The 72,089-nt window shown below is 31.6% G+C and overlaps 4 protein-coding genes and 3 long non-coding RNA genes across 7 annotated transcripts; 4 read left to right on the top strand and 3 right to left on the bottom strand.

The window, feature by feature from the left end:
• Positions 1 to 2,504: 2,504 nt before the first annotated feature.
• On the top strand, positions 2,505 to 3,163 carry LOC105761936 (zinc-finger homeodomain protein 2). Its single transcript, XM_012579869.2, has one exon. It carries the CDS (start codon positions 2,522 to 2,524, stop codon positions 3,035 to 3,037), a length of 516 nt encoding a protein of 171 aa, XP_012435323.1. The 5' UTR covers positions 2,505 to 2,521; the 3' UTR covers positions 3,038 to 3,163.
• Positions 3,164 to 3,737: 574 nt separating this feature from the next.
• On the bottom strand, positions 3,738 to 5,369 carry LOC105762324 (zinc-finger homeodomain protein 6). The gene has a single exon (XM_012580185.2). The coding sequence runs from the start codon at positions 4,672 to 4,674 to the stop codon at positions 3,973 to 3,975; it is 702 nt and encodes a 233-aa protein (XP_012435639.1). The 5' UTR covers positions 4,675 to 5,369; the 3' UTR covers positions 3,738 to 3,972.
• A 43,808-nt stretch (positions 5,370 to 49,177) lies between these two features.
• On the bottom strand, positions 49,178 to 51,116 carry LOC105763024 (uncharacterized). Its single transcript, XM_052625175.1, has 2 exons — positions 51,093 to 51,116; positions 49,178 to 50,329 (listed from the first exon to the last, which is right to left on the bottom strand). Exons 1-2 carry the CDS (start codon positions 51,114 to 51,116, stop codon positions 49,178 to 49,180), a joined length of 1,176 nt encoding a protein of 391 aa, XP_052481135.1.
• A 1,415-nt stretch (positions 51,117 to 52,531) lies between these two features.
• LOC128035323 (uncharacterized) lies at positions 52,532 to 53,299 on the top strand. Its single transcript, XR_008191700.1, has 3 exons — positions 52,532 to 52,682; positions 52,779 to 53,004; positions 53,096 to 53,299. It is a non-coding gene; the product is annotated as an uncharacterized LOC128035323 (long non-coding RNA).
• A 492-nt stretch (positions 53,300 to 53,791) lies between these two features.
• Positions 53,792 to 54,779, top strand: LOC128035435 (uncharacterized protein At2g29880-like). The gene is made up of 2 exons (XM_052625174.1): positions 53,792 to 54,157; positions 54,232 to 54,779. Exons 1-2 carry the CDS (start codon positions 53,792 to 53,794, stop codon positions 54,475 to 54,477), a joined length of 612 nt encoding a protein of 203 aa, XP_052481134.1. The 3' UTR covers positions 54,478 to 54,779.
• Positions 54,780 to 57,340: 2,561 nt separating this feature from the next.
• Positions 57,341 to 59,569, top strand: LOC128035630 (uncharacterized). The gene is made up of 3 exons (XR_008192180.1): positions 57,341 to 57,481; positions 57,947 to 58,033; positions 58,829 to 59,569. It is a non-coding gene; the product is annotated as an uncharacterized LOC128035630 (long non-coding RNA).
• Positions 59,570 to 69,716: 10,147 nt separating this feature from the next.
• On the bottom strand, positions 69,717 to 71,397 carry LOC128035596 (uncharacterized). The gene is made up of 3 exons (XR_008192094.1): positions 71,301 to 71,397; positions 70,737 to 70,825; positions 69,717 to 69,960 (listed from the first exon to the last, which is right to left on the bottom strand). It is a non-coding gene; the product is annotated as an uncharacterized LOC128035596 (long non-coding RNA).
• Positions 71,398 to 72,089: the final 692 nt, after the last annotated feature.

Genomic DNA, 72,089 nt, shown 5'->3' with positions numbered 1-72,089 from the left:
ACTTTATTCTTTACACAAACCCCAACCCAATGCAAATACAAAGGGATCAGATATCAGAGATGCTTATTCAGTTATACAAATTCAGAGCATATTCAGATAGTGCGGGTCATACTCATTTAACAAATATCACGTCAGATATACATACAGATAACAAAATTTTCATCATTAGGTCATCATACATCAAGTTATATAACCTAATTCAAATTATACGAACCTTATGGAAGGCCTATGTTTGATCCGAACGACGTTTGCGACCCTAGCAAAAAAATTAGAATTTTGGCCCACACGCCCGAGTGGATTCACACGGCCTACATAGATGGCCCGTATGGCCCACACGACCTGGCACACAGCCGTGTGACCTAAGTTAGAGAGTTATACGGTCTGACACACAACCATGTTACTCAAGTTAGAGAGTCACACGGTCTAGATACACACCCATGTCATTCGACCGTGTGACTCAAAAATAAAATAGTCCCTCACACAGCCTAGACACACGCCCATGTGACCCAAGCCAATGTCTTACACGACCTACCACACGGACTAGTACAAGACTGTGTGGTGTCGACAACCGTGGATTTTGGCTTTCGTCGTTCGCAAAATTCTCGGTTTTTCATTATACACCTGATATGAGTTTGACGTATAAGCAACAGAGATGATCCGATAACCTAAAACGTCATTACATTGACCAATCAGATGAATTAATCGAACCAATTCGCTAAACTAACAATCGAAACCGAAACTACGTCAAAACACTTCGACTCAAAGACTTGAAATGAAAACTAACACATACCCTCACACTAAAACAGCAGAACGAGACTTAGAACGTTGAAGGATTTTGATTCACAACACCTTCGTCTAAATGAAGAAATTGAACAAAACAACAGAAAAACTCAATTTTGACAAACAACAAGAAAAATGAACATTATCAAAAATTCACAATAGAACTTACACTATTAACCCTTCAATCACACAAACAACACAATTTCCTTGACAAATCAGCAACAAGATCAACAGAGGAAGAAAAGTAAAATACTAGAAAGAAAGAAAGAAGAAAAAAAAGGGTAAAAAGGAAGGATAAAGGAAGAAATAAAACGTGAAAGAAATTTTAACAAAAATAAAGGAATTTAATTACCTTAAAATAGACTAATTTTTATAAACTAGTATAAGATGTTTTCTCATAGCTTTTGCAGAAACTTGAACACAAGAGCAAAGGGTATACAAAAGTTTAACCATTAAACCAGTAAGCTCATTCTTAACACAAGTTTATGCAAAATTAATCTTAAGTCGAAAGTTTAAAAGTGAGGGTTGATTCAAAACAAATAGCAAAATTTCCAAAAATGGGACTTGAATGTGAAAGAAATAAAACGTGAAAAAATTTTTAACAAAAATAAAGGAATTTAATTACCTTAAAATAAACTAATTTTTATAAACTAGCATAAGATATTTTCTCATAGCTTTTGCAGAAACTCGAACATAAGACCAAAGGGTATACAAAAGTTTAACTATTAAACCAACAAGCTCATTCTTAATATAAGTTTACACAAAATTAATCTTAAGTCAAAAGTTTGAAAGTGAGGGTTGATTCAAAACAAAAAGCAAAATTTCCAAAAATGGGACTTGAACCCCAAACCTTAAGCACATAAATAAAACACTTAACCACTAAATTAAATACTTAATTATGAAAAAATCTAACGAACTAAAGTCAAATTTTGGGGCGTTACAACAATTATGGAATCATGAAAAAAAGAGATATGAACACGAGGCAATTCGCACAACGACAAAAAAAAGAGAGAGTTAAATGTGTGATTAAGAAATCGACAAAAATATTAATACATTAATGATTTATATTACGACAAAAGAATGATATATATATGATTAAGAAATCGACAAAATAGAATATCTTGATACGAGGAATATATTATTAAACAACAAAAGAATACGATTAATAAATAGACAAAAGAGTCAAAATTAATGGACAAAATAAGATGTATATTTTTTATTATATAATGTTTAAAACTACCTATAACTCGTTCTCAATTTTTAGCGCGCTTAAGCTCATGTACTCTTGTATTGACAATAATATCAAAATCAACCGAACTAAGACTAGACAGCAATAAATTACATACTTAAAATCTACAAAATTTATCTGTACGTTAATACAAATTGATAATATATATATGTATATATATATCTAAAAAATTCATGAATTAATGGAAACAAATACTTGAAAAGAGAATACATAATAACGTGCATGTTACAAAAGAGAATAATTGGAAATAGAGAGAGCACTAAAATCCAGTGTGTGACACAACCGTCGGCTGTCCTTAGCCCCATTCTCCAGATACTTGTCACACTTCTACTCGAGAATCTACTTTAACTAAGTGTCGCAGCATTAAACACTTTTTGTTTGATTCTGATGACGGCCAAAACTCAAAAAACAGCCGTTTCATTTGTTAAAAGATGTGACCAATATATGCCCAATGCCAGTAAGTAGCAGTGTCTTTCTTTCATTTCTTTCATCATGGAAAAATCAATAAAAACTGATGAAATCAACAAAGCAGCTGTTGCTGTTGAAGTTGAAGCCAATTCTGTCCAAGGGATGGACGGTGATGGTGTTGATGAACAAGGCGGAGAGACATACATGGAATGCAGGCGCAACTATCTTGCTCCCATTGGAAGATACATTGTAGACGGTTGCGAGAAGTTCATGAAGAGATCAGCTAGCGAAGACCAAACCAAGGAAGCCCTCTTTTGTGCAGGGTGTGGATGCCACCGTAGCTTTCACCGGAAAGTAATGCCTCCACAGCCTCATGTCCAAGACAATACCAGATTCCACCGTATTATGGACTTTCTTTATTCCCTTCCCCTAACAAGGCTTGAACCTCGACCGCCAGCACCATGGCTGATGCGATCACTACAGCAGCAGCAGCTTGCTAATTATGAACTAGTTGAGGGTCAAGGGTCATCCTTAAGCCCAGAGGAAGGTGAAGAAAAGACTGACTCTGAGAGCGGGGATGAAGTTAATCAGGCAGTATAATAAATTAATTAGCTTTCCTTCGTTTCTTGTATGTTTTACTACTTTTTCTTGTTCTCTTCTGTAATCATGGATGAACGTTATGTATGTTTCTTCTAGCTTTTGTCTTCATGTTACTTCTAATTAAAACTTCATTTCTCAACAATTGCAAACTTAAATAAATCCTCTCTTTTTATATAACAAAAGGGAGGAACAACGATTTTTTTTTTGGGTAAAAAGAGAGTGCCTCACAACACTCTAAATACAAACATTTCTCCTCCCATACAAGCACTCAAGAGTTTATTCTCGAAACCCATAGGTGACTGATAGAAAATGAAAAAAATCTGGTAAGCTAGAACTAGATCAGTTGACTGAGTTTGCTTCATGATATATATGTGTGATAATAACATTCCGTTGTTGCTATTTAAGGTCATTTATACTTCTTGCTATGGAAAGATTAAACGCCTCCTCTTCCCTACCATTAAGCATGTAAACAATAACGTTATTACCGAATCCGAGGACAACGTTCTTATATTCATATCCCTATCATTAAGTTTTTTAGTATCCCCTCAATCCATATAATTATAGGTGGATTAAAATTTTCTTTAATGGAAAGAACAAGTTAAGATCTTTGATGGAAAGAACAAATTAAGTGTTTAATCTGGTCACTAACTATGGATATAGCGATAAATGAGTTAATAATAATAATAATAATAGCTTCAAATACAATATTTTAAGTTGAAACATAAACGCTCAAAGAAGCCTAGAAACAAGCAAAAGCAACGACGTGACAGAGATTCAGTTACAATAACATAAAGGGAAAACAACGAAGGACGACCCTTGAAATAAACAGACAAGACAGTGAAACAGAAACCCTAATTTGAAACAAGGAGGCGAGATCTCATATAATTATTGTTATTTATTTCATTTATTCAGCCACATGCATATGCGGGGGATAATCACTTAGAACCCTTCCGGCTCCGACGCCTGTTGTTGTTCAACCAAACGACGAACACGCGCTTCGTAATTCCGACTTGCTCGCAGAACTGTCGGATCTCAGCGTCGTCGTGCCCCTGGGACCTCCACCCTAACTTATCAGCGAACCTCATCATTTTGTTCTTCTGCTCCACTGTTAGCCTTGTTCTTTTTGCTTCCTTGTTCGTGTTTTGTTCCTCTGCGCCGGGCCCTGCAACAGTGTTATTCCGGTCCTTAACGAACAAGGAAGTCTCGCCAGTGAGCCCATTGTGGGATGCTAAAGGCAAGGGTGCCAGGCATGATGACATTAATTTTGGTTGAGGTGGAGGAGGCAAATAATCTTTGCGGTGGAAGCTGCGATGACAGCCGCATGCAGCACACATGAATACGTCGTCTTTGCAACAAATGAACTCCCCACAACCGTCAATAGCGTAGCGGCCAATTGAAGCGGCATGGTTGCGCCTGCATTCTTTGTACCTGCAGATTCTTTCATTACTCTGGTCTGAAACAAGACTGCAGCATCTTTGGACTGAAATGGGCTCAACATCTGATTCAGCCTCCACTTTGATCACAACATTTCTTGTTTCTCCTTCCATGAGAGAGAGAGAGTTGATAATCAGCAGTGCTGTGTTTGTGGGATGGTTAGGCAAGTGAAACTGCTCTTTAAATGGAAAGAATTGCATCATGGGAATCGCCAGTTGGAATGTGATTAAGCTAGATGATTGACAGGTTTATATTTTGGAGTTCAAACGTGTCCTTAAACAAATAATGGTAATTAAGGTGTTCCTTTTTGGGATTTGGATCTATCTGCATTATACATCCTTTTTTGTGTGATTTATCACATGAAATTCAGGATTCATCTTCTCAAATAAAACAACACAGGAAATCTGTATCCCACTTTCCCCAGTTAAAGTTAAATTAAACACATTCATAAATCTTTACACAAAAAGAAAAGGGTTTATTTGAATATTTTACATTCTCCCACTAACAATATTGAAATAAAAACTGCGTATAAATATAATACATACCGAAGGGTTAAAGGACATGAGCCCATACATCTTTACCAAACAAATTGATCTTCCTTTGCACTTCAATCTTGTATTGAACTCCATTACTAACGTCCCTTTTTAGTTGCTTTCGAAGAGTGATTTTGTCGCCAATTCTGAGGTTGTAATGGTGAGAAAATTGGAGCCAGCCTGAAGAAAATACTGGTTTAGGGTAGCTTGTCTTTCGAACGGAGCACCAAAATGTCCATAAACGATGGCTTCTGTCCTTAACCTTCAAATAAGCCCCTTGTCTTCCATTGAAACCTAGAAAATGCTCCAAACTGTTTGTGGGAATGGCTAATCTTTTCTCGATATCTGTTTTAGTTAGTCTTTTGATAAATACCTCCATGTTTTAACTTTTAAATGTCGAAACCGATGATCCTGCTAATTTATACTACCTACCTGACTCCGGTCCCAACAAGTTGACGAAGATCGGTTTATTATTTGCGTAGAAAATTCCTGTAAGCTCGCTGTTAGCAAAAGGATTTGTTTGGTTTTAGGAAATAGAAATTGTTTTCATTTTTTTAATAAAAATATTATAAAATATATGTTTAGTTGAAAATTTTAAAATGAAGTTTAGAATATAAAATAAAAATATGTGAAATTTTGAAAATAAAAAATATTTTCATTAAAAAGAGTTTTTTTAGAACTGAAAATATTGAAAATAAGTGTTTTTTTATTTTAAATGAATTTATTTTGGTTCAAACTCATATAAATACAAATATATATATATATTTTTAATATTAATGTCATTATAGATGGTTATCATATCTGTTTTTTTATACAAAATTTAGAACTACTCATAGCCCCTCTCTAACTTTTTAATATGAAGATAATAATATGCTTCAGCGCACTCGAACTCACGTCCTCCTATACTGACAATAATGTCAATACTAATCGAATTGAGATTCAATAGAACTTTTTAACTTTTTTTTTTTTAATATTACTTTAGTTCCAATCTATAGGAATGTAATAATTTTTTTATACAAATATTTTCAATAAAATTTTACCTTTATTCATCACACTTTTAAAAAGTCGTTAAAAGTTAAAAAGCAAACAGATATGTTAATTGGTAGGGACAAATATATTATAAATATTTTAATTCAAGAGAAAAGCACACTGCACGTCCAGAAACAATGGATCTACATGGTTTACTAATTGTGATTACATGACGGGTTTGAACAAATATTTTAAGATTTATTGTTCACACAAGTATTTTACGACTTTTGTAGCCCATAAATGAAATTCAATGAACTATATTCTTAATTAGCTGTGAGTCGAGAATTTCCAAGTGGGTCCAATCCCATCGAAATATTTGACTATTTGGTGTGAGTTCTTTTTTTCCATCACCCGATAATTGGAGAAAAAGGGAACATGAATGGCTGCTGCATTCGAAGTTGCCTACAGACTCCATTCCCCTTCTTTACAAGCCTTTCCAATTTAACTTTTAATTCATGACCCACCACCATACCTATCATATTGGGGATTTCTTATTTCGAAATAATTTAATTTATTTATCTTTATTCTTTTAATATCTATCCATTACGATGCGTCACAACTAGAGGTGATTATGGGCCGGACCAGGCCGGGTTAAGCCCGTGCTCGAAATATGGACCTAAAATTTTATCCAAGTCCAGCTCGAGAAAAAATTGTTAAGCCCGAGCCCGGCCCGACGCGGCCCATATTATATATATTTAATATATATAATATATATTTGATTAAAAATAATATATAAATATATATTTAATATATAATTCGGGCCGAGCCCGGGCCAAAAAAGTTTTACCCAAAGCCCGACCCGTTTTCTAAATGGGCCTCATTTTTTTGCCCAAACCCATATTTCGGGCCTATATTTTTACCCGAACCCTCCCATCTTTCGAGTGGGCTGTCGGGCTGGGCCGGGTAGCCCAACCTATAATCACCTCTAGTCACAACTTATTATAAATATAATTTTAGATTTATTAATTATTTTTCTATAAAAAAATTCAATTTATTATTTTAAAATAGTTAAAATCCATTCTCAAGTATTTTTATTATATACTAAAAATTTTATCACATGTGTATATATATGTGTAAAATCACGTATTTAAAATAAATAATTTCTGAAATAAAATTAAAATGTATAAAATATTAAAATAAAACTTTATTTAAAGTGGTAAAATTTTGGTTTTATAAATGTTGATGGCCGCATAGGTTCAAATATTAAGATTTGTAATTTTTCTATTGTTTTATTAAAATAAAGAAAAGACAAAAGTAATAAAATTTATTTAAAATATGAAGTTTATTTTAATAATTTTATTAATTAAACTGATGTCAAATTAATTCGAACACTAACTTAATTACTCAATTAAATAATAATAATATAGATATTACAATATACATGAAAATTAAATTAAATTAAAATTCTCCATTAATAGATCGTCTCCCAAGAACTTGAATTTTTATATAACTAGAAATATGATCCCACGTTGCGAGGAATTTTTATTAGTTTTATATTTTCATAAAATCTTTGAAATTTAAACTTGTAGATTAAAAGTTCAAATATTATGAACTTTACAAAATAAGTTATAATTAAAATAATAAAATATTATTGTCGAAACCATTTTTATTTTTAGAAAAAAAAACAAAAATTAGTTGTCGATGAAAGTTTGGAGTCGCCACCAATCTTTTATTAAGGTGTGATTGGGTCACCTAAAAATGACTTTGGTCTACGAATTTTTGAAAAACGGGCCCGGGAGTCGGTTACGTATGAGGAAGGATTAGCACTCTCATAACGCCCAAAAATTGGTACCTAGTTAATTAATTAATGTCTTAATATCAAAAATTTAAAAAATATAATCCTTAGCAAAAACTTAAAAACGTTACGTATTAAGACCCTTATCATTTCAGAGAAAGAAAATGTCACACCCAATGTGTTAGGGCACGACATTCTAATTTCCTCAAAAATGAATTAGGCCAGAATACTCGTGTAATAAAAATTTAAAAGAATATCCATTTATTCAAGATTTAAGAAATCGCGGCCCAATACGTTAGGGCACAATTCCTCCAAAATCCCAAACTTGGAATATTTCCTTTATTATTTTTTAGAAAAAATCTTCATTTCGAGAAATCAATACGTCACATCCAATACGTTAGGACACAACGTGTTGAATTCCCAATAATGAGTTCTTATTTTTTGATTAAAGAGAAATGCTCGATTTTTAGATTTAACGAAGAAAATCGGAACCCAATACGTTAGGGCTCAATTTCTTTGAAAATCCTAAATACAAGCATTATCTCAATTTTGAAAAGTTTGAAATCGAGTAAAAAAATGATGTGATGCTACATTAAATATACAATGCAATAATAAATATTACAATGGCATAGAAATAATATGAATAAATGAATAAACAAAATCGATAACATGCAAAGTATCAAATAAATAAAAATATGAAAACATAAATAAATAAAGAAAAGAGAGCGCGTAACATATGCATTAGAATTATGAGAAATAAAATACATGATTTACATATAAAATTTGAATTATAAAATTTATATAATGCATTTATGAAAACAAACAAAAATATATAAATATACATATGTAAAATTTTTAAATATATGTGTTAAAGATATAAATATGCATTTAAGCATTTTCGAAAATATAAAGAAATGAGCGTATGTATATGAAAATATAATAGAATATTCGAGAAAAATAAATATATATACATGTAAAATATATTAAAAATAATATCTACATTAAAAAAATATGTATTTATAAATATGAAAATATTAGTTAAAAATAAATATGTACATGTATAAAAATAAATATATATGTATATATAGATTTTAAAATAATAATACATACTTTATTAAAGTTAATTAATTTTAAGAAAAATATTAAAAGAGACTAAATTGAACTACAAATATAAAAATCTGGGGTAGATTCGCAAATAAATAAAACCCAAAGGATTAAATTGAACACGCGAATTACATAAAGGGGCTGGAAGAGAAATTTTCCCTTCTCCTCTAAAACGGCGTCATTCAAGTAGGGTTAAATTGAAATTGAAAATAAATAAAAGGGCGAATTTAAAAATATAAAAAAACTTAATTATAAAATATTTAAAAGGCGGAGGGGCTAAAAGCGCGATTTGCCCCTCCGTATAAAACACGCGGATCCTAGGCCGGGTCGGGTCGGAGTCGGGTCGGCCTCCCCAAAACGACGCCGTTTTGGCATCTGGGGAGGCCTGGTGAAACGGCGCCGTTTCACTAGGCTATTTAAGCCAAAAAAAACCTTAAAAAATTTCATTTTTCTCATTCTTTTAAAAAAAAACAAAAAAAAAATCATCTAAAAGGCTCTCCCCTCCCCAGCTCTCCGGCATCCAGTCCAGCCATCGGCCACCGCGCCAGCCACCGGCCTTTTGTGACGGCACCACCGTCTGCGGTGGCCGAAAAGAAAAAAACTTCGGATCCGGTCCTTTCGGGGCCACTAAACCCAAATCTAACCCCGAAATCTTCAAAAGTTTAGCAGGAACGCCTCAAAAGCCCATGAAACCCTTCGGTTTCCGGCCGTCTTTCCTCGGAGACGACTGCCTTAGCCGTTCACGGCGGTTCAGACTTGAATGAAGGTCGTTTCTATTCCCTTTTCTTATATTTGTTTTATTTTATACGCGAATAATAATAAAAAACAATAATAATGCAATAAATTGAAACGAAGCGAAAAAAAATAAACCTTTTGGGTTCGATTGTTTGATTCTCTCTTTGTGTTGTGAAAATGCTTACTTTTTATTGATTTTTTCGATTCCCCCCTCCAATACGTTATTTTCATGGCTTTTTATAGCCAAAGTAATAAAAATACAAAGAAATAAATCTGCTTGATATTTTCTTGATCTACATCTTTGATCCTTGTTTCCTTTTTTTTGTGTTGATGTGCAGGTGAAGGTTCGGCTCTTGGTGATGGTTGCGGCGCGAAGATCTGCCCTAGAAACCCTAGGGGTTTCCGAATCTGCTTTGGGCCTCTGTTTGGTTTGGGCCTTAGTTAGGTTTGGGCCACTTCGGGCCCTTTAGATCCGAGCCAAAATAGGGTGTTACAATTATTATGTAAAATGCAAAGCTAAATCAATTTTTTGATGAAAAATGTGCCCAGGTATGTCAATTATATAAAATTTAAAAAAATTATTTAAAGTTAAACTATATACAACATATTACATTTTTTAATATAAAAATGATTTAATTTATCTATAAAATTTTTATTTTTTTAAATTTATTTAGAAATATATATATGTATGTATGTATGTATATTTAAAATAATATTATCAAAAGTAAAATTTTCATAAAATTTAAGAGTTTTTATTAAATATGAAGACATTTACTGGAACACCCCATACCTAACCTAGACGTTAAGACCAAGTCTGAAGGCTACATCAAAATGTTTAAGAGAAAACCAACCTTTAATTATTTTAAAATTCGCCTTATAGAAAACACTTAGCCAATTAAACCAACATGGAAATCCGAGTTTACAAACCATAGTCCGAAATAAAACATACGTTAGTTTAAGTTTAAATAAATAGTAAAATATCTAGTAAGAGATATAATCGAGCTCTTGACACCCCGAGCCTTCCTAAGTGTGAGGTTTATCTGTAATTTAGTCACAAATAGAATGAGTTTATAACTCAATGTGTGTAAAAGTTATAAAGACATGACAGCAATATAAATATAACAGTGATTTTCTCAAACTCAGATACAAAACCGGAAACAGATGATACTCAATATTTTCATAATAGTTCAGATAAAATGCAGAGTAGATCAGATACAGATACAGAACATATCAGGATCAGATGCAGTTTCCTACCCCTATCCGCTACACACCATCCCCGGCCATCCCAACACACCATATACGGTATCAAGTACCCATCTATCCCTACACACCAATTAGTGTCGGTACGACACATTTTAGAGTGATTACAGACTAACTGTTAGATCAATATGCGATAAAATCGCCAGAATCAGTTACAGATTTGTGGCTTAGCCACTCAATTTAGGAAATCATTAAACTGCTAACACTTCCTTCTTTATATCATTCCTACCCAATGCAGATGCAGATTACATATATCAGATACCAATGCTGTACATATAGTTATCTAAGTACAATTCATAATCAAATAATAAATATCATTGACATTTCAATTGTCGCATCAATTTTACATATAGATAATCAATTATTCAACCTTAGATTATTGGACATCTAATTATACGGTCTAATTCAGATCGTATGAACCCTCACAGAAGGCCTACATTCTATTCGAACAATGCTTAAGGCCCTAGAAAAAAATTCAGTAATTTGACCCACACGCCCGTATGGTCTACATGGCCTGGCACACGCCCATGTGGCCCTCTTAATGTCTCACACGGCCGTGTGGCTTAAAATAGTGAGTTACACTGTCTAACACATCGCCAAGCGTACGCTCGTATGGCTCCAATCTCAAAATATCACACATGGTCTTAATACATGCTCGTGTTTTTAGCCAGTGTGACATTAGCAAACAATAAGTTACATGGCCTGGACACACACCCGTGTCCTTGGCCTGTGTGACCCTAATTCACAAACAGTGAGTTACACGGCCTAGACACACGCTCGTGTCCCTAGCCCATGTGACCTTAATTCACAAATAGTGGGTTACACGGCCAATCACACGGCCTGGTACATAGTCATGTTGCGTCGACAATCATATTTTCCGGCATTCGAAATTTGCAGAAATTTAGGTTTTCGTTACACACCTGGTATAGTTTCAGTATAGGAACAACGTAGAAGAATCCCTGAACCTAAAACGACCATCCAATAACCAATTAAACAACTTAAACGAAACAATTTACACCAAAACACTATCAACCAATTATGTCGAAAACTTCGACGCGAAACCCCCACAGTGAACCAACGCTTACTGACGAGTCACAACAATCCCTTGCACTAGGCAGTTGGAGGAACGTTAAACGTCTGTCAGCCTTCTCCCACACGTACCAAAATAACCACGACAACAAAAGAAATTAAACTCAAATTCAAAATTAAAAGAGAAAACCCAACTTCACCACAAATGAAACGAACAAACTGGCATTTGAACCTTACCTCTAACAATTACAATCAACCTTTTAACAGTACAATCCGACAATAAACCACGCAGAAGAGCAAAAGATGGTTACACGAATGCAGGCGAAAAGAAAATGCAAAGAAAAAGAAAATAATAAAAAGAAACAGAGAAAAAGAAAGAAGGATAGAAAACGTAAAAAGAAAAGAATAGGAAAAAGAAAGAAAGAAAGAAAAATTAACTAACATGTAAATTAACCAAAAATAACTAACTACCACATTGCACAAAATATATCCCCATCACTTACGCAGAAACTTGAACACAAGACCAAAGGCATCACAAAAGTTTAACCATTGAACTAGCAAGCTCATTCTTGACATAAATTTACATGGAATTTAACTTAAGTCAAATAGTCCAGAGTAAAGGTTGAATCAAAAGAATAACAAAAATTTCTAAAAGCAGAACTTAAACCCCTAATCTCAAACACACATAAATAGAACATTTAGCCACTAAAACCAATTCATAACTATTGATAGAATTTAACAAACAACAATCCAAAATTTTGGGCCGTTACATTTACCCACTACAAATAATATAATTATAAAAGTTGGTTATCTAAAAAATTATAAAAGTCAATAATCTAAATGAATTTAAGAAAACAAAATGAAAAATAAAAATGATTGGTAAAATCTAAAATATTTTTCAAGATTAATTTTATTAGTTTATAAAAATATGTAAACGAATAAAAAATTAAGACACAATATTGTAATACCATTAAAAATAAATTTTAAATATAATATATTTTTAAAAAATATAAATAATTTTAAAAGAATGATTAAACACAATAGATTATAATAACAATTTTGCAATGAAATCTATTAATGATAAAAAATTACATGCAATGCTAAGAAAAAACATCATAGTTAATAGAAAATTAAAACTTAAAAGCGTGGTAATTAATACAGTTTGAAATTAATAAGTTTAAAAATTTTAAGTAATTTATATGTTTTCATGAAACCCTATTTTGACATTGGATTTATTTTAAAATACTAACATTACCTCAATTTGCTCCTACTTACTTAAAAAACAGTTGGTTTTATATTATATATTAAATATTTTAATGGTGATAACTCATTCCAGTAATAAGTAAAAATATTTTCATAGGAAATCATAATTAGAAAATGTTTGTAGTAATTTAAAGTTAAAATCTGTATACAATATATAAGAAAATATAAAAATTAAAGATCTTTTTGAAATAAAAGAAACAATTGCAAAAAAAAAAAAAGGTTAATACAAAAGGGTCTATTTTGAAATAAAAGAAAAACAATTGCATGCAATGCAAAGAAAATTCATGATTAATACAAAATTAAAAGTATAGTAATTAATACAATTTAAAATTCATAGGTTTAAATAAAATTTTAAGTATTTTATGTCTTTTGACGAAACACCTATTTTGACCCTAATTTTTTAAAATACCAACATTGCCCTTATTTACTCCTAGTTATTCCGAAAAGAAATTGCTTTTATATTATATATAGATTTCAATTACATTAAATTAAAATATTTTAAATATTTGAATGCTTATGCTTTAAAATAATTATAATTATAGTTTTAAATATAAGAAATTATAACTTTTGTAATGATATGTAATTGCGAAGAGTTAAGTCACGATACTACAGTAGAATGACTCGAAAAACACCAAAGGGAACTGTTGATGAATTTCTATCACTATTTTAGTATCGTGATTGAGCTTTCCTCAATTACATACCATTACGAAAGTAACTCAATCAGTGCTTGTCCAATGACCTTGTCATATGTGTGTTACCCTCATAGGATATCCTTAATCCTTTTGAGATAAATCTATTCTCCTAATATGATCCTATTTTATCTCATGATAACCATTACATCTTCTTTCATTAAAAGTCAATTACTATCAAATATTAATCAAGTCATTCATCACAAAGACAGACGACTTGTGGCCTAATTTACTTTTCATCTATCATGTATGCCTATGAGAGGATATCATTCACCCATTTCTTGAGCTATGAATTCCACTATTTTGAAGGACACTACATATTACAAAAGTCATATACCCAATGCACCAGCTTTCGGTTCCTTATCTATTTGAACTCAGACTTTTACTTACATCAAAGTATATGAGTCATGCATATTTAGTCCGTCATCCACTCAGGATTAAGGTATGCCACACTATGAATGTCACAAGTGAATAATCTATTCTTTTTGGGTCCAATCAGATGTACTGGTAGTCCAATCATTCACATCTATGTCTCTATCTTCTAGAAGTCATCCGCTCCGATGCCCAAGATAAGGCATCTCCATAATTGGACTAGATAGAAGACATATTAGTCTTTAAATCAGTTTCCTCATTTCTGATTTGACTAAGGACATATTTATGTTTGCCTACTAATATAAGTTGTCTTTCCGTATTACGATCTAACCACATAATATTGTTTAGGATTAGTTTAAACATTAGACAACCATTTAGCAAATATTTGCTTCTATTTTGCTTTACATGCAAAAACCAAATAAGGACAATATAAAAAGGGTATTAATATAATTCATGAATAATTTTATTAACCAATCTATTTGAAAAGATTACAAGTGTACATAGACGAAAATACTACACTTAGGGCACCCGATCCAACAGTCTCCCACTTGCTTTAGTGAAATAGATGAGTCAAGTTTTGCATTCCTATGCCTCCATATGTTTCCCAAAGAACTCTCAAGCTAGCAGAGTCTTGGTAAAAAAAATTCATAAGGTTTGTCCTCATATACGATCTTTGACTACATCCATTATTCCGTGCATAAAGTTATAGAAATCACATAAGGGCCAAATATATGGTATGGAAAAGCTATGGAAAAGCTATGGCATTATATAGATGCCCTCTTCAAGATAGTCGTTCAAGAATGCTATCTTGTGGCACCCTAAACCTGGTTAGAATGGTCCGACCTAAATTTTGAATGTTACATTAGTCACCGAAGTGACTCCCAGTTTAGACCACCACAAAGCACACCAACCAACCATTCACACCACTCAATTATTCAAAGAATATTTAAAAAGTCTATAATCATGTTTCTATTGTGTTACTCTGATCATTCAATTAACAGAAAGAATAAACTTAATATCTAACAAACAAAATAACCCATAAGCTCCAATTACACATCCGTGCATGCAAAAAGGTATTTTAAAAGGTTATGTTTGAAAAGATATTGGAAACTGTTTTATTTAAAAACATGTGCTTAGGTTTAAATTGTAATATAGTAAAATATCGAAAAAAATTCCATTTCACAAGGTTTGAAAATAATATTATAGGATTATACGTATAAGTTTTGTTTCAGAAGATTAATTAAAACATTACGCACACTTTCATAAAATTTGTCATTTAATTAGTTCGCGGGCAATTAACAATTTATGTAATTTGTCCAATTTTACATCTCATGCATACAAAACACATGTTTGATTTCAAAACACAAATGAAACATTTTGGTCTTACCTCGATGACCAGCGGCTGTTCCACCTACACTTACAATGTAACAACCCGTTTTTCAGTGGTGTCAGAAATAGTGGTTTCGGGGCCACAAATTTAATGAGTGATATCGTAAATATTATTTAATATTTATGAGTCAAAAATAGTAATATAATAAATTTTGATTTGATAATTTATGTTATTTGAATAAATAAATAGATTCAAGTGGTATATCCCTAAAGTCAAGTGGTTTTCCAAAAAGAGATATCGGGACCTCGTTTCTATATATCGAGCCCATAAATATTTTATTAAATATTTAAAGAGTGTTATTAGGGTCATATTAAAATTTGGTTAAGAAATTTTAACATTTAAACGATTAATTAAGTAAAAAGGATTAAATTGAAAAAGGTGCAAAATTAGATTTCTATTAGTTAAAAGGGGTCAAATAGCTTTGAAAAGGTAAATTAATGGACTTGTATGGTAATTATACCATATCCTAAGTTAGTGGATGTTTATGGATAGGTTTTAGTGTTATTTTAATTGTTTTTAAAGGATAATTTAGTAATTTGATAATTAAAAATTATAAAATATGATAAACAAAAGCCATTAAGCCATTTTTGTCATCTCTCTTCTTTCCTATGTTGAATTCACCATTTTTGAAAGGGGAAAAATTCGGCCAAACTCATTGCTTGTGCATGGTATGTGTTTGATGCCTGTTTGTAGGGGTTTTTATGTTTTTGAGCTTGTATTAGCTTAAGTTAGCTAGCCCGAGAGTTAATTTGTAAAGTAGTTAAAAGTTTAGGGACTTGCCATAAATGAGTTTTTAGTTTTTGTGAATTTAATTGAAATATTATTAAATTTGGTTGTTAAATAGACATGTTTTGTTAAGTGATTTTTAGTGATTTTAAGGTTTAGGATTTATTTGTTAAAATAGTAAAATTTCATGGAAATATGTGAAATGGAAGAAAATATGGGTTGTTTTTGAATCTATTAAAATCGGCTAGCATGATTTTTAGTTTAAAATGGTGAATTTGTAAGTTTCAAGATTAGGGATTAAATTGCACAAAAGTTAAAATATTAGGGATAATTTTGTAAATTTACCTTAAAATGAATTACATGCTTGAATTAGTTATTTTAATTTATTTGAATTTTTTAATTGAATTAAATTACTATTTAGATCAAGATATGCAACAATCGGACTTGAATCGTGGAAAAGCTAAAGTCTCGGATTAGTTCTCGATTCAGTTTTTACAACTGTTGTAGTTGAGGTAAGTTCGTAGTCCTTAAACTCTAACTTTATTTATTTAATTAGTTTGATTATATGTTAATTTGATAGTCAATTATATGTATTCAAATTATTAGTATTTTAAATGTAATGTTATGGAAATATATATATGAAAATGGTTATGGAGTGGATTATATAAATTTAATATAGAAGATTAATGTAAAGGATTTAAATTATGAATTGAAGAATTGTGGAATGATGTAATTATGTGTGTATTTTTTGGTTTATCTGACTAGTGCTAGGCACACAATTGATATCGTCGATTTATCCAGCTAGCGTTGGGTGCAAAATATTATCGGTTTATCCGACTAGTGCAGAGCACACCTATCGTCGGTGTACCCGACTAGCGTTGGGTGCAAAACTTTGTTATGGTTTATCCGTCAGGCACCGGGTGCCAATAACAGGTTGATCCATGTTGATGATGTATAAACAATCCATTGAAGAAGGTCGAAAAGGATATCAATGAAAATGTCAGTATCTCATCCTTCAATAGTTCGTTATTCAGGTAACATGTTTCGGGTGAGATGTGTATCACAAGTAGGAATATGAAATGAATGTTTGACTAGTATAGTTTGGTGATGAATATAAATGCATTGTTGTAATTATATGTTTCATGAGTATTTAAATATGTTAATTTGTTATGTTTGTGGTGGGTTTAGAGAGTAAAATGAATATATGAGTATTTTCTAAGTATTCGATGTTATTTTATTAGGTACATCGGGTAATCAAGGATTAATGGAATGAATATGAATATATTTATGGAAGGTTACATGGTTATAATTTGTAAATTGAAAATTAATGTTGTGAAGAATTGATATAGGATTTGATAATGGTGAATTAGGTGTTGAATGGAATTTGGAAGGCAAAGTTTATTACGCACGTTCAAGATTGGTTGTATGTAGTGTCTTATTGATTCATTTGCTAACATTTGAAACGTGTGTGTATAGAAACGAAAGCTGTGCAATTAGCATATAAATGAATTCATGTTTGAACCTTTGAAACATGTATGTATAGAAATGAAAGATGTGAAATTGGCATATAAACGAATTCATGTTTGAATGGTTCAAATTTTTTATGTTCGGTAAGACTAAGTTCATGTTATACGAGCTTACTAAGCTTAATGCTTATGTTAGTTATTTCATTTCTTTGTAGGTCATTGGAAAGCTTGATCGGTTGGGAACATCGTCGGAGCATGATCACATTATCCATCGATCCGTTTTGGTGGTTTTTGAATGTTTTAACATATGGTTATAAATTACATGTATAAGGTTGTATGTTAAATTGGTATGTTTTGGGTTGTGATAAGATTTGGTATGTTTTAATATATTTTATTATTGATTATGCATGGTCTTTTGAAATTAGGAAAGTAATGGTTGATTGATATGTGTTTGGTTCATTGAAGTGATTAAATGATATATGTGTTTTGATCACATGGTTTGATCACATGGTGTATTTTGGCTCTTTTTATGTCTAGTAGTATATATGTAGTTCGATTTGGCTTGTATATGTTTAAACTTTTATGGATGTGGTCATTTTAATTTTACCTATCTAAAGTGGTAAGTTTTGATGGTTTAATTTGAAAAGAAATGGTCTTTTGGTATTCATGATATATGATTGATATATGATATTGTAATTTTAGTTCATGAATGGTTTTGGAGTGTGAATTGGAGAGTCTATTGATGACATATTGGTTAGTCATAGGTTGGATGAGAATTTGGCATGTTTCTTATGCTTTGAATGTACTTTTAACCATGTGGAATAGGTTAGATTTGGTGTTCACTAGTATGCAAGTAATTGAATTTGAAAAACCTTATTTTAGGGCCACTTTTTGCTACACACGGCCTGGGACATGGGCTGTCACATGATCGTGTGCCACACACGACCACCTCACACAGTCATGTGTCATATTAATTTAGGTACAGGTTTCACACGATCTGGCAAATGGCCTGCGACATGGTCGTGTGACCTAAGTCAGTGAGTTACACAGTTTGACACATGGGCTGGGACATGACCGTGTGTCCCATAGTTCAAATACTCACACGGCCTGGCAACACGGCCATGTGACCCCTATCTTGAAAATTTTCAAGTTTGGCCTGAAATTTCTGATTTGTTTCAAAAGTCTCTGATTGTTTCCAAACTATTTTTTAAAGCCTCATAGGTTCGATTTTAGGCCCGAAAAAGTAATTATGCTATAATTTAATCATGTTATCAAATGTTAATATATAAATTGCATGTTAATTCGGTTTCGATGTTAAATATTCTATTTTTTACAGTAATCCTCCGTAACCCTAATTCGACGACGGAGACGGGTTAAGGGTGTTACATACAAGTTAGTTGATCAATTAATCAAAACATTCATCAAAGATTCATAATCTACCGTTCAATCATCTATCTAAAGCAGTAATAAAAGTTCCAAATCAAATCAATTAAAGAGTCCATAATGTCCAATTACAACCCAACGATTATAACAAAGTCTAATTCTAAATCCCACTATTTGGTCCCACATTGCCTTCTTCATTTGGGTTGGGAACACATCAACATACCCAGGTGTAGCCTTGTTTTGGATCACTTGGATAGCTCACTTCCACACCTCCTCGCACACTATATCACTGCAATGTTTTAAAAGGGAGTGTCAGCTTATTGAAGCTCAGTAAGTGCTCAAACATACCACAAATAAACACATCAATCAGGTTAGGGTAGACATATCATAACAATTCACATAATATTATAGTTCATAAAAGATAGTGACTCATGCAACACAACAGTTCTCGTAAATAAGCAGTGCACATAGACTAAACAATTTACATAAAGTAAGCTATTCACGTAAAATATCAGTTCATCCAAAATAACAATTCATACCACATTATAACTCATATATTTCAAATGATGATAAGTTGACATTTTTTTATTTTGAAACATATAGGGGACTCTATCACCATCTATAAGTGGACTCTATCACCACACATTGGATAAACAAATCTCTATATAACACCTCGTTATTGACTCAAAAGAGCCATGCATTGTCTCCGATATAAGTGTAGCATGAATGTTGACACTCTTATTGTAATAGTCCGTTTTTTAGTGGTATAAAAAAACGGGTTCAAGACCACAAATCTGATGAGTAAGTTCATATAATTAGTATTTAAATTATACGAGTCAATAATAAATTTTATAATGATTTTTATTTGAGGATTTTAACTAATTGAATTAAAAGTTAATATAAATGGTTTGGTTAAAAGACAAGTGGTTATTGAAAATAAGGTATTAAGACTTCGTTTACGTAATTTAAAGTCGTAAATATTTTTATTAAATATTTATAGAGTTCTATTATATGTGAATTGTAGTTTGGCCCGATAAATTTGATAATTTACCACTTTATTAAGGTAAAAAGATTAAATTGTAAAAGAGGTAAAAGTTAATTACTATAGATTTAAAATAGTAAAAGGACCAAAATGGTAATTAAACCATGGTCAAAAAGTCCAAGCGGTGATGGATATGATTAAATCCACTAGCTTTTGGCCTATTTTCTCATATAGTCCTAACTAGTTTAAGGTTAAATTGAAAACAAGCTTATTTAGTTAAAATTTAAAATAATTGAATGACCAATTGTGAAATTAAACCTTCCTTGTATTGTAATTACACCATATTCTCATATGATGGAAAAATATAGACATGTTTTATTTATTTTATAAATCATAATGTAAAGGTTAAAATTGTAATTAGGTAAATAAGTAAATTATAACTAAAATAAAAGTTAAATCAATGTGTTATCTTCTTGATTCTTCTTCCTAAAGGCCAAAACACCATATTTATACTTGGGGGAAGCTTGGGCCAACCTTGCTCTTCGAATTGGTAAGTCGATTTTAACCTATTTCTTGTAATTTTTATGTTTTTGAGATTATTGCAACTAGGTCCAGCTAACTCGTATTTTCGCTTTCAAAACGGTAAAAGATTAGGAATTGTGCCATTGATGAGTTTTGGATATTCTTGAAGTTATATGGTAGATTAATTTGGTTGTTAAATAGAACTATTTTGTAAAGTAGTTTTTGATGATTTTAATGTTTAAGGACTAAATTGTCAAAGTGATAAAATTTCAAGGACTTGATGTGAATTAGCTATAAAAATGGGCTGTTGTGAGGTTATACATGATTCGACAAGGTTGGGTTTTATTTAAAATTGGTTAAATTTCATGTTTTAGGTTAGGAACTAAATTGCATAAAAGTAAAATGTTAGGGGATATTTTTAAAAATGTCAAAAATAGACTTAATTGCATGAAATGATTTAATTTTACAGTTGGAATTAGTGAGTTGAACGAAAATTTTATTTTAGATCAAGAACGAGTGAAAAACTAAGGAAAAAAGAAAATTATTGAATAGTCCCTGTGCTTTTGTCATTGCTGCAATTTAGTCAAGTAAGTTCATTCGATTTAATTTTAATACATTTTTAAATGTATTATATAAAAATTAATTGTATGTCAGATTATATTGTTGCATGTAATTGAATATAGAAATAATGAATTGATATGATATCGAACACTGATTGAGAGATTCTGAGCCGATGAATGTTTGATTGTTGAACTAATGCTTGCATCAGGAATATGAGATAGTGAGATATTTACGTATTGTTCTGTGATGGAATACCCTAAACTGATGAATGTAGGATAGAGTACAATTGGCATACCAATAGGTTATTATGTGCGCGGTATGGTAATGATCTGAGTAGTGAAGATGATTTGTTTATTCTCTGTTCACTGGATATATCAAGGTCAAGCATTTGTTGCGGACTATCGTGTTATATTATAATGTTACCTGGTGTGCTAGATGGCACTAGCTCTTATGATCATCTGGTGTGTTGGATGGTTAACCATGTACTCGTATTCGTATATTGTTCATCGGGCATTATTTTAATGATCACTAAATGTTATTGAAATGTGGAAATGAATTTGTACTATTGTTTGAGCATTACTCACTTGTAGTAAGTTGTTATTGATAGGAACTCTGTTAAGGACCTTATTGTTGGGAACATTGTTTATAAATTTTATTATTCGAATTATTATGCGTAATTTAGCAAGCTTTACCGTTCAATCGGTGAACTTATTAAGCTTTACGAAAGCTTACTCATAACAATTGTCTTATTTCTTGTAGATACATTCATGACCTGGAAGATCGGATCAGCACAAAGAAATCACACTATCTAGGGATCATTTGCTAGCTTTTGAATACATCTTGGCTTATATGGCATGTAATAGGAACATTTGGTCATGATTGTAATGGTTCATAAGTTTTTTGTAATGAGTATGCGATGTGCTTTGATGTAGTGGTATGAGTAGCTAATGTGGTATGCATGTTAGTCTCAAGATAAAGTAAATGGATGAACATGAAATCGTAAATTAGCATGAATTAGATATGATAGGTGAAATTGAATGCAAAGTATTTAGGTGTCTAAAGATGCATAATTGCTTATGTAGTATAATTTGATATGCTTATATCCTTGATATATTTATAACTACTTGATGCATGAATGTATGGTACCAACTTAGATGCAAGTGATATGGTTGTTTGATGTGATAGGGCAAAGGTTATAATGTTATATTTCATAGATAAGTGGAAATTTGATATGCTTGATGTTAGAATAATAGTCTTTATGGGATGTTTGTTAAACTTTAAGTAGGTTTGTGTAAAGGGATCATGAATTAGAAGTAACATGTTAAGTTGGTACGGTTTGTAAATGGTTGTCTTGATAATGAAAGTATGAACATTATAATGTGATTGGTATGTGATACTTTAGTGTGTTTTGATGAATAAAAATGGCATATTTTAAATGTCCTAGAATGTATTTATAGACTTGTGAACTTGTAATATAAATTGGTTTAGGTACTTGTGCATTTGGGGTAAGATATAAGAATGAATTTGGACGTTTTTGTGCACACACGGCCTGTCACACGGCCATGTGTCACACACGGTTAAGCACACGGGCGTGCCCCTACACCACACGTCCTGGCCACAAGGCCGTGTGGCCCATGTTTTGAAATTTTTCAAATTTTCCCCGAGCTTTCTGTTTTGTTTCGAATTGGTCCCTGATTGTTTCTAAATTAATTTTAAGGCCACATAAGCTCAATTTAAGCCCATAAATGTATGTATTATTATAACACCCCTAACCTATATCCGTTGTTGGATTAGGGTTACGAAAGGTTACTGTACAATTGAAACATTTAACATACATTTCATATATGAACATGCACATATTATAATCCATACATTTACACACATATCATCCCTAAATCGAGCTTTCATGGCCCTAAAAATACCTTAGAAACAATTCGGGACCAATTTAGAAACATTTGGAAATTTTAAGAAAAATTTGCAAAATTTTTGCTACAAGGGTCACACGGCCATATGGCCAGGCCGTGTGACTCACACAGCTAAGACAAACGCCTATGTCTGAGACCGTGTGGACATTTGAAGTAGGGACACACGACCGTGTCCTAGCTTGTGCCCTTGCCCATGTAACTCACTGACTTGGGTTACACGGCCAAGCCACACGCCTGTGTGCCAGGCTGTGTAACTCTCGAAATGGCCTTACTTGCCCGTGTGTCAGGCCGTGTGCTAGGCTATGTAACTGCCTAACTTGCATGCAAAGGAACCTACAGGGAACAGACGACCGTGTCGCGAGGTCGTGTGTCACACAAAGCTGAGACACACCTATGTCTCAGGCCATATAGTCTAAAAATCACCTAAAAACAAGCCTTTTCCAAACCAATACAAGCATAACCAATCAACTACCTAAATGCACTTTAAAAAGGGACTTTTAACAACAACAAAACTCAATAAAAATGTTCAAAACATACCTAAACAAACATCTTAATACCTAACCAATGTGTCCTCATTGACACCACATTTAAAACATCCATCCACAACCAATATACCCTTCATATGTATCTCAAATAAAAATCAAACAATCAAATAATTGAATATAGTATAAACATAACCTGTACTCACTTTTTTCAAAACAACTACTTTCATTTAACATTGTCCTATGAAATAAGCATATAGGAAAAAACCAACCATCACCCAAAATATATGCAACATAACATATATCTATGTATATAAATACAAGTTTATAAACACATATCCAAAGTATTCAACTTCAAGGACATAGACACACCCTAGGTACATGCCAAAATTACAAAAAGAAGAACTCACTAACGTTGAGTACAAGATTCTTGAAGGATGCCAAGTCGGAGTCTACTATTTATCTAACCTGCAAACATGGAAACCAATTCACATTTAATAGATTTTATTTATATAATGAATCACAAGAATAACCAATTCATATGAGTTTCTATCTCAACCAAATAAAAGTTATCATTCTTCTTCAAGAATAACCAATTCACCTTATATATTTGTTTTATAATTGTTTATAATATTTATATTATGTAATGTTATAATTGTGATATATATATGAGATGATCCAGAGTTGATCGATTAAAATATAAGAAGTGTGATAATGAGAAAATACATGTGTTGTATTATTCTATTCACTTATTTAGGTTATTCGATTACTGTGAGAAGTATGGTAATGAGAAGTGCATGTTTAGGATTAGACCCTTCTTAAGGTTCTTGTGATAAGGACAAAGGTCCTGCTGTTTGAACTTGCTACACTTTCTGGTGAGTTCCTTCTTACTTACATACATTTGAAATGCATGTGTTTATGTTTTTGTAAGGTAAGTGTTTGTATTATGAAAAGATGTTGTGTTTGCACATGAGTGGTGAATGTATGGTGTTACTAGTATGGTTTGGTTTGTTTGTGTAAACAAAGTAATAACCTTTCTTCGTGATTAAGCCACTACCCTCTTGCTTCTGATAAGATCCACATGGATAGAAAATGAAAATGAATTCATGGCATTGCCTTCAATGAAATGAGCATTGAACTGGTAGATCGTGATAAATGAAAAGGATCGTGTCACCTCTAGTAGGGCAGTAATTATTGCATACCAAATTGGAAAATCAGGACAGACAAATGAAAAGAATGAAATGAATTATGTGGCTTGATCATGGACTTGGGTGTGGCTAACACGAAGAAGGTTGCTTGCATGGTTGCATGGGCATAGTATGTATACGCCAAAGGAAAAGTGTCTAACGTATAGTCTATTTGTGTTTGGTATTCGCCAACTAGTGAACTGTATGACTTGTTAAGTTGGATAGGTTCATTTGAATTTAATGTGCTCTCTAAAATGTTTGCTCTGGAATTCAATAAGTTCTTTGAACTTATTCAATTACCTTTCCTTCTCAGGCCTACTGACGAAGTAAAAGATCTAAAAACTACGCGAGAGGACTAGCGTCGTCGCAAGACTTCTAATATTCTGTATTATGCTTGGCATAGGGGTGGTGTCTAGATGATTTATTTTGAAGATCGATCTATGTATCTAAAATTATGCTTAAGAATTACAACTCCTAAAAAAAAATTTAGTGAAATTTCTGTCTTTGAAAATGTATAATCTTATTATCTTTGAATGACAAATGTTTTAGAATTCATATTCACTTAAACTGTATCTTTATGATGTCCATGCTAGTTACAATTTTTAATGAAAAGATGTTCAAGTAGTGATGTGCCATTCTTGGATCCTCCTTAAGGATTGGGTTTGGAGTGTTACACATATATCTACTATATACTTATAACTTAAAGTTATCAAGCTTTACATTCTCAATACAAAATTAATACCAATTCATCCCACTTCAATACAATCCATACAAGCATTTCATTATACTTATAATAACAACATTTCAAACCTACCACTTCTAATATCACTTCATTCATTCGTTTCTGTAGTCTTCCCACTCGTTTGAATCCGTTTTGACCCCCTAAGTTTGGTTTAATTTGGTTAACATACTCTATCATATGACTATAACATTTCGTATGCCTTTAATCACAAAACACATTAATATAATCCAATTAACCCCACTCAAATTTTTAAGCTGAATACTCGAATTAGTCAATCTACATCTCAAATTGGCACTGTAGTGTATCATTGGTTAACCCGAAGTATAAACCTGTACATTTGATAAAGTAACCAATTTGCAATATAATCACACAATTCAGTTCACACCCCTATCATTCTCAATTCATCAATTCTTCATGTAATATAACATATTTCAGCTCAATTTCGTACCAATTTCCTATATCAATTAAGTCATGCAACCTTCTACTCTATTCAATTTAGTCCCTATTTCGATATTCAATTCCTACCATAGCATTTCACTTAATAACTATTATTATCTTACATCAATATTGTATAATACACTATATCATGAAAGTTTAGTAACTAAATTAGTTTCGGGTCATAGAAATACAAACCAAAAGCTTGCATCACTTGTCATCGTCTCGTGTCTTTCCTTTCCTTTTCAACGATCTTGCATCATCTTTAGTTACAAATAATAATTCAGTAATAGTATAATATCAAATTCTATCCAAATCACATTCAATTACAAAGTCATCCGTATTTTGTAAATTATTCAATTTAGTCTCCTATCTCCATAATCAACCAAATTCACACAAATATGATTCGATCAATGATAATAAACTATTAATTCATTAAATATCTCAAATTACTATTCATAATATTAAATTTATCATTTCTCTACGATTTAGTTCATATCTCACATTTTGTACCAAGTTGCAAACAATTCAAATTATTATTAAACATACAAAATTCATAATTAAAGTATATAAAAATTTAAATAAAATCATACCATATGAAATTACCTAGTTAAATCAAGAAACAAGTTGAATTGCAAGGACTAATTGATAACTTTGCCTTTACCCGATTATTTCCGATTTGGTCAAGTAAAATTTATTTTTAATACCCTTAAATTTTTACATTTTATTCAATTTAATCCTTAAAACTAAAATTGCAATATCTTTCAAATTTGAGCCCCAATTTGAAATTGATCTCAATTACATCTTTCTAAGGCTCTCTACTGACCAATATTATATAAATATTACACCAAGTTTGAAATTTATACACTTTAGTCCTGGATTAAAAACTAGCAATTAAACTTTACAAACTAGTCCTTTTTCATATCTAAGATTAAAATCTAACAAATTAACATTAATTTCATCAAGTATTAAACAAGGGAAACTTTTGAAAACTTTAACTAATACACGAGCTAACTAAATCAAACTCTCAAGACCTCAAAAACATAAAATTTAAAAGAAAAATACTTCAAATCACTTCCTCTGCAAGGACCGAACTTTTGAAGCTTAAAACAATTGCTTCCTTAGGTATTTTCTTTGTTTTCGGTGGAATAAGAAAGATGAACAAATGTTTCATCTTTCTAACTTTTATTTGTTTTGTTATAATTATTATTTTATATTTTATATTGTTTTAATTAGAAATTTAATATTATTATATCATAATATCTTACCAAACTGTCCACTATAATTCTAAAATGGTATATTTGCCATTTTAGACCTTGGTTTAATTGCTCTATAAATCCCTAAACTTTTGGCTCAATTATAAATCAATAGTTGCGAACTTTTACAATTTAGTCATTATAACTTAATTAACTATCAATTCGATAAAATTAAAGAAAAAATTTTAATATATTTTTATGCTAACCTATTTAATATTTACAGACCCGAACATCAAAAATGGGGTTCTGAAACCGCATTGTCGATACCACTAACTTTCGTCTCATACAATTTAATTAACTTTAATCTATTTAATCAATCCACTATTAGCATCACCAACCAGTAACACTCACCTTGACATGGTCTAATTTTTATTTTAGACCTTGAGCCATTTTTAATTAAAAATTTATAGCGATTGGACTTTACAATATAGTCCTTGAACCTTAATTAATCACTAATTCGGCTAAGTTATCTATCCAAAATTCAATTCATATATATAATAAATCAGTAACTACCTTTATTAAATATTTACGGACTCAATTTACAGAAATGGGATCCTGAACCCGTAATTTTCAGCACCATTAGAAATCGGGTCGTTACAATTTTATATGATATTTTACCAATACAATTGGTGTGGGTTCAAATATCTAAATGTGCATATTTTGTTAATTTTTAAATAAATTATAAAGTACGCTCAAATAATATAACTTATTTTAAATACGAAAGGATATTTCTGTAATTTTTCTAATTGAGTGCCCAGTTGGCTCATGACAACAACTTAGTCAAGGTCTTAAATAATAGTATAGATATAGATATAGATATACAATTGATAGAGGTAATAAAGTGAAGTAATAAAGTGTGCATAATAAAATTAAAATGTATAATAAATTAAAATAAAGCTTTAGTTAAGTGGTAAATTTAATGTTTTACCAATGTAATTAGCATGAGTTTAAATCCCACAATATGTATATTTTTTATAAAAGACTAAAACACCCTCAAGTGAATAACTTATTTTAAGGAAGCAAAAAATATTTTTGTAATTTCCCTAATTGGGTTGTTGCCCAATTGACTCGTGACACCCACTTAGTTAGAGACATAAATAATAGTAAGTATAGATATAAAAATTTATAACAAATATATTTATTAAAATTTATATAAAAAATTGCTTTAGCTCAAATGGTAAAAGAAAATTTTTATATACATAGTGTCTTTAGTTCAAATTTCATTATGGACAAATTTTTATTAATTTATAAAAATATAAAAATTAAAAATACCCATATAATTATATAAATTACTTTGAAAATAATTTTTTATAATTTTCTGCCCGAGTTAAAACCGATTGATTGGTCATACCAACTTAATAAAAGGTTTATAATAATATAGATTTGTTAGAAGAAAATAAATAGTACATTTAAAATAGCATCAAATTCTATTATATTTATATTTAGCAAATATGAGCTAATGAGGCCTTCAGAGATAGGTCTAAGTTCTTAAATATTCAAGTGTGATATAATTTATATTAATTTAATTTTATATTATAATTATTCGAATATATATTTTGGGTATTACATTTGTATATTATATTTATGATAGCGAAAGTTAAATAAACGTGAAATATTACTTAAAATAGACCTTTATTTACTAAGAAAAGTCTATGGCTATAGTTGGTTCACTGAACAAAGGACAAGGCCAGTTTCTTTAACTAAAATGGATGCATCGCTCTTTGGAAAAAAAAAAGTATAATAACTTACTTGACCCAAAAACTTTATAAAATGACCATTTTAGCCTTTTATTTAATTTTTTTGCCTTGTTTAACCTTTAAACTTACGTTGTTTGTCAAATCACCCCAAAATAAATAAAAATGTTAATGTCTACTAACTTTCTTGATAGGGCATACATTTGGATGCTATGTTAGTAAGATTTAATTTTAAATTTTAAAAATTCAAAAAATTATTTTAAAATTTAAAATTTATTAAAATAAAAAAACATATATCTTTTAAAATATTTTTAATTTTAAAAAATTTATTTAATTATTACTGTAATATATACGTGGATGTCATGTCAACAAAGTTAACAAGTATAGATTTTTCTATTAATTTTGAATAATTTGACAAACAATACAAGTTCGAAGACTAAAAAAAAAGAAAAATTAAATAAATAGTTAAAATGAATTATTTTAATATAAAGTTAATAAATTATTATAAAAAAATTGTGATTTAGAAAAATCAGCCCAAAGTTAATTGATCACGTGAGTCAACGCAGCAACTTGACAAAACTAGGGGTGAGCAAAACTCGATTCGACTTGAAAAAATCGAAAAAAAATTCGAATTTCGAGTTAAACGAATCGAGTTATTCGAGTTAATCGAGTTATTCGAATCAACTCGAATTTTTTTTTCGAATTCGAATAACTCGAATAATTCGAATAATTCGAATATCAAACTATAATATTTGACAGTTTTACCCTAAACTCCCAAACCTTTTTACTTTTCCCTCAAAACTTTTACTCCTTCCCACTTTCCCCCCAAAACTTTTACTCCCCTCCCCTCCCAACCCCCCAATCTACCCAAAATCCATTTCCTACCAAAATTTTACTCTCCCATTTATTTTTTTCTCAAAATTTTACTCCCAAAAACCCTCAAAACCTTTTATTTTCTCTCAAAATTTTTACTCCTTCCCACTTTTCCCCTAAAACTTTTATTCCCTTTCCATCCCACCTCCCATCTACCCCAAACCTTCCCCCCTCCAATTTTTTTTTAATATTTTCCCTCCAAAATTTTACTCTCCCCTATTTACTTTCCCTCAAACTTTTATTCTCCAAAACTTTTTATTTTCCCCCTAAACTTTTACTTCTCACCCTTTACTCTCAAATAAAAAATCAAAATTATCCAAAAAAAATCACTAAACATAAATAGTAATAATTTTATTTATATTTACTATTTATATTATTAAATTAAATTTCACATTTTATGTTATTTATATTATTGAATTGTTTAGTCATATTGAATATTTATATTCGTGTAATAATTTTAATTATGTCATAAAATATTCGTGTTAAAATTTTATATTGCTATCAATTTCACATTTTATTTTTAAAATAAATTTTATTAAAAAAATCATATTTTTATATTTAATATATTTTTTAATTCCAAAATACATAGTGACAAGAATCTGAAGATAATTGAAACAACTAAGCAAGCAAAGAAGCTAACCAGTATATAAAAATTAATAAATAAATTATGAGGTGATGAAAGTTAATAAAAAATTTGATTAAGGTAGACAAATTTTATTACGATGGGTGACAACGGTTACAAGGACCCAAAATTATTTTTTAAAATTTAACTCGAACAAATATATTCGATTCGATTCGATTCGAATTCCATCTCACTCGACTCGATTCGAGAGAACTTCAAATAAAGTTAGGATGATAAAATGAGATTCGAAAACTCGATTAACTCGAAAATTTTTGATTCGATTCGATTCGATTCGATCGAATGCTCACCCCTAGACAAAACTAAAATTGATATAATCCACTAAACGAGTTTCAACTTGATTAAAAATTATTAAATTATTAAAAAATAATTTTTAATTAAGTGATAAATAATGCTATAGTTTTTTTAAATATATTTTTACATAAAATTTTTTTAAATAGACATGAAAAAATTTAAAACTTACAATATCAATTCCTAAAAATAAGCATAATTGTAAAAAAATACCTTTAATATTTGGAGTTTTTGGTTTTGTGCATTTGACCTTTTTTTTATTGACACCCTTAATGTTACGATTTTTTTAGAAATCAACCCAATTTTAACGGTAAACATGAGTTGACCGTCAGTCAAACGGCAAGTCAACGAAATAGCCTATGTGGCATGGCACATAAGCACGATATCATAGATGACGTTATCAAAATATTTTTTTTCATTTTTTTCCATCTTTTTCTCTCTTTCTCTCCCCCCTTTTAAAACATTTTTTGTCAACGCTTTCCCAGATTTTGTCTCTTTCCAAACACATCTTTAGTTTTTTCTCTCTTTCCAGATTTTCTCAACGCCTCCATGAGTTATTAGTTTTTTTCTCATCAACACAGCTTTGTTAATGGAATGACATATAACAAATATCCAAAAAGGCATGCAAACTAATGAAATCCATTTTCTTCAATTTTCTCACTAACCAAACAGAATAAAACGAATCCATACAACAAAAAGAAGTTAACTTTCTAGTGTTTTAACAAAAACCCAGCAAATCCCACATCCCATTTTATACTAATTTAGCTAGATCTACCAACTTTAACCTCCAAATTCAGCATTGAGAAAAAAAAAAGTCTAGGAAAGCATTGAGAAAAAAAATGTAAGCATGATTCAGAATTGTTGGAACACATACTTTTTTTCTCGATTTGAAGTTCAATTACATAACAAGACAAGAAGGCTTATCTAGTTTTAAGAAATGTTGGGGATGATGTTGCGAACCTTCTCGCTATGTTTGTCTCTATTGATTTGAAGGAGCTTGTTTGGTTTGTGCGGTTGGCCTCTATGGAAGGCCAGAAACTGTTCTGTTTTTTAGAACATTCCTAGGAATTTTTTTGAGTTATGTGAACAGGGATCTCTCTGCCTTTTTCTAGGGCTGGAAGTGACGACAAAGATTCACTAAATTGGCAAAAACCTCCTTCGCATTTGATGGAAGCTTAATTGTGATGCATAATTTGATATTGCAGTGATTTGCAGGGACACTAATGGTGATAATGCCCTTATACTTCTGCTGAAACCATTGCAATTTGTCAACTCTGCTCCTTAGCAAGTCGGAGAGGTTGGTCTCATGTTATTGTGAAGTTTTGACTGCCTGCAGCTTATCCAAAAATTAAATAACTCAATTTCTTGTAAAGATTAGAGAATATTTGGCTCTTGTTGTAATATTGTGTTTTCTCGGTTAGCTGGTTTGATAGGGTAGATAATTCGAATCATGTTTTCTTTGTTGTAAGATTGTAATATTGTGTTTTCTTAGTTAGTCACATGTTTCTCAATTTCGAATCATGTTTCTAAATAAGATAATCCGAATTTGGGTGTTTGGAAAGAGAAAATTTGGGAAAGCATTGAGAAAAAAAATGTTTTAGAGGGGAAGAGAGAAAGAGAAAAAAAGAAGAAGAAAGAATATGGAAAAAAATGAAAAAAAAAATTGATGACATCATGCTTATGTGGCATGTCACATAAGCTATTTTGTTGACCCGTCGTTTGACTTATGGTCAACTTACGTTTACTGTTAAAATTGGGCTAGTTTTTGAAAAAATCGTAACATTAAGGGTGTCAATAAAAAAAGGTCAATGGCACAAAACCAAAACCCCCTAACTAACCCTCCATTATTCTTTCGTAAATCTTGTAGCACATTAACTCTGGATCCCGATGAATCTACCCTTTTTCTTATCTTGTCGATCGTCACTTTGTTTCCTACTATTCCTCTTACTCTGGCGGTCAACTAACATCCATGGTCCATACTTCTCATTTTCAACACCGTTATTAGTAGTATCTGAAATTCCTTGATCCATGACTAGAACCGGTTCCTCACCTTTTTGACGTTCCTGTCCTGAACTAAAACTGCACATATCTTTCATATGACCGTGGAAACCACAAGCAAAACACACATTGGGCAATGATTCATACTCTACCCATTTGATACGACCATCCACTTTGGTTCTAGAAATCAAAGGTGTAATACTCGATTTTGGCCCAGGTAAAAGGCCCAAAATACAAATGGGCCGATGTGGCCCAAACCAAACTACAGAGGCCCAAAACCAATGGCCCAAAATCATCAGAAACCCTAGGGTTTCTAATCTTCAGCCGCCACAACCACCAAGCATCCGCGCTGCCTCGCACGAGCCTCGTACCTACAAAGCAAAGAAGAAACAAAGCAGTATATGGCAAGAAAATATTGAAATCGAATCAAGAAGATATAGAAAGATTTCTTTTTACTTTTTCTTGTTTCATGATTGCTATAAAAGCAATCTTAATACACTGTAAAAAGGGGGTTGACATATACTGGATACAAAAAAAAAAGCTATAAAATACATCAGTTTTCTTTAAGGTGATTCTCAAAGTTTTTTTTATTTTTTATTTTTATTTATTTTTGATCTGTTTCTTGAATAAAAGAAAAAGAAAAGAAAGAAATTCTTATCATCATACCAAATAAATGAAACCTCGTTTACTCCGGCCCAAATCGGGTCCGATGAAGTTTTGGGTTTGAAGGCGCAGAAGAGTGTGAGAGGATTTAGTTTTTTTTATGGTTTAATGAGAATGGAAAAGATTCTGATTTTAGGGTTATAGATAGCTTTTATATTGTGCTTTTGGGTAATTTGCTCATTTAATCCCTTTTATTTTGTAGTGTTTTCAAATCAGATTTTATTTATTTTGAATTTCAGCTTACATTTTTGTTTTCGTTTCATTTAGATCCTAAGCAATGTGCAGCGTTTTGGGGGTGAGAAAATATTTCCAATCTGCCCTCATGTAATCCGTATATTACACTTTAGCCCCTCATCTTATTTATAATGCTATTCTTTTCTTGTTAATTTAGATTCAATTGTGATTTAATTTGTTTTAACATTTGTTTTTTTATTAATTTATTAATTATTTTATTATTATTATTATTGGTGGTATATTCGCCATATTTTCTTTTTTTTATATACATTATCCTATTATACACTATTATTTTGAGTTTTACTTATATTATTATTGTATTTTTTATTTAACTCAACAAAATATATGTTTTTTTTGTGGTTTTATTTTTATAATATATTTTTAAATCCATTTTATATTTAAGTACTTTATATTTAAGTATTTATACAATAAATATTCTTATAATATTTTTATACGGGTACAATTTTTATCAAATTATTTCTTATACATGCATAAAAATCATCAATTACATGTTATTATATTATTTCTATTTATTTCATATATAATTTATTTCTTTTAAAATACTCCATTATATACTTCATTTATTTCAACCTTTTTTTATACGTACTATTATATATATACTGTTATATGATTTTTTTCAATCCCTATGCATAACTGATTTAAATATATATATATATATATATATATATATATATATATATATATATTTTATGTATTTTGATGTATTTTGTATATAATATCTACTTTTAAATTTATTTGGATACTATATTTTTAGATGGTATTTATTTTAACTATATTTTTATTTATTTCAAATTTCCATATATGTATATATTTATATATTTTTTTGTTTTCATAAATGCATTAAGTATTTTATATATAAGTTTTGTAACCCTAAAATTTTATGTATAAGTTATGTTTACGTTTTCATAATTTCCATGTATATATTTTGTGCCTTTTTTTCTTTTCTCTTTATATTTTTTTATTTCCTTCATTTGCTTATTGATTTGTGTTTTCATTTATATTTTATTCATTTGATACTTTACATGTCGTTGTTTTTATGTACATTAATTTCGTTTATTTCTATGCTATTGTTGTATTTATTATTACATTTTATATTTAATGTAGCATCACATCATTTTTTTTCGATTTTAAAATTTTCAAAATTGAGATAACACTCGTATTTAGGATTTTCAAGGAAATTGAGCCCTAACGTATTGGGTTCCGATTTTCTTCGTTAAATCCAACGATCGATGGTTGCTCATTAATAAAAAAATATATAAAATAAAAAGCTTGTTGTTGGGGAGTTAAATATGTTATATCCTAACGTATTGGATGTGACGTATTGATTTCTCGAGACAAAGATTTTTTGAAAAAATAATAATAAAGGAAATATTTCAAGTTTTGGATTTTGAGGAATTGTGCCCTAACGTATTGGGCCGCGATTTCTTAAATCTTAAACAAATGAATATTCTTTTAAATTTTTATTACACGAGTTTTAGACTAATTCATTTTTGAGGAAATTAGAATGTTGTGCCCTAACGCATTGGGTGTGACATTTTCTTTCTCCGAAATGATAAGGGTATTAATAAGTAACGTTTTTAAGTTTTTGCTAAGGATTATATTTTTCAAATTTTCGACATTAAGACACTAATTAATTAACTAGGTACCAATTTTGGGCGTTACGAGGGTGCTAATCCTTCCTCGTACGTAACTGACTCCCGGATCCGTTTTTCTAAAACTCGTAGACCAAAGCCGTTTTTTTAGGTGATCCAATCACACCTTAATAAAAGATTGGTGACGACTTCCAATTTTCATTTTTTAAAGTCGACAACCTAAGATTTTTGTTTATCAAAAAAATGGTTTTGACAGCTTGGCAACTCCACTGGGGACACATACGAGAGTCGAGCCACAAAGTTGATTAATTTCTGTCTTATTGTCGAGAAAATAATTTTTTTAAAAACAAATCATGAGATCATTGTGCATTCATTCATTTTCTTGCTTAATTGATCTTTGCATTATTCATTACATGAGTTGAATGATTTTACCCTTCTAAGTGGGAGTGAGAAATTATTCCTTCGTGAGGTTTTCACCTCCGTATAGGATAGTGGATCGCTTTCGAAATACATCGGTACCTATGCCTTCATGAGATTATCATCTCCGTATAGTCATAGGGAAAATGTGTTCCCCTGAATCGAACTTGATCTATATGAGCCTATAATGGGTGAAGATCAAGGAATCTGCTGGTTCGGGTACCCTTACTTTAGAACCGAACCGCATATAATGAGCCTTAGGAGCCTACCCTAGGTAGAATCACACCGAATTCCTAGAGGTCACCCGAAAACTTGGTTTAAATTTACGATCATTTTGTTGTATTTTGTCTATTTTTGTTACGATTATAATTACTTCAGTTTGTAATTACTTTATTGGTTTGAATTTTGATGTTTCTGCATATTGCATTACATGACCACTCGATTATATCCTTTTAAGTGGGAGTGAGAAGCTATTTCCTTCGTGAGGTCTTCACCTCCGTGCAGGATAGCTGATTACTTACGGGATACATCCGTACCTGTGTCTTCGTGAGATTTTCATCTCCGTTCAACCATAGGGAAATGTATTCCCCTGAACTGAACTTGGTCTGTATGAGCCTATAATGGGTGAGGATCGAGGAATCTGCTAGTTCAGGTACCCTTACCTTAGAGCCAAACTACATATAGTGAACCCTAGTAGATATCCGACTAGGTATTTTTATTTCTTGATTATATTTTATGGTTTTATATGATACTGACTTTTTGTGTCTTATTTTGATTGCATGACACGGCATTTCATTTCATTATAAAAGGTGCCGGTTCATATTCAGTTGTTAGATAGAAAGCTTATCATGGAAAAAGGGTTTCTTGATAAAGTGGAAAATAATACGGCTGCTTGAATATATTCTGAGAAACATAAGAAGGGTGATAGAAGAGTTTGTGACTTTACTTTGTGGCCCGAGGATTTAAGATGATTGTCTAAGAGCTTTCGATGTTTCAATTCCCTTAAAGAAGCTGATGAGCATTACGAGAATAGGAAAACGATGGATTGTGACCAAGACCAAGAAAAAGGGATCTAGCAGTGGCATCTATTGGAAATTTGCGGGATTTATCTTAAGCATGCGGATGAAGAAAAAGATCGATGTTGTCTATTGGAATATAAGGGCGTGGTCGTACATGTATCTGCTTTATGTAAAGAAATTTACTTTCTAGTAAAGTTTTCTAAATGTAATTGAATCAGAATCAACGTCTTTTTTGCATTCATTTCATGCATTGCATTACTTCATATGTATTTAAAAATATTAAAAGATTATAATTAATTTAAATCACTCTTCAGTTAATCTGGAAACCAACCAGCCTACTAAACACCGTTACGGTACTCGATCAAAAACTAAGGACATGGATCAAAGGATGGAAAGGCTAGAATAGTTCCAAAAGGAAATGCAGGAGCAGCTTCAACAGCAAATGAATGAGCAGCAAAAAATGATAGACGAAATGATGGAATCTCAATGGAGTATGATGGCCCAGTTAACTCAATGGTTGAACAAGGGAACTGATAAAGGAAAAGGCTCTGTGCTCAATGTTGAAGAAGGAGACAATGAGGGGCCTGTCTATCCTCCAGACTTTACCCCCAGCAAGTTGAGACATACTTGCGTAGGTCCTCTGTTACCATTAATTCTCAGTAATTTCAGGACGACGCTGCAATGCTAATAAATCTTCAGGCAAGATCAGGCTCTAACCCCGGAGCCAACCTTGTTAATCCTGCTATCCTTGACTTCGATGAGACGGGTGGAAAGGAGAAAATGAATGATGAATTGCCAAAACAGCTAGAGGAAAAGTGCAAATGGCTAGAAGAGAAATTTAGAGCGATGGAATGTGCGGAGAGCTACTGTGGGATGGATGCTAAAGAATTGAGCCTGGTCCCGGATTTAGTACTCCTTCACAAATTCAAAATGCCAGAGTTTGAGAAGTACAACGAAACCAGTAGCCCCGAAGCTCATATTACCATGTTTTGCAAACGAATGACTGGTTATGTCAATAACGACCAACTACTGATACATTACTTTCAGGATAGCCTCACAGGGGCAGCATCCAAGTGGTACAATCGATTGAACTGTACCCAGATTAATTCATGGAGAGATCTAGCACAGGCGTTCATAAAGCAGTACAGCCATGTGACTGACATGGTACCTGATAGGATCACTTTATAGAACATGGAAAAGAAACCCGGTGAAAGTTTTAGGCAGTACGCACAAAGATGGAGGGAGGTTGCCGTCCAGGTTCAGCCATCTCTTCTAGAAAGAGAGATGACGATGCTTTTCGTTAACACATTAAATGCCCCATTTATCACACATATGTTAGGGAGTGCCACCAAAAGTTTTCCTGACATAATCATGAATGGTGAATGATTGAAAGTGTCATAAGGAGCGGAAAGATTGATGCTGGAGGGAATAACAGAAGGCAAGCCTCAAAAGAAATAGAAAATAAGGTGAACAGCGTGAATATGTACAGCAAATCGATTGCTAATCAGCAGGGTTCATCAAAACAAGAATCATGTGTGAAGCAAGGTACTGAAAAACTTCAGTTCACGCCAATTCTAATGTCGTACAAGGAGCTGTATCAAAGCTTATTTGATGCGCATGTTGTTTCTCCTTTACATGTAAAGCCTCCACAACCTTCGTACCTCAAGTGGTATGATGCGAACGTACAATGTGATTACCATACGGGAATTACGGGGCACTCAATAGAGAATTGCATTACCTTTAAAAAGCTAATTGAAAAATTCATCAACATGGGTATTGTCAAGTTGGATGATTCATCTAATCCGCTACCCAATCATGATTGATAATGGAGTGAATGCAATATATGAAGATGTGTTGGGAAGGGTTCACATCAATTTCATATACGAAGACATAATTGAGAGGGACCTTATTGGATATCCGCCCTTATAAATTTGGGAGTGTTCAAAATAATTGGATTGCGGAAGAAATTTTTGTAGTTTCTAGAGCTTATTTAGAGTAATGTTCAGAACATTCTTGTTGTTTTTAGCCTAAAAATGATAGGAATTCCTTTGTGAAATAGACTCATGTCTGAACATCATTATTCTAATAAAATACATTTTTGCATTTATTTTTGAGCCAACATTCTTTCATTCTTTTGAATTTTCTTCCACATCATTCTTTCATTCATAATTTATATTATACAAATAACTTTTCGTAAATTCACACATTCTTTTGTATATTCTTTTGCGCTTACTATGGGTCCCCAGATATCAATGACATGAGTGACGCTGCTACTGACTCAGAATCTCCTTCTGAGCCAGACATGTGTTTAGAGGGATCTCATAACTTTGAAGATGACATAAATCGTAGCCTATTTCTGGACCTGTTAAGGATGGTAGAACAAGTCAAGAAACGGATCTTACCCTACAAAGAATCATTAGGATACATGACTTCTCCTTATGTGAGGCATGAAGGTCATTTGGTCGATCTCGCCAAGAAAAGTCTGACGGTCACCGATTCATCTTTGTGGTCGTCAATTACTTTACTAAATGGGTGGAAGCTGCTTCATATACCAATATCACAAACTTGACAGTTAGCAAATTCTTGAAGAATCATATGTCAGTTTGCAGTCTGTTCACGATTAATGCCATATCGCCTAAACAAAAGATGACACAAAAAAAACCTCTGCCGGGGCAATACCTTTCCCTTGGGCCCATTGCAGTTTTGCCTATTGAAGACAATATTCTTTTTCTCTGAGTTTTTAGATTAATTTCGATTGAAGAGGAATGTTCAAAGTTATTTATCATGGTCAAATGCGCCAAAAGCAAATGATGTGAACTCACAGAAAAGGGTCTGCCCTAAAGAATTCCCTGAGAGGGACCTGGTATTGAAGAATATCTTTCCCATACAAAAAAAACTTCATCCCAAGCTGGGAAGGACCTTATGTTGAAGGCCTTATCTAGAAAAGCGTCGATCAGAAGGGATAACAAGGACATGCCTAATCCTATGAGTTCAGATTAAAAAAAAAGAGGGTCAAAATCAAAATCAAAATGAAAGTGATAAAAAGAAAAAGAAAAGAAAAATGGAGAGGCCAAAGTGAAAACCCGCAAAGGGCACCTTGAGACCAAAGGGGATTTGAGTTGAAAACCCAAAAAGGGTGGCTCAAATATTGATCAAAATGGGGCACGAGGTGATTAGAGCAACTCGAATTCTAACCAGATTGGGGCATGTGGTGATCTTGTTATACCTAAATTATCAGGAAAGGGTAGGCAACATCTTGGGGCATTGGCAGAGTACTGTGGATCTCTTAAACACATGTCAAACTCAGAATTGTCTTCAGAAAGTTTGTACATAGAAGTTCAAGCTGCGATATCTGGGGCACCCAATTTTCATACTATTGAATTAGTTGTTCTTGGAATACCTCATTCTTTTCCAAGATACACATTCCCAATCAATTTATTTGTTACCATTATTTACTATTTTTGATAATTTATTCTTTTCGAGCTATGCTCAGAGCTAATTTTATTCTTATCCATGGTTATGACCTTTTTGCAAGCATGTTGCATTGGAATAATGATTAATGGACTAATAAAACTTTCACAAGGGAAGTTTGGCATATTACTTTAGAAGTTTCTAAATAATACAGGAACCTGAAACAAGACTATTGTTTAGAACACACTAAGTTTAAAGGTTGGAAATTTAAAAAGGAAAAGTCTAAATTAGAACTTTCTCTCTGGATTCTGTTATAAAAAACATTGATTGAGCAAGGTGACAGGATGTTAGGTTGGTGACAAAGTTAAAATAAACAAGCGAGCAATGATCACCAGGCAATAGAAAGAGGTTTTCTTGGAGAAGAAAGCCTTCATTTGCACATGAGCCTTTGGTGCGACACCTTAGGCATGGTGTAAAGGACCAAAGAATTTCACATTCTGTATCCTTGAATTGCGATAGGAGTAGATTGAGAAAAAACCATATATTTCTACCCTCGGGTTCCAGTAGGAGAATGATGGTACAAATTTTTGCGTTCCAGTGGATTAAACTTTGAGTGGGGGCAATCTGGCTAAGTGTTTCTTGGGAGACGCCAGCGGAGCAGGAAGGCGTTGTAGCACGTCAATGATAAGGCCTTAATAAACTTTGAGCAATGATAACCTAAGAAGGATCATTCTCAAAAAAAAAATTCTACATTCATACAAACACCATTCACACATGTCTAGTTAGGAGCATTTGATGCATTTTGATCATGCCATCCTAATATTAGGCATAATTAGGTTCATTATACAGGTCATATTCCCCAGAGAGCAGATCAGTAAAAATAGCAGATCTTGCCTTCATCGCACCGACAATGGCGATCGAAGATACCACCTTGCCTCCACAGGGTTGCGGTGAACAAGTTAAAATAGTAGATCTTGCCTTCCTGCACCGACAGCGAAGCAGATCAAAGACACCAGCCTTGCCTCCCTGGGTTGCAGCGGAGCAGGTTAAAAATAGCAGATCTTGCCTTTCTGTACTGACAGCGAAGCAGATCAAAGACACTAGCCTTGCCTCCCTGGGTTGCAGCGGAGTAGGTTAAAAATAGCAGATCTTGCCTTCCTGCACCGACAGCGAAGCAGATCGAAGATACCAACCTTGCCTCACTGGGTTGCAGCGGAGCAGGTTAAAAATAGCAGATCTTGCCTTCCTGCACCAACAGCGAAGCAGATCGAAGATACCCTGCTTTGCCTCCCTGGGTTGCAGTGGAGTAGGTTAAAAATAGCAGATCTTGCCTTCCTACACCGGCAGCGAAGCAGATTGAAGACACCAGCCTTGCCTTCCTAGGTTGCAGCGGAGCAGGTTAAAAATAGCAGATCTTGCCTTCCTGCACCGGCAGCGAAGCAGATTGATGATCCCAACCCTATCTCCCTGGTCAGCAGTGGAATAGGTTAAAGATTGTGAATCCCATCTCCCTGGTCAGCAGTGGAATAGGTTAAAAATTAAGAATTCTATCTCCCTGGGCAGCAGTGGAATAGATTAAAGATTGTAGATCCTATCTCCCTGGTCAGCAGTGGAATAGGTTGAAGATTGAGAATTCTATCTCCCTGGGCAGCAGTGGAATAGATTAAAGAATCCTATCTCCCTGGACAGCAGTGGAATAGGTTAAAGATTGTGAATCCTATCTCCCTGGTCAGCAGTGGAATAGGTTGAAAATTGAGAATTCTATCTCCCTGGGCAGCAGTGGAATAGATTGAAGATTGTAGGTCCTATCTCCCTGGTCAACAGTGGAATAGGTTGAAGATTGTGAACCCTATCTCCCTGAGCAGCAGTGGAGTAGGTGGAAAATAACAGATATTGCCTTCCTGCGCCGACAGTGAAGCAGATCGAAGACATCAGTCCTATCGCCTTAATGTTGTAATAGAAAAGATTGAAGCCATGATGACGAATCTTATCTCCCTGGCGTTAAGGCTTGGATTAGCTGAAGTGGAACAGATTGAAGCTGTGGGCAGCGAATCTTATCTCTTTGGCATTACAATGGAGCAGATTGAAGCCGCAACGGTGAATCTTACTTCCCTGGCGGTGTAATGGAACAGATTGAAACTACGACGGCGAATCTTGTTTCCCTAACATTGAAGATGGCAAATTTTATCTCCCTGAAGTTGCAGTGGAGCAGATTAAAGCCGATAATCCTATCTCCTTGAAGTTGCAGTGAAGCGGATTAAAACCTTGAATCTTATCTCTCTGAAGTTGCAGAGAGCAGAACGCATCTAGTCTTATCTCCCTGAAGTTGCAGTGGAGCAGACTAAATAAACAAATCCTATCTCCCTAAGGTTGTAGCGGAGTGGATTAGAATGATGGATCTTATCTCTCTGAAATTACAGTAGAGCAGATCGCATCAAATTCATCTTTAAGTTGCAGCAGATCAAGCCGTAGCTATAGGTCTTATCTCCCTGAAGTTGCAGTGGAGTAGATTGAAGCGCTAGTTCCTATAGCTCTGAAGATGCAGTAGGAAGGAATGAGGCTACTTGAAGAATAAGAGTACCAGAGCCCAGCACGACTGGGCAAATCGGGCATACTTTAAGTCTTTGCTCTGTCCCTGTTACACGATAACGAGCAAAGAGGGGCAGCTGTAATACCTGATTTTGGCCCGGGTAAAAGGCCCAAAATACAAATGGGCCGATGTGGCCCAAACCAAACTACAGAGGCCCAAAACCAATGGCCCAAAATCATCAGAAACCCTAGGGTTTCTAATCTTCAGCCCCCACAACCACCAAGCATCTGCGCCGCCTTGCACGAGCCTCGTACCTACAAAGCAAAGAAGAAACAAAGCAGTATATGGTAAGAAAATATTGAAATCGAATCAAGCAGATATAGAAAGATTTCTTTTTACTTTTTCTTGTTTCATGATTGCTATACAAGCAATTTTAATACACTGTAAAAAGGGGGGTTGACATATACTGGATACAAAAAAAAAAGCTATAAAATACATCAGTTTTCTTTAAGGTGATTCTCAAAGTTTTTTTTATTTTTATTTTTATTTTATTTAATTTTGATCTGTTCTTGAATAAAAGAAAAGAAAAGAAAGAAATTCTTACCTTCATACCAAATAAATCGAAACCTCGTTTACTCAGCCCAAATCGGGTCTCGATGAAGTTTTGGGTTTGAAGGCGGCGAAGAGTGAGAGGATTTAGTTTTTTATGGTTTAATGAGAATGGAAAAGATTCGATTTTAGGGTTATAGATAGCTTTTATATTGTGCTTTTGGGTAATTTAGCATTTAATCCCTTTTATTTTGTAGTGTTTTCAAATCAGATTTTATTTATTTTGAATTTTAGCTTACATTTTTGTTTTCGTTTCATTTAGATCCTGAGCAATGTGCAGCGTTTTGGGGGTGAGGAAATATTTCCAATCTGCCCTCATGTAATCCGTATATTACACTTTAGCCCCTCATCTTATTTATAATGCTATTCTTTTCTTGTTAATTTAGATTCAATTGTGATTTAATCTGTTTTAACATTTGTTTTTTATTAATTTATTAATTATTTTATTATTATTGGTGGTATATTCGCCATATTTTCATTTTTATATACATTATCCTATTATACACTATTATTTTGAGTTTTACTTATATTATTATTGTATTTTTTATTTAACTCAACATAATATATGTTTTTTTGTGGTTTTATTTTTTATAATATATTTTTATATTTAAGTACTTTATATTTAAGTATTTATACAATAAATATTCTTATAATATTTATATACGGGTACAATTTATATCAAATTATTTCTTATACATGCATAATAAATATCTTTAAAAGACACTCGCTCACCAAACAGTCTATCAAACCCCTTAGGACTCTCAAAATCATCCACTTCGATGGTATGATCTACCTCTTCAGACTGGTCATCTCTCATACGAACCTTCTTAGTGGCCCTATCTTCTACCAATGACGACAGAGAACGGTTTGGAGCGTCAACCATGACATGACAAACCACTATTTTTAAATCAAAACTTTTGAATTTCATTAACTTAACATCATAATTTCAGTCAATCCATTATTTATTTTTTTATAAATATCTTAATCTAATATATACATACAATTAATGAATCCAATTAAGTCAATGTTTTGTTCATGTTAGCGGAAATGTTTGATCATAGTAAAAGGTTGAAAAAGTCGAATGTTTAGTAATTACTTAATTTGTAATTTAATTTAAAGGTTTAAACAACAAAATAATACTTAAACTATACTAGTTTTCCTAAATTGATACCATTTTTTTATCAAAATGGGTACTTAAACTATTAAACTATACCCTAACTGCTAGTCAAAAAATTCAGCCAATCATAACTTGCCATGTAGACTTCTATTTATTTTACTCATTTTATATTTTCTTCTCGTCAAACAATTTTTACCATATTTTATTATATTTTCTTATCAACTAAACGCCCAAAAAGCTTCCACCATTTTATCATTTCCAAGCATGTCAAGCTCTGGTAAGGTTCTTCGCTTTGCATCGAATTAAACCACATGCTCCACCGCCAGCGGGCCCCAATTCCTTTAAGTTTCATTCTTGCGAACGTACTCCCGTGCGGGATACTTAACGCGTTAGCTACAAGATCAAGACGGGTCGACACGTCGACGCGCCTAGTATCCATCGTTTACGGCTAGGACTACTTGAGGTATCTAATCCCATTCGCTCCCCTAGCTTTCGTCTCTCAAGATCGTTGTCGGCCCAAGAGAGTGCTTTCACCGTTGGTGTTCCGATCTCTCGCATATCACCGCTCCACTGAAATTCCCTCCGCCTCTACCGTACTCCGACTTGGTAGTTTCCACCGCTTTGTCAAGGTTGAGCCACGGATTTGACGGCGGACTTAAAAGCCACTTATAGACGCTTTACGTCCAATCAATCCGGATAACGCTTGCATCCTCTGTATTACCGCGGCTGCTGGCACAGAGTTAGCCGGTGCTTATTCGCCAGATACCGTCATTGCTTCTTCTCCGAACTGCTTCTACTATCTTGAAGCTTTTAATTTCCTTTTTTCACCCAATTCTTTCCTTACATTTAAACGGAAAGGATTTAAAAAGACTCAATTGGAAAGCAGCTGGAAATTTGTTGAATTTTGGGACTTTGTATCTTGTTTGGATAGGAGGAAAATTAACACTAAAAGCGAGAAAATGAGAAAGAAAATCTTAACTTGATTGATTTGCAACTAGAGAAATATAGAACTTACAAATAAAACGACATCACCATCATCATAAAACAACGTCGGTGGGGGTAACGGCGGCAATGCCCAGTGAATTTAGTGAACCCCTTACGAGTCCCTTTGGGGAATTGGCGACTTATTGGACTCGGATCTCCGAGAGACCGCTTAAGAAATTAAAGTAGAAGCAGTTTGAAGTTTGAAAATGATAAAATGATGGAAGCTTAAATGGGTGTTTGATTGATGAGAAAATGTAAGAAAATTTGGTAAAAATTGTTTAATGAGAAGAAAATGTAAGAAAATTAGTAAAATAAATAGAGGTTTATGTGGTAAGTTATGATTGGCTGAAATTTTTTTTTTTAACGGGACTAATAGTTTGGATAAAATGAGTAACAGTTTAAAGTTTAGGTACCAATTCTGATAAAAAAAGTTTATGTACCAATTTGATAAAACTAGTATAGTTTAGGTGCTATTTTGTTGTTTAAACCTAATTCAAATGATAAAAGAAAAAGTTTTACATACATAATGTCTTTGGTTCAAATTTTATTATGAACAAATTTTTATTGATTTAAAAATATCAAAAGTAAAAAACACCTACATAATCATATAATTTACTTTGTAAATAAAATATTTTTCGATAATTTCTTAATCGAGTTGGAACCGGTTGATGGGTGATATCAACTCAAGAAAGTGATTTATAAATAGTGTAAATAGATGTTAATTTTAAAATAGGTAACTATAGTTATTTAAAATTTTGAAATAAATATTTTTAAAAATTTAAATACTTAATTATCCTCATTTAAAAAAATTATTGGTTTTGTTATAATTTCACCAATTAAGTTGGTTTCACTCAACTTGTGATAGCAAATTCAAATGATAAACTAAAATAACTAAAAGTTTATCACATGCGTTTGCGTGTGGAAATAACATATTTGGAACATAATTATGGGTTTAAAAATAATATAAAATAAATAAATAAAATTAATGGTTTGAAACTAATAAAACACATAAAATTTGTACAAAATTAAAATGAAAATATTAGTTTAAATTGTGAGTAAAAAGAAATTTAAATATGTATAATAATAAGAATATTGAATGTACTTCAAATTATTTATCATGGTATCACCATTTTTCTATAACACGCCAAAATGTTATCATGTTGGTGAATGAAAATTTCAATATAAAAATAACTATAAAACATTTAATATTGAGCTTACTTGTGACACAAACTCAATAAATGACATTATAAATATATATTTAACCATCGAGTGAAAACTTTTGTGTAATAAGATTGAAATATAAAAAAAAACCTAATTAAAATTAAGTTTTGGTTGTAGCGGTAATGTTGAGATTTTATGCATATAAATACCATGAGTTCAAATCTCATCATTTGAAAATTTTATTTATATTATTTAAAATATAAAATATAATTTATTTTAAATATGTAAGGATAGTTTTATAATTTCTCTAATTAAATTAAGTTATAGGTTTAAATAATGGTATAGATATAATGGGTGAAAATTAAAATTATATTAATAATAAATGAAAAAGAAGACTAATGATGGTGGTTATACATATAGATAGTAGAAAAGAATGGGTTGTTTTAAGAATTTCTAGAACTTATATCATTTATGCTTATGCGTGTGAAAATTGTACTTAGAATGTAAATATTAGTTTAAAAATAACATATAATAAATAATGAAATGTATAATTTGAAACTAATAATAACATATGAAACAAGTATGATATTAAAATGAAAAAAAATATATTAAGTTGTGAGGTAATGAAATTTAAACACGTAAATACATCATATTAAGAATACTAAAAGTACTACAATTGTTTATCATTGTGTTGTTATCAATATTGAATTAGTGTCGAGTTGATTTGTGATATCAACTTAACCAACAACATTATCAATACTAGAAATTCTATCACACGTGTTTGCATGTGGAAACTACCTACTTAGAACAAAGATGTTAGTTTAAAAATAACATACAATAAAAACGATACGTATGATTTGAAACTAATTAATTATAACATGAAATATGTATGGCATTAAAATGAAAAATAGATTAAATCGTGAGTAAAATGAAATTTAAACACGTATTAACAATATTATTAAAATATACAACTAATGGGGTAATAAAATATGCATAATACAATTAAAATGTAAATATAATATTAGAATAGAACTTTAATTTAATGGTGAAATTAATGCTTGGTTAATGTAAATAACAAGAGTTCAATCCCGATTAGGTGCAAATTTTTTATTGTTTTAAAAATAAAAGATTAAAACACTTTCGAACAATATAACTTATTTTAATTATAGAATGATATTTTGTAATATTTCTATCCGTGTTAGTACCTAGTTGACTCGTGACAACAATCGAATGAGAAACTTAAATAATAGTATAAATGTTTTATTTTAATTTTGAAAATGTAAAAACACATAATTCTCTTATAACCATGTTTTAAAAAAAATTGAGTGAGTGTGTTGATACCCAATTGACTCGTGAGATTATGAATTTTAAATTAATATAAATATATGAATATGTTGATATAGATTAGGATTCCCTAAAGAAATAGACAAATTATGTTTATATGATAAATCATTAAAATAAATTACATAAACAAATCTTAAAGGGAAAAAAAAAAGCAAAAATAGATAGAAGCCCCTATAAGGCAATACAGTGTAACACTGTGTTTGGTTCAGTGTATTAGGTAATCCATTACTGACCGATTACGCGCCTATTACATTACGCCCCTATTCCGGCATTTGGTTCGCTGTAATAGGTATTACGCGCGTAATACAATCCCGACCTAATCCCCAAATTCCCTGCTTTCTAATCCCTTCCCAAATCGAGTATTACACATTACGTCCGGCTTCCCTCCCCAAATTCCCTGCTTTTCTAATCCCTTCCCTGTTTTACCCTCCCTCCCTACCCGACCCTCTCCTCTTCTGTCCTCATAATTTCTCCTCCTATTTTCCCACTGCTTTCGTTGATGATTCTGTCCTCATCGTTTCTTCTCTCGGTCTTGGCGTTTGGTTTTTGAGGTATGAATAAACTTTTCATTTCTTGAAGCATTTTACATGATTCTTTTCGTAATAATAGTTTCAGCCATTTTTTGAATGAGTTGGGTTATTTCCCAGAATTTTCCCTTTGCTTGTTTCTGCTTGTTCTATTTCTTCGTTTTTCTTTTTGGTGCTAAATACTCGCTTGAATATCGAGTTAACTCTTTTTCTTTCTGCTAGTTCTATTTCTTCGTTTTGCTTGCTTCATTTTTTTGTGCTTGTTCCAGAACCGTTTCGCTTGTTCCGAATGCTATGTTTCTATCTTTGCAACTGAAGCTTGGGCGGATTTCCAGCTTTTTATCCTCACAAACAATCTGCTTTTCACTATCTCATTTTCACTCATCTTTTGAGCTTCCACAACGTCTTTATTCTGATTAAAGCTTCAATATAGATAGATATATAGAGAATCAAGACAAGAATAAGATTAACACATTTGAGTTTTCTTACCTCTTGATTTGAGTGGTTTCGATGTTTTGTCTTCAATCGGTTTACCCTTTAGCTCGTCTTCTCCTAGGCCATCTTTCACCGACAGTTCCGGTTCAAGTCGATAAGATGTTTCAGAACTCCTGGACTCGTCGACATATAACCGAGAATGAATAAAGAAAGTAGATGGAAATTGTTAAGTGATGCATTTGCTTGATTACCTCTTCATTTGAAACTTCATTCACTATGATTTCATTTGTTTTGTCACACTGATTTTCTTCATCTATTGCTTTGACAAGTTCCTCTTTGATTAATTCATTGTCAAAAGCCTTCTCACTTGTCTCAACTTCGACACTTGAGGCTCCTTCAACCTCTGTTCTTGTTCTTGGATCTTCTCTGGACTCTCATCTTCTTTCACTTCATTTTCCATTGTTTTGTCATCTTCCTTTGTTTCAAGCTTAGTTGGTTCCTCGGTTATTGAAGCTTGGGAAACAGTAGTTTCTTGACCCACAACAGCATCAGGTAATGCTAAAGCTTGAATTTGATCCTTTGGTTCCTCCACTTGAATAGCACAAGCAGCACCAGTTTCAGCTTTCTTACCATCTCCAAGCTCATCAACCTCTTCTTTTTCCAAGCATATCTCTGCCGTTTGCTTTGCATCAGATAATTCATCCTTAGAAGGCAATGTCAAAGATGTTTTCTGAATTTGATCTTTGGGTTCCTCATTTTGAAGACCCTGATCAACTATGGTTTCTTCTACTGAAACAACCTTGGGCTCTGTCTCTTCTTCCTTTTGCAAGCTTACCTCTTCCATTGTTTTTGTTTCTGAAGAATCCTCCGAACTCTCATGTTTAACTATTTCAGCAACCTCTTGTATCTGTTCTTCTATCTTCTCACTCAATTGTGTGGTTTCAATTTCTTGCTCGGAAGCCAATGTCGTGGTAGAAGTTTGAACACTTTGAGATAAGCATTCGGATGATGTTTCAGGCACAGCTTTGGCTTGTTCAACTTCATTCACTTCTGGTTCCAAGGCTGATTCTGTTTTCTCCAGTTCATGTTGTGGATTTTCGACTTCTTTAGTCTCTTGATTAGCATCACTCTCACAAGTTTCTAGACTCATCTTGACCGAGCTCAAATTCACAAGCTCTTCATTCACCTTGGTGTTGTCTAAGCTTGTCTCAACTCCGACTTCTGTCACAATTTTGTGACTCTTGTCTTGACAATCATGCTTGGATTCATCAACAATGTCCTTAATTTTTTCTTCTGATTCTGCGTCTTTGGTCCCTGTACTTACAGGGTCTCCAGACTCTTGATCCTGTCTCCTATCTTCCGATTCTATGATGACGGATGCTTCTTGGTCCTTGATTGAATGATCTTCAAACTCCAAGTTTTTCGCTTCTACCTGTTCCTTTGAGTCTCCTTCCTTCAGACATTCTTTTGAGACGGAACTATAGTCTTCCACCTATCAATACATAGTTAAAAAGTTTCAAAAATTAAAGAAAATTTTAGATGACTAGCAGCTTATATAGTTAAATTTTAATTATGAGAATATTAATAATCTGAGTTTGCTTAGCCAATTGATGATCTTGTATCCGGTTGATGTTTTGGTATAAATGAGATATTACAGTTCTAAGTTGTACAATGTGAAAATGCAATATATATATATATATATATATATTAAAAGAAAAAAAGATGACAATGATTACTCTTTAACAATTTATTTGTTGTTTAGTTGAATAGATTTTGGAATCACCCATTTCCTTTGTTTTTATCTTGTTTTCATAATGTTTGTTGTAATATTGAATTTGAATCATATATATTCAAAGTCGCCAAGTTGGTATATTTAATAATCTAAAGGATGGTTACTAAAAGAGAGGTCGCTTTGGTTATTGGATGATCAATTTTATAAACCGATTATTTTGTAACATCGATTTCCTTTTCTCATTACTGTGTTCTTTGTTCCAACACTTCTACATCATTGTCGTCCCGATTTGCTCATTCTGAGTTAGTTTTCCATTGGTATTCATGGTTTATTAGTATGTTTTCCTGTATGGTTATGTTTGTATTCTTTAGTGTTCTTCATTGTTTCCCAAATGAATATGGTTTTGTTTGTATGTTTGTATTGCTCATTACGACTTTTGTTTGTATGGTTATGGTTATTGCTGCATAATTATTGTTCTTTTTTATCACCAATTTGTACGTGGATGACTTGAAATGGCACACACACACTTTTTCTTTCCCTTATTCATTTGCAGAAACAATGAACCATACCCCAATGTCTTATGACCGTTATCTTTTATTTGATATTTTTCTTTTATGCTTTATTAAAAAAATATTAAAAGTTTTTTTTTAAAAAGAAAGTAGTATGTATTCAAATTATTGGTGTACCAATGCACCAACTTTTACTAATATATAACTTATTAGTGAAAGCGTACATAAAATCAATGTGATAAAATTTGATATATAATTTATTAGTGAACAGTACATATAAAGAGTACATACAAATTATATACTAATATATAATTATGTTCAACCTTTAATTGATATTATTCAAATAATAATAATTATGTTCAACCTTTAATTATGTTCAATCTTAAAGAGCATTATGCCTACAAATAATTGCAAATACAATACTAGATTTCAATCTTTTCCAATCATAATTGCAAATACAATACTGTTAATATTAATTTGTACATGTAAATGAGATAAAAGTTATATATATTTTACAAAATAAAATTATCATTTAAAATGTTATAAAAGTTTTAAAACTTCAATTTCATTATTAAACCAAATGCTTCATTCTTCATTTTATTTATTTTGAAATTAGAAAACCTTAATTAAACTAATCATCAATAAAAAATTATTCAATGATCAAACTTTGATACTCACCTTTATTAAATCTTAAATTTCATTATACGAAATTATATTTAAATTTAAATTTAAATGTCCAAACTATCAATGTTCAAACATTGAACATGCTTTAATTAACTAATCAATATATTTATACGAAATGAAATGTTCAAACTAATCAATGTTCAAACTTTGAACATGCTTTATAATTTTAAATTATAATGAGTTTAGTTATAATCTAACAAATACCAACCTTAAAATTTTAGGTCAATTATACATATTATATTAAATTTTAATATATTTAAAATGTAAATAAATATATTCTCTTTCATTATTATTTGGGTGATTGATAAAGAAATGAAATTAAAGTTGCAACGATATCATTTAATAGATATTTCTTTGCTTCGTGTGTTCTAAATTCGTGAGTTTAAACTATGTGTGTTCTAAATGTTGCAGTAATGGCTCGTCTGCCTTTAATTGCACAAAGTGTTGGTATTGCTGTGACAATATGGTTGGAAATCTGTAGAATCGCGATTTGGTTCTTATTTAGAATGGGTGCCAGCCTTAGCCTACATAGACCAAGGATTAGGTCCTATACCATAGATTTTTATGCAAAACGGGATTATGTGAAGAGGCTTGTATATGCTAGTGACGAGACCTGTATTGAACAAGTTAGGATGAATAGAACTGCCTTTTTTAAACTATGTGAGATGTTAGAATCGATAGGGGGATTGAAGTCGACAAAGTTCATGCTTGTTGACGAGCAAGTAGCAATGTTTTTACATATCATCTCCCATCACCTGAAAAATCGAGTTATCAAGCATCACTTTAGAAGGTCCGGGGAAACTGTTAGCAGAGCATTTCATAGTGTTTTAAATGTTGTCATACGCTTACAAGATGTGTTATTTAAAAAGCCGGAGCCAATTACAGCCAATTCTTCTGACACAAGGTGGAAATGGTTTAAGGTATTGGACTAAGTTTTATATATAGCTTCAACAACATTTAGTTGATTTAGATTTAAATTAGTATTCTAACTCAAGGTTTTATATCATGTGATATAGAATTGCTTAGGTGCTCTTGATAGAACCCACATCAAGATTAGGGTTCCAACAGTTGATAAACCTAGATATCGAACGCGAAAAGGTGACATAGCAACAAATATGCTAGGTGTTTGTACACCTGAGATGTAATTTGTTTATGTTCTTCCTGGTTGGGAAGGTTCAGTTGCCGATGGACGGGTTCTTCGAGATGCCATTAGTAGAAGACATGGATTAAAAGTTCCTCATGGTAAAGTGTATAGTTAGAGGACTTTGAATTATTCATTAAGATCAAACTTTGTGTGCTGAATTAATCATTTTAAAAAAAATTTATTTTATAGGTTGTTATTATCTAGTTGATGCTGGATACACAAATTGTGAGGGATTTCTTGCACCATTTAGAGGACAGCGATATCATTTGAACGAGTGGCGTCAGGGTTATACGTCAAGTTCTCCGCAAGAGTTTTTTAATATGAAACATGCCTCAGCACGTAATGTTATTGAAAGATGCTTTGGCTTATTAAAACTTAGATGTGGAATACTTAGGAGTCCATCGTTCTATCCTGTAAGGGTGCACAATAGAATTATTATTGCATGTTGTTTGCTCCATAATTTTATTCGAACCCATATGAGTATTTATCCCATTGAAGCGGAGGTGGGAGAATGATTACCTACAAATAATGTGGTGGATGACGATGAACCGAATATCACAAATATTCATCCATCGGATGCTTGGGCTACTTGGAGGATGGAATTAGCCAACCAAATGTTCGATGAATGGCAAGCATCTAGAAATTAGTTTGTGAAACTTTTGTGAAACTTTTGTATTGAGTTTTGTATTGTACTAAACTTGTTGAATTATAATATATAACTTCTAATTCAGCATGTGTTATAATTTTAAATTTTTTGTGGAACGAGCTTTTGATTCATGATATTGAACTTAATTCCTTAGATTTTATAAAGTGTTGACCTTTTGAGTTATATATATTAAAATAGTAATTAATATAATTTGTTTTTTTTTTGTTCTTAAGATCATTATGTCAGGTGTTCCAGAATCAAATGCTTATTCTCAAGCTTCTCGAGGAAGCAAAAGAAAATGGGTTCCAGAAGAAGATGCAGCATTAGTTTCCTGCATGGTGGACCTGCACAATGTTGGAACATTTAATGTTGATACCGGGTTCAAAGCCGGTTATTTGAACGAGTTGGAAAGAATGCTACAAACGGTTTTGCCAAATGCAATGTTGAAGGCGAAACCTAATATTGAATCAAGGATTAGGTTACTTAAACGGGAGTGGTCAATCGTCTATGACATGCTTAATGGCCAAAATAATAGCGGTTTTGGTTGGGACGAGCATAGGCAGCTCGTTGTTGCTGAAGATGCGGTTTGGGAGTCCTATTTAAAGGTAAGATTATTTCAAGTCTTTATTATCTTATTTTTACCAAACTTATTACTAATAAGATTTCCTCATTTTTTTAGAGTCACAGAGAAGCCGCTCAATTCAGATATCGCACTTTCCCTTACTACGACCAGCTTACTACCATATACGCAAGAGATCGAGCAACTGGGAAAGATGCTCAAACAGCTGCTGATGTTCTTGAAGAAATAAATGCTGATGTTCGTACTACAGCTATGGATGAAGAAAGAAACTCATTCTATGACTGCGAAGCTGACATCCCTTTGGATGACATGGATGTTTCTGCTGCGGAGCCGCAACGAGATTGAGACCAAGGGGGTTCCTCATCTTCAAACAAGAGAAAGAAGAAATCTGATGCTCGTGATATGTCTTCTTCATTTGATGAGGCTGCCACTTTATTGGCCGAAAACATCAAGGCCGTTGGCGATCAAATCAGTAGGAGTATTGCCTCCGAGGTGGTAGTTCAGCAGAAGTCAGAAGAATATCAAACGATGGAAGAGAAAGCTTCAAATTTATATTCAGCCTTATGGTCAATTGAAGGTTTAACCGACGATCAGCGGTATGATGCTTTGAGTAAAATTCCCGATCATCCAACTCAAATGATCGTTTTCTTTAGTTTACCTTCATTGTTCGATTGGAATGGGTCAAGATTTCTTTCTCACCATTAAATATCAATGTTCAAACTTTTGATGTTGTAAAACTATATAACATATGGATTATGATGTACAATTTCATTTTCATCTAACCTTTTCTTAATATAAGTTAATTATGTTTATGCGAATATAATTCTCAATTTATATATTGATTTTAGTAAATTCATATAAGAACATTTTATTATTAAGAGTTTTATGAAATTATATATCACTATTAAATTATATTTAATATTAATTATTTTAAATTGTATAAATTCATATAAGAAAATTTATTATCAAGAATTTTATGAAATTATATATTATTATTAAATTTTATGTAATAATTATTATTTTAAATTATACAAATTCATAAAATATAATTTATTGGTTATAATTATTTTAAATTTTATTAAATCATATATTTTAATTAAAATATATTTAATATGAATTATTTCAAATTTTCTTTTATAGTATCATATATTATGATTTGAGTAAATTCATATAAGAATATTAATTATTAAGAATTTTATTAAATTATATATTTTAATTATAATATATTTAATAATAATTATGTTAATTTATATTTTACAAGATCATATATTATGATTTGAGTAAATTCATATAAGAATATTAATTATTAAGAATTTTATTAAATTATATATTTTAATTATAATATATTTAATAATAATTATGTTTAAATATGATTAAATTATTTATTATTGATAATAATAATCTTATTAAAATTTAAGTAACAATAACAATAATCATTTACCAAAACAATTTTATGCTAAGGGTATTCTAGTCATTTTAGTTTTTTTCATTATGCTATTACACCTCTATTCCATTCAACCAAACACAATTTTAGTATTACGCCTTTATTTCATTACATTCAACCAAACAGTTGATTTGCTATTACACCTCTATTCCATTACACCTCTAATCTAATACACCTCTAATCCAATATAGCGAACCAAATGCTATTTTTATAATTTATTCAAAAAGAAAAACTAAAATTGAAAAGTAAATGGAAATCATGTATACGTAAATGGCAAATTTCATTTCTTAGGATATATAAAATTAATTTGAATATGTTTGTGTGTGGGGAAGAGTCTTAATTCTGTTTGTTGTTAATTAGCAATTGGAAGCCTAGAGCTAACTCAACTCACCCTCGAATTGGGTTTTTTCTACTGCAAAAGCTAAACCCACTGCAAAAGCTTCGGGGCCAAGTCGGTGCAGGAACCATTAGGGGTCAGTCACCGGTCCACCCCAAGTGTAGTCTTGTAGGCAGGCACCAAGCTATGCCTAGAAGATTACCATTTCGTGCATCACCCTGTCTAATAGTCATTTGATGTCTTTTAGATTAGTAGAATTAACACCCCCGCATACACCGGGGTCTTTTAATTAAAATGATTTTTTATTAAATAATATTTTAATTTTAAAATTAAAATTAAAAATTTTATTTTACTAATTATGTAAATTGAATTTATGATAAATGTTTCGCATTTATATATACTATTGAGGTTAATAAAATAGAAAAAAAATAGTCATGCTTACCTTACAATTTGGAAATTTCAGTTTGTTGACTTAGTCATTTGACAAATTGCCAACCTGTTGTCACGTGGATTTGTAAAGTCAACATAACTATAAAAGGAATTTATTTCGTAATCATGGCTATTAAGTTCAGATAGTTACGTATGGAAATTTACTTTAAATTATGCTTTAATTTTATATATTCTTATCTTATCATATATACAATATACAGTGGCAAAGTTAAAGATCGGTAACACCCTTAAATGAAAAGTTTTATTTAAATCATTAATTTATAAAATTTTAAATTGTCTCTAAAAATAATAAGAAGTTGATTTAATCCTTTAAAATTATAAAGATATAAGCTATTAACACGGTGAAATTATTTTTTACTATTGTAAAATATACAATTTAATTCCGTCAGATTTATTTTCCTGCTTCACCCCGATAATATATAAAGTAAGGAACATAAAAAAAAGGTAACTTTGAGTTCTAGGTTAGTTATTTAAGTTCCAATCATAAGTATTATAAGAAGGTATATAACCAATTATATGTATTCCTCCAAATTAAGTTTATATAAGTTTTATAATTAAAAGTACAATATATTTAGACTATGAACCTAAATATATTATAAATTCGATGCTAATTATGCAAATACTAAAGGTTTTCTTGCATCATATCATGGAGTATGTGTAATGGCCCAAATTTGAGGTTATCGGAACAATGGTTTCGGGACCACAAATCCGATGAGAAAAATTTTATTTTTCTTATATTTTTATGGTCTACAATTTCACAAAATGATTTCGTGAAAATTTCGTTCGAAAATTTCGACGTTTGGGCACTCAATTTAGTCAAAAGGACTAAATTATAAAAAGTGCAAAAGTTGAGTTCTACATGTTAGAGGTGTCCAATTGTTATGAAACTTTAAATTGGAGGTCCTTATATGGTAATTATACCATAGGTAACTTGGTAGACAAAAATGGACATGAGATAAGTGAAATAGAAAATTTTTAAGTTAGGGGCAATTTGGTAATCTAGTAATTAAAATGAATTAAAAGGGAAAAAGATGGCAAAAATCATCATCTTCTTCATTAGGACGAAATCAGCAAGGGGGGAAGCCATAGTTAGGGTTTTCAAGCTTCCAAGCTCCATAGTAAGTGATCCCAAGTCCCGTTTTAATGTTTTTTACGCTTTTGGAGTCCCGGTAGCTTAATTTAGCTTATTCTAGCAATAATTTAACCTAGGGTTTATATTTGGAAAAATACCCATAGGTGAAAAGTGTTTATTTTGATGTTTTATGATAGAATATGAAGCTAGAAATTATGTTAAATAACTTTTGCTAAGCGATTTTAAGTGAAAACGAGTAAAACGACATAATCGGTAAAAATACCTAATGTTCATAAGTACATGTTAGAGTGGGAATTTGATGTTGCCATAGAAGGGAAAAATGTTCAGAATGTTATAAAACATAAGAATAAGAGATGAAGTTTAATTTCCGAGCCTTGGGGCAAAATGTAATTATGTAAAAGTTTAGGGCAAAATTATAATTTTGAAAAGTTACAGTCGAGGGCTGTTTTGATGAATGTGATTATTAAATAAGTTAAATTTACTATTTTAGATCAAGAAGTACGAAACTCGAGGTTAGACAAAGGGAAGAATAAAGTTGAAGACTAAGTTGGTGAATTTGGCTATAATTGGTACCGAGGTAAGTTTACGGTAAATAAATGCAATATTTCAATATTTATTATCAATGCTGTTATTTTCCAGAAACTATGAATTTATTTTATGAATTTATTTGATGATGATCTAAGCATGAAATGATAGAGAATTAAAATTAAAAAGTCCCGTTGATACATAAGGATGGTAATCGGATACGAATGTCATGACATTTGGGTAAAGAGATCCCATGTAAGACCATGTCTGGGACATGGCATTGGCATCCTTAAGATCATAAGAGGTCCCTGTAAGACCATGTCGGGACATGGCATGGGCACCGAGACGAGAGGTCCCATGTAAGACCATGTCTGGGACATGGCGTTATACCGAGATGAGAGGTCCCTATAAGACCATGTCAGGACATGGCATGGGCACCAACATGAGAAAATCCCATGTAAGACCATGTCTGGGACATGGCTTTGGCATGTTATTATCAGAAGAGACCCGAGTATCCTTATTATTCCAATGTAGCTCAACGGGCTTGTAAATGAATCATGTTCATGAAAGTTCAGTTTAAAGCATAAATGGCAAGCTCAGGTAAGTTGTAAGACTTAAGAACTTATTATACTATCAATTGATGTTCAACGATGCAGCAAGGATTGAGTAAGTTATGCACACAAGTATTCTAAGTAAACAAGTAAGAGAACTAGTATGAAATTAACTAAAGAGTAAACTAGAGATATAGTCACTTGAGTTTAATTATTTGTGTGTAATGTTGTTATTTATTTGCTAGTAAACTTACTAAGCTTTATGCTTACTTCTTTTATTTCTCTTTCTCTTATAGCATTGCAAAGCTACTTCAAGGATCCTAAAGAAGTCGGAGATCGTCCACACTATCAACCACAACTGCTCGGTATTTTATGTCAAAACACGTTTGAGTTATGGCATGTATAGTGATTTAGTTATTTTGTATGTTTGTAATGATGATTTTGCTAATGAGTGATGTGTAAGTATTTGATGATGTATGGTCATTAAAATGGTTAAGGATGAAGGTGTTTGTTGTTATGAAAGATTAGGTGATAAATTATGCATGGAAATCATGAAAGGATAAAATTTTGCAAAGAAACAGAATTCAGGCAGCACAGTGACGTGAATTTGAAAAATCACCTAGGATGGTATAAAATGAATTAGAGGGTGAATGATATATGGAATTAAATCTTGTTGAGTCTATTTTCATGGAAAAATAACAGTGTAGGAAAAGGAAATTTATATTTTAAGATATGTGAATTTTAGTAAGATAGGGTCAGAACTGTTTTTGGAGTCCCCTGTTCTGAGTTTAGAAAATAATTAAAAATTGTACAAAAATGGTTATGAGTTGAAATTTACATGCTTAGATTCCTTAATGAGTCTATTTTCTGTAGAAACAAGTGGGAATAGCATATGAAAATCCTATAACGAGAAAAGTTATTTTTAGTAACAAGAGGTCAGAATAGTCGAATGGTGAAACAGGGGAGAATTTAACTAATAAACTGTACTAATTGGATGAACCAAAAATTCTAAAAATTTTATGGTAGGAAGATATATGAGTCTAGTTTCAAGGAAAATTTACGGAGTTAAATTTTGAGTTCCGTAGCTCAAGTTATAATTAATTTAGTGACCGCTGCGCAATTGGACAGATTTGCTGTAAATAGTGAAATAAATTTTCAAACCTAGTTTTTATACTCCGAATTGGTAAGATAAGCTAAGTAATGCCTCGTGCTCGACTCCGGAAACGGTCTTGGGTAAGGGGTGTTACAGTATGATATCATTTGAGAGAATGGTACCAAACGCAAGCACCACAGACAGCTCGCGAACGCTTTAATTTGAGACATTCAAGGCTTCGAAATATAATTAATAAGACATAAAGAAAATGTTGGACCGTATTAGCATGTTGCGTATTCATAACTTGAATCATGCGAGGAATTCAAAAGATCCATACTTGAAAGAGTACATGGAAGAAGGAGATCTTGATAATCTTAATGATGTAGATTCAAATTCAAATGATGATGAACTTGGTCTATAACCAATAGATGATTATAAGGAGCATATGTTAAATATTAAAGAGCGAATAACTCAACAAATATGCACTAGAACAATTAGATAAAATTACATATGATGTTTACTTCTTTTTTAATTTTTATTAGTAATCGTATTGTCAACTACTATTTTAGGCTAGCATAATATAAATGATGATTTGATTTTGTAACTTGCTTAGAAATTAATTTTATCATAATAATATATTTTATACTAATTAATATGTTTTAAAATAAAAATCATGTATCTGTGTAATTACAATTTGTACTATTAAATATGACATAATGAATTACAAGATAATTACACTTCGTCATCAAACACGTCTAGGGAATTACAATTCTTTATAATTATAGAAAAGTGTAAAATAATTACACTTACATTCAATTACTTTGTGTTGTCCAAACATATACTAAGAAAAATTTAACTAATGTGGATAGTCCATATAGCAAGATATGTCACTCTTTATATATACCTCTTTCCATTTTTAATACAAATTAAACATTATTAAATTTAATGTGAATTACCAAAAAAAATTTTTGATGTGAATTATAAAGCAACAAATGGAACCTTAATATTTGGATTAACAATTTCAATACATAAATGTTTTTTTAATTCATTCAATGTGTATATATATACTTCTAATTACACAATTCTATTAAGAGTCAGACTTTATTCTAGACAGTTAAATATCATTCTTTAGTAAATTCTAAACACCTTTAGGTGGCTCAACAAAATAACATTTCACATTCAAATCTCTATTCGACATCTTTGCTATGCAATCCGCAACATTGTTTTGCTAGCTCTTTCAAAATATACTGAAATTTAACTTACCATTCCTTCAAAATCATAGTACGTATAAATCGAATTTCTGAAAGATTACTGTCAACCGCATATCTATTACTAACCACATCAATCAAGATAGGATTATCACTTTCCACTTCAATTTGTCGAAACCTTTCATGCCAAGCAACCACAAGTCCCTCATAAAGTGCCCTTGCTTCTGTTTGGAAAATGCCAGATCTGTCAATTCTCAGGCCAAAGCCAAATAACCAATACCCCTTATGAACCCGAATCACATCATCCACAGCAGCAGATGATGTATGCTTTGGTACACTGCCATCAATATTAACTTTAACCCACCCCACACGCGGTGGCTGCCAATACTCTTTGGTGTAATCACTACAACAACTATTATTCACCCTTACTGAATTAGAAATGCTGCGAGCCCAAGCTATACTAGTTGCGATCAAATCCATGTTACTGTAACTAGCTCCTTTAAAAATAAAATCATTCCTATGCTTCCAAATCAACCAAGAAACAATCGGAAATAAGGTTGGCCATTCACCGTCGATTGTGGAACTATAAGACTAGAGCAAAATCATTTTAACCCAGTCTTCCAAGGACGAAGAAGAAAAGAAAGCCCAGTCATGTTGTGGTACCAACGATTTCCAAATGTTAGCTGCAAATGGGCAATCACGGACTGCATGGGTTCCTGTTTCAACTAACGCATCACATCATAGACAACACCCTTTATCAGTCATTCTGCTCTTTACCCTTACCTCATTGGTAAGAAGGTGATTTCACAACAGTAGCCAAAGGAAAGTTTATTTCCTGTAGAATCAGGTCTATAGTGACCAAAGAACTTGCTGATTTTGCCTTATCCAGGAAGGCAAAAGGTAAAGCTCCTATCGTAGCGAAACAGAACAAGAAGAGGCAGACATTGGAGGATAGTCCTCATGATACCTCGACTGAGTCTAGTTTGGATTCCAGTCTTTTCAATAATACTCTACTTAGGTCTACGATGATACCTCGAACCAAGAATTCCATTGTTTTACCTCAATAATTCAAAAATAATAATTAAATATCAAATGTGTTACCCTATAAATTAATTATTAAAATGGATCATTTATTACAGTAATTTTTAGTGTCGCCTAATGATTGGCGGTAGTACATGAATCTTTTTAAGAAATAACTTTTTATTGGTGTCGTTAAACACATTGACGATACCAAACTAAAATGTAATTAGTGATTATATTTATTGTATTATAAAATAGCTATTTTAGCTTAGGTGGCAGAGTGTAAAATTTTTAATTATGTGGTTGCGAGTTAAATTCCTATAGCTCTCATTTTATTTTTTTTCCTCCAAAAGGTAAGTTTATTATGTTTTGACAAAATAACATCATTTGTGGGAATCAAATAATTATTTTATAATATGATAAATATAATAACTAATTGTATTATAGTCTGGTGCTGCCAATATGTCAAGCGATACCAATAAAAAAATATTTTTTAAATCCATGGCAGCATCGAAAAATACTATAGCAAACGATCCATTTCTATAATTAATTTATAGGGTGACTCATTTTGGTATTTAATTATTGTTTTTGGATTATTGAGGTAAAAAAGCCTTCTTTCAAATATCTCTCAAAGTAACAAAAGACAAAGAAGTCGGTGTACCAAAGCTTTTATCTTATGTTACACTTGCTGCCAAAAAGCAGGAAGAAAGAATATTGGTGATCAGGAATAAAGTGTTAGGCTGTTGAGACTTACAAAAATAAAACCCACTTGAAAAATATAAATTAGTAGATAGTAGTAAGTAGAGTCATATCTATAGATATTAGTGATAATTTTACTTCTTCAATAAAAACAAAAATAAAAATAAAGGGGGTTTAAAATTAAAAATTAAAATTAAAATTAGAAAAAAGTAAAGAGATACTGTAAAATAAAAAAAATTAATTAGGAAAAACTCTAGCCAAAAGTAAAATCTTCGTTTGATTCGTAGTTTCGATCATCAAAGCAAGGATAATTTTAATGCCTTTAATAAATTAGTTCTTGCTGACTTAGTGTCAGGTAACCAATCTCTCATTACTTGTTTGATAACCAAGAGGTAGGTTGTTTGAAATTACTTTCCTAATCGATAAATAACCCTGTAACTCGGCACCCAAGATTTAACTTATAGGCAAAATTAGGATCGATGGAGCCTTAATTCTAACCAACAAACTCACCTCAACGGGGTCCATTTAAGCTAGATCACATATCCACACCACATAAACGTAAACTACGATATAAACGAGTTATGCAATTCCTCACTAGTATTAGAATGAATTAAACAATTACGGGTTTAACTATTCTAATTGACAAGGCAGCTAAGCTATCAAATACTGCCTGGATATCTAATAAACCTGATTATTTGTAATTAAAACAGAAGATGCATGAATACTAAAGAACAAAGAAGAATTAAAACGCAAGTTAGGTCTCATGAATTCATTAAATCAAACTTCGATAAAACTTTTAACTAGAATAGAGGGTTTAATAACCCATAAAATAAAGAAACCAAATAAAACTAATAACAACTATCTCTCAGTCTAATAATGTTCATTTATAGGGCAAAAAATTATATTGGAGAAAATACAAAAGTGCCCTTAATTACATAAAGCGGAACTTTTCAATATATCTTGGCAATTTTTGCGTCAAACTTTTAGGTTGTTTTTGGATGTCTTCCTAACGTTTTTGGGCTTAATTTGTGAAATGCCTTTAGATAGATCTTTCAATTGCCTTTGAATTAGTATATTATGGGTCCAAAACGGACACTAGTAGCTCATGTTATGGTCAAAATATTGAAGCTACATTGTGTTGAAAGTCCAATCCACAAAAACTTGTCAAAATAAACTTTAAGCTTATTTTTCTCCAATTATTCCCTAAATATACAAATAAACTAAATATAAGTATAATTAATATAATTAATAACATAAATAACATAATTCAAAGGGAGAAATATCACAAATAAATAGATAAATTACACACTTATCAAATTCTCATACAGTCAAACCATCCTTGTCCTCAAGCATGAAACTAATGCAAAAGAAATGCAAATATAACCTAAAGAAATACTAAAATCGAATTGAAAATTAAAAATATAATTATATACCAATGAAACAAGTAAAATTGTTTTCATGGATAGAATCGAAATCCTATATGCTAAACAAAATATAGTAGCAACAACAATTAATAACAATTAGGAAGAACTAAAAATAATAGTGTTTCGTGCTCGTGTGTGGTTGTCTCCTCTAATAATATGCAATGTATAAGAGATATATATTAGAAAAATCAAGAGAATATTTACGAATTTCAGCATGCTTTTGAAAGTCACCCTAAAATCCACAATTCCAATCAAGCATAAAGTATCAGACTTCTTTTCTTTCAACTTCACTACAAGAAATTATCAACTAGCAATAGATTAAAGCACAATTCAAGTAATATAACCATTAAGGCCTCTTTTCTTTCCCCATTCAAGTTGAAGGACTTGTTCGTCATTCTCACGTTTCAGATTTTCCATGGTCTCTTCTCCTTCATCGTTTTCTTTCCCCATGTCCATCTCATCTAATTCAGTTTCAGTTAACATTTCAATTTCTGAATTATCAGGTCTAACTTCTAGTGGTATAACTTCTCTCTCAACAGTTGCTAGCTCTTGACTCATACCTCATGCATGCTCGTTACTTCTTACCTTCTCTAGTATGATAACTATTTCCTGACCCGTCTTTGACCAAATAATTCCACCTGCTATAATATCAATCTGTCATTTATTCTGCCAATCCAACCCGTCATAGAAATGATGCAATTGCATGGCCAGGTCAATACCTCCTCCCAATATTGCCTGGATGATCACCTTAAATCTCTCCCATGCCTGTCCTAATGTTTTGGCATACCTGAATCTGAATAGCTCCTTATATGTGCTAATAACCTTAGTCATAGGTACAACTTGGCATCGGAATAACTGTATGAATTCGGCCCAAGTATTAATGGTGTCAAGAGGTAGCACATCGAACCATTCTTTTGCTTGTCCTTCTAAGGTGAATGGAATGAGTAACAGTTTAATAATCTCTGATGGGACACCTGCGTACACAACTCGAAGAAAGGCTATTGGATCCCCTTCTGCATAACTACTAAAACTGTGATTTGAAGATATCCATGTTAGCAATGTCGGGTTAAGCTCAAATTGAGGATTCCTAATAACAGGTCGGACAATGCTAAGTTTTAACCAATTCATGTCAAAAGGGATTGCCCCTAACACTTGCATCATCCTACTAGTTACAGAGTCAATCAAGTGAAATTGTGATGCTATTAGTGAGTGGAAAACAATTTCTTGCAGTTAGTCCTGTAAACTTTCATGCCGACAAGCTTAGTGAACATCTCCTTACCTCTTCTCGTACCCTGAAATTCACAGTGAAATGAAATAAATTAGTGAATTAACAAAATAAAAATGAAAAATACAAATTGTAACTATGATTTAAAAATTTCCTAACTATCCTATTAAGCGTAAAAAAAATTAAAACTAATTTAGTGGCGTTACTTCTCCGGTAATGGCACCAACAACTTGATCACCTTCGAACATACTAACGTCTAAAGTGTGAATATTGCAACCAATATATAAGTGTTAGGTGGTTTTCACAAGTATACGGGTCAAGTTGTAATATACCCAAGGGAGGCGAAACTAAATTAATTCTAACTTCTATGCTAATAGGTCTAATTAGTAATTTAATTAAACTATATTATGATTATCTTAAGATGGTAAAAAATAATAATTTATAAAATACTCGAAAGAACATAAAAATAAATAAGAAAATAAATTGTAGATTTTATCAGATCTAATTGACAGAAGACTAACTCGCTTCGATGTTCATAATTAACTCTTATTTCGGATTTTATCCAATCAACTAATCATTAACCTAGCATGGCCTCTTGGCCTTTCACTATCCTAATGAGTCAGCAAGAACACCTTATCTCTCGACATCACAATTCAAACAGGATTGGGGTAAGTTTTTACAGATAGGCAATACCAATTTTGAATTCATTCCCACCTATATGTCTTCCTAGGGTCATCAAGCCTAGGGTTTTATGTTCTCCTATCCCAACCAACTAATCCTTTAAGAAACCCTACATAGAAGTTAATTAATCTCACGTCCACTCATTAATCTTCTGTTAACGAGTTAGTTCCCCATGGATTTAACAAACATCATAAACTTGAGTAAAAAGATAAACATTAGAAATAAATCAAGAAGACAGTTTAGAAAAATCCTGATATGTTAATAGCAATGCTAATAGTAATCCGTCAAATAGTTTGGTGAATCCATAATTTGAATTCCACGAATAACGAAATAAACTAACTAGAATTACAACTGAATAGAAATCTAAATTACAAATAGAAAATAAAACTAAAGAGGAAATGGAAAATAAAACTTAAGTAAAAACTATCCATAAACTTAGCATATCAATCCAATTTATAGGCCTAGGGTTGGCAGCTGGTCATTGACTAAATTTGACTGACTATTTTCCGTCAAAAATGGTTGTGGACGAAAACACCCTTGGTTCATTAATTGGCTTCGTCACATCGGTGTCGCTACACTTTATGGCTTGTGTCGCGACATTGATGACAGTCTACTAGTTTAGGCATGTCTTCAGGGTTGTGTCGTGACACTGAAGGCAGTCTACTCCTTTTGAGTACTCTGTTTATTGTGTTGCAACATCGAAGCTCCGTGTTACAACATCGTGGGTAGTCTACTATCTCCAAGCCTCCGATTAGTGTCCTACACATTCGCTGACTAGGTTAGTCTACCTTTAGACCTTTCTCGACCCATATAGTCATATAAATAGTCAAAATTGCTCATTTTATTATTTACAAACTAAAATTGAAAACTAAACAAAAACATAACTAAATTGCTTTCCTACGAGCTCGTTAAGTACAAAAAATAGTTTAATCTGCTGCAACGAATTACGACAGATCAGCGTTAAAGTTTGAATATAAACAGGAAGTTAAAACATTTTATTTTCTTTTAAAAATTTTACTCCGGTAAAGAAAGGGCGAGATATGAATTTGGTAGTAAAGAAACTAAGTACAACTGAGCTTACAAGGGTTTTGACCTGTGGTTGCTGGATCTGTGGAATAAGGGACTTGAGGAGGGATCAAACTAGACTGTGTTAGATCAAGGAGCTCCGTTAGAAAAGTGTCGTACACGTAGGAAAGGGGTACCTTTAAAGACTTTGTCATAGGGACAAATATAGTGTATTTACGTAGTCCCCTAGAATTAAGAGTTGAAAGAGTGAACTTTTGTTTTCAACTTATTTTTTATGTTTTATAGGTTTTTATGTAAATAGGTAATACAATATGATTGTTAAAATAGTAAGACCTAAATGTGTATATCAATTGGTTCAAATGTGACACTTCGTACGCGATTTGACGATCAGGACAGGTAGGGGTGTTACACAACTATTGTTCTTAAAATTACTCCATCGAAATAAACGCATACGAAGAATTGATTATCCGTCTTTAATACTAAACCTATAAAAATAATTAAAAATAATTAATTTTTTCAATAATTATTTGAAAAACAAGATTCTACGGTAAAAATTATAATAAAATAAATTTAATAATGTACTAACCTTACGAATTTTTCTTTCTTTCCTTCTTTGTTTTCTCCTCTTCTCCAAGATTTTTTCCTTTCTTCTTATCAGTTAACTGCTAAACCGTTCAAGAAAACATGAAATTTTGATGTTTAAATAGGGGTTCGATGCCACCTAACAGTGCTCCTCCCCCCAAATGGTGTCGCCAGACAGTGTCCCTCCACCTGGGTGTCGTCGACAATGCTCCTCCACTTGGGTGCTACCTGACAGCTCTCCTCCATCCCCCTCCAACCCAATTTAAACTTGTATTTTAGCAGGAATGAGTGCTACATATTAATGCCGCCGTATAGGGTGACACCACCAATAAAATATGTGTAATGACCCAAAATTCACGGGCATCGGAAAAGTATAATATCGGGCCTCCGTCTTAGTAAATTGAGTTCGAAAATAATTATTAAAAATATTTACTAGACTAGTTGTGTATTTAATTAGGTTTTAGATAGGTGAATTTAGTCTAATTAAGAGTAATTAGCAAAAAGGATTAAATTACAATAGAAGTGAAAGTTTAATTATATATTAAAATAAAATAAAGGGATTAAATAGGAAATTATACCAATTACTAAATTTGAGGCGGCATAAGCATAAAAATCTAAGATTTTTATGTGTTAAAATATGTTATTAAATTATTATTATTATTATTATTATTATTATTATTATTATTATTATTATTATATTGTGAAATAAATAAGATGGTGACAAATGTATGGCAATAAAATTAGTACATGTGTAAAACATGTATTTAAACACTTGTATTATAATGGTATATTTTCTTAAATTTTAAGTAAAGGTATTTATATATTATATGTGAAATTATTATATTATATTAATAAAATATCTATATTAGTTAAATGTTAAAATAATATAAAGTAAATAATAAAAAGAAATAAAAACAAAACAAAAGAAAAAGAGAGAAGAAAGAAACAGAGGCATTCGAAGCAGAGCAGGAAAAAGAAAAGAAAAAGGAAAAACTAAAGGTTTAAGGTTTAAAGCTTTGATTGGTAAGTCAATTGAGCCCTTTTTATTTAGTTTTGATGATTTAGAAGCTTTAAAACAAAGTTTTGATGGAATTAAGTTGATATTTTGTAAGTTCATAGGTTTTTAAGCATGGTTCATGTTGAATAAATTGTTGAATTAGGGATTTAATTGAATGAATTTTAAGTTAGAATTGATAAAGGGATTAAATTGTAAAAGAAACTATCAGTTTTATGTTTTAGGGACTAAATTGAGGGAATTCGAAATTAGAAAAATATGCTGAAATTTTAATAGTTACATTTGAGTTTGGATGAAATTTGAATAGAAATAGAGTGTGAATTGAATTAGGAAAGTAAGTGAACTTAGGATTAAATTGAGAATAAGGAAGAAATCGAATAGAAATTCAATTATTTATCATAATTAGTGCTGAAATTAATAGTGTCGGCACGGAAGGGAAAAGAGAAGATTATCGAGGAGTAAACTCGAGAAAATCACGGTTTGTATTACTATAATTCAAGTTATTTATTATTAAATGTTAAATTTTAATTTATGTGTTTGGTAAATGAATTGTGAGGTAAGTATTATTATTATTATTATTATTATTATTATTATTATTATTATTATTATTATTATTAAGATGAGTGGGAATTAAATTGAATAGTTGATATGAATTAATATTTGAATTGTTTGTTGATTGAAAGCGGGAAGTGAATTTGAATCGAATTGTGACTGATATTAAATTGAATGGAAATGTATTAAGTTGTGAAAATGTGTAAATTTGTGGATTAATTATTGATTGAAAAGTGGAAAAATTATTGAATTGAAAATGTGAGAAATTGTGATTGAATTGGGGTTATATGTGATTTAAATACCTTATTAACTAGTCAGGCTGAGTCGGATATAGTTGGCATGCCATAGGATTGGAAGAGTTCAGGGATACTTCGACCTCGAGTCGATGAAACACTGGGTGTCACTATATTTCTTAGGATAGATTCGATGAGGTACTAGGTACCAACTTTCTTCGGCTTTGCCGATGAGACACTGGGTGTCAACTATTGCTTCGAACTATCCGATGAGGCACTGGGTGCCATACTGGAGTTGTAACAACCCTATACCTGGTTTAATCGTACTGACCCAGTATAGGGCTATTACATTTGGTGCCAAACGGTTATAGCTAGATATTGTTGAATTAAAACATTTATACATAGCATTTTAACTTACCAACCATATTTGCAAACATACATATAGTTTTACTAATTCATTTCATATATATACCAAAATACGTAAAGTACTTAAAAATAGATAGAAGTCCAAGAGTTTACATTTTAGTTCCTAACACATGGAAGCATAACTGACTGTCTATGTACATACCATTTTAATTCCAAAATATGGTACCTACTTTTGAAGCTCTTGAGGATGTGATGAGATGAGAGATCTTCTATCTTGACTTTACCTCTTCGAGACAAACTGTACCTACGCGTTAAAATTAAACGCATTAAGCCGGTGAAGGCTTAGTAAGCACTACAAGAAATAAACAGATAAATAAATATAAACAAAATATGCCAAATTCTTTCTGTTATTACGTATTTACGTACGTATAAGCTTCATAAAACTTACCTTAGCATTGTAATGATTCGCTTTTATCCACAAATCATAATCTTAGCCCAAAGTAGATTTTATAGAACACACTGGATATACGGAACAAATACAGAGGTGCATTGGTATGCACTAATGAACAGAGAGCACTAAAGTGCTATACAGAGAGCACAGATGTGCTAAACAGAGAGCACTGACGTGCTAAAATCAGAGAGCACCAACGTGCTAGTAGTCAGAGAGCACTAACGTGCTAATAATCAGAGAGCGCGCTAAAGTTCCTTAATGGCATGCCACTAATATCCTGGTAGTTCTAAATTCTATCTACTTGGGCATTAAAACTGAATCTCATTCAATTAAATACTTTATAGAATTATTTCGAAAAAAATTTCTCATTTCTCCATCATTACAATTTAGTGCACATTTCACAATTCACAATTATCACACCATTTTCACGTATAGATACTTTTGTCACAATAATTACTTAATGTTCAATCAATATACCACTATATACTTTCCATCTATAATTTTCTTTACAAATTTCATAGTTCCATAATCTTTTATTTTACTTTATTTTATTTTATTTCTAAATAATTCTATACTATAATATAGGCATTTAAATAAAATAAATTAAAAAATAACCTTGTAGTACTTACAACAAAAAGGTTGAGATGATATCTTCCTTCACTCATTAGCCTTCTCTTTCCTTTTTCTTCAATTAGGTCCTTTCCTTTCTTTTCTTTCTCTTCAATTTCATATAAAACACATAACATTTATATATTAGAAAAACAATCAAATAACTTTCCTATATGATTTAATAAGAATAAACACATATGATATAAAAATTTCATAATTTCTTACCTTAGCTAATATTTCAATTTAATTCATAACTAAAATTATTTCTATTTCTATCACAATCTATACCTTATTTTTACTTAAATTCTACTTACAACTTGACTTAACTCTCAAATTTTCACTAATAAACCTTAATTTCAATTTCTTACAATTTTACATTAAACTTATAACTTATTTTTCAATTTAATCTTTTTCCCAATTCTAGTTTGAATTTCCATCAATTCAATCTCTAATTCATCCACTAATTCAATATAAACTACATAAAAAAATTCTACTAACTTTCAAATTTCAACATATACCTACTAATATTTTAATCTAGAATCATAAAACTCAAAATTTCAAGAAAATGACTTAATTTGACTTACCAATTTGAAATTGAACCTTAAAACCCTAATTTTCTTCTTTACTCTTTCTTTCTTTCTTTCTTCCCTGTTCCGTTTCGAATTCTATTCTGTTTCTTTCTTTTCATTTCTTTTTCTTTTGTTTTATATATAAAATAATAATATAATAATATAATATAATAACTTACTTATTAATTAAATATCATAATATATAATATATATAACTTAAATTAAAAATATCTTAGATATTTCATTTGTTATGCCGCCTCAATTTTAGAAAAAGGCATAATTGCCTATTTGGTCTTTTTAACTTTCTTTAATTTATAATTAAACTTTCACACTTATTTCAATCTAATCCCTTTTCCTAATTACTTCCAATTACATCAAATTCTCCTAGTCAAAACATAATTAGACACACAACTAACTTAGTAAATATTTATAATAAATATTTACAAATCTGATTCACCGGAACAAAGTCCCGATAATGTATTTTTTATTTAATCTATTTAAATAAATTTTACCATATAATCAATGAAGTTTTATTATCAAAATTTTCATGCAACCTTCCTATCATAATATAGACCATACCACAATATTAAAATAAATTTTCTTTCTAGCTCGGATTTGTGATTACGAAACCACTATTCCGATTTACTGAAAATGGGTCATTATAGGAGTGTTTGGTTGGATCTATGTATCCGTCAAAGTCCGAGTTTTGTTAATAGGGTAAATAATGAAATGATAAACTGAATGAGTTGATAAATCGAGCTATTGAAATGAAATGAAAAGTTGAATTGTGAATTGAAATGTGAT

This window comes from Gossypium raimondii, chromosome 12 (genome assembly GCF_025698545.1).
Source record: "Gossypium raimondii isolate GPD5lz chromosome 12, ASM2569854v1, whole genome shotgun sequence".
Classification (NCBI taxonomy): Eukaryota; Viridiplantae; Streptophyta; class Magnoliopsida; order Malvales; family Malvaceae; genus Gossypium; species Gossypium raimondii.
Note: the sequence above shows the minus strand (reverse complement) of the source record. Positions and strands in the feature narration are given on the sequence as shown.

Excerpts from the sequence above, each read along its gene's own strand:
- LOC128035435 (XM_052625174.1), top strand. The coding sequence starts at position 53,792 with ATGTCAGGTGTTCCAGAATCAAATGCTTATTCTCAAGCTTCTCGAGGA. Across the intron at positions 54,158-54,231 it reads TTTGGGAGTCCTATTTAAAG|AGTCACAGAGAAGCCGCTCA; the intron begins GTAAGATTATTT and ends TCATTTTTTTAG.
- LOC105762324 (XM_012580185.2), bottom strand. The coding sequence starts at position 4,674 with ATGATGCAATTCTTTCCATTTAAAGAGCAGTTTCACTTGCCTAACCAT.
- LOC105761936 (XM_012579869.2), top strand. The coding sequence starts at position 2,522 with ATGGAAAAATCAATAAAAACTGATGAAATCAACAAAGCAGCTGTTGCT.
- LOC105763024 (XM_052625175.1), bottom strand. The coding sequence starts at position 51,116 with ATGAATAAGGGAAAGAAAAAGTGT. Across the intron at positions 50,330-51,092 it reads ATAAGGGAAAGAAAAAGTGT|GTGGAAGACTATAGTTCCGT; the intron begins GTGTGTGCCATT and ends ATGTATTGATAG.